This window comes from Convolutriloba macropyga, chromosome 8 (assembly GCF_964194025.1).
Source record: "Convolutriloba macropyga chromosome 8, txConMacr16.3, whole genome shotgun sequence".
NCBI classification, from domain to species: Eukaryota; Metazoa; Xenacoelomorpha; order Acoela; family Convolutidae; genus Convolutriloba; species Convolutriloba macropyga.
The window spans coordinates 33,517,618-33,589,706 of NC_134475.1; the positions used below are offsets into that span (position 1 = coordinate 33,517,618).

The window sequence follows — 72,089 nt, forward strand, 5'->3', positions numbered from 1 at the left end:
GTCACCATGATTAAGCTACTAATCTGCGCTCGTTTCAACGCTCCTTAAACATGCCACTTAACATAGTACATGCATTCTGAGACGCACTCTGCCATCAAGAATATCGATATCTGCACAAGCCTGAGCGCTCTCTAAACATGCAACAGCAAATCCAAAAATTGGTTGAGCAATAAATTGCTGGTACATTTGATAATAGACGCAAGCAAAACGCATTTATAGCGTAAGCGGTTAAACTCAAGGCTGTTAAACGAGGTGCATGGGTTCGAAGGCGAATTCGTGGAGAACAGAATTCTTAAATTCTTTCAAATCATCCATTCTTCTTAATAATTTTCTCGTGATACTTTTGCGGATCTGCTCGTCTTTATAATAACTATAACTCAAACACAATGTTGTCATGTTTACACTACTAAGCTTCGCATGTGTTAGCACTCCTTAACCGTGCATCCTAACGTAGTACATGCGTTTTGAGCGTGCTATGCTACCATGTAGAAGCTCAATATCGGCACAAGTCTTAGTGCTCCTTTAACATGCAACATAGCGCAGCCAAAAAAGTCGTTATACAAAACAATTGCTTTAGCATAGGGTTATAAATGCAAACAATAAGCATCGGTAGCGTAAGTGGGAGAACCTACGACTCTTAAATAACGAACATGGGTTCAAGCCCGAGTCGCTGGGAAATAGAATGATTTAATTTCTTTTAAACCTTCTATTTCTGTAAATGATTTTGCTATTGATGCTTTTACGGTCCTCCTAGTGATCTTGAAAGGAAGGATTCAAAGCAATGACTTCAGAAAAAAACAGTTGTCAGTTAATTCACCTTCCGTACATTGAGATGCACTACGGGCTTCAGTCACACTAAGCAAAAAACATCTGGCAATTGATTTCTGTTTCAGCAGTGAGCAAAATCTGCGGAGACGTTTATCTATTCACGTACATATCTCCTGAAATTACTTTCAACCGTTCAATTTGAAGAAGTAGAAATTTTAGCTCGCTTGTTCTGGATTTTAATTTGATTCAGTGGAGAAGCGTAGTATTAATATGATTGTTACACGATTTTTTGACAAGTTTGATAAGAACAAAATGAAAACTGTAAGTCTATGGAAAGGAACTTTTATTTATTCTAATTCAACTGAGATAAATCTGACTCTGAGATGACTGAAATTATTTTGGATGGCTGTATTTAGAAGTGGTTGAAATGACGCAACCAATATTTTACACCCCGGTTCACGTCAAATCCAAAGGTAAAATCATACAAAATTAGCTCCATCTATAGAAATTTCATATATCCGTTTTAATTGTCAAAATCCCGTTTTAGACATTGAATCATCAATTAAAAAACTCTAAACGCCAAAATTTAGGAGTTAATGAAAGAAAATCGGAACGACAATTATTTATTGTCAGCTTATATCATTTAAAAGCTAAGTTTAATAATTAATTCTTTTGGTAAAAATTAAATTTGACACAGTTCCTAACTAATTTTGTATGGTTGCAGAGATATCACAGGTGGCTCACACCTTTCTGACACCTGTTCACGTGTGGAAATCACAAGGTGCAATCAACCGATTAGCTCACTTAGTTCAATTTACATCACTTCAACTTCATGAGATTTTAGAGTCATTCCTGTCCAAAAAGATAAATAGAATCATTGACAGCAAAATCCAGAGGGAAACGGGCTGCTCTACTTAAACTACCATTTCAAAACAAAAATCTTGGGATGAAAATGAGAGTCAAATATGGTATTCTTAGAAGCCTGAATAACATCATACAAAAAGCATTCCTTAGATTCGAATGGAACCATGTTTGGTATGGTATCTAAAAAAGGTTAACCTGGACTGTATGGCAAAATGTATTATGAGGGGAGAAGATTTTTGTGTTCACCTTTTTTAGAATGAGTTCAGTAGTCTATTTTCCCTTTCAGTGAGCGTAGAAATGGATCACTTGAAACTTGGTCACACGCGTCAACGCAGCTATACTGCAGGTAGAACATACCCCAGTCAACTAGTGACGGTCATCCAGACTTGTTTAAAATTGTGAGCTAAAATTGGTTGAACAAATGCGTTGAAAGTGTACTGATAGTCCCTGAAAACTCCAGGTGAAATACTTAGAAAACATGTGCTAGAATGGGCGCGAGAAAACTGAATCTACGAAAGAATTGTGCTAAACTCATTGAACCATAAGCTTGAGCCTTTTATCTTTGTAACTTTTTAACTTATTTTTGACATATTTTTACGCTCAAAATGCGCTGATATCTGTACTCGGTATATCATTTGTTGGATAAAGAATGTTTGCTGGACATCTGTAGACACAGAAAAAGTCCAGTTTGCTAAGTAACCTTCCAAGGATATGGCTGGGAATAAAAATAACAGTTGTGCTTTCGCTCCCGTTTGTAGCATCAGATTTTGTGACATCCCGGGTCGAGGTTTGTGGGTAAATTTTTGTGAGAAATGCGGTGAATGGGGTGAAAAAAATATTTTCTTATTTCTTCCGCATTTCTTACAAAAATTCACCGCCAAAGCTCGACCCGGGATTTGATTCAATTTTACTCAATGATAATTTGTCACTCATAATCAGCGGATGTTTGCGAAACCTTATGAATGTGTTGTAGAAAGCTAACGAAGAGTTTTTAGTTTGTAATCTGGTGGAATTATTCTCATTTGTCTTGATTGAATTCACGTTCAAATGCAAACATCTGATATATATATTGCGACTATTTTGATGGATTGTCCAAAATTGTCCTCACCTATTATCAAAAGTCGCAGCTGCGATTGATAACTTTTCAAACTTCTCTCAAAATTCCACCATCAATGTATTGATCTTGGGCTAAATCTCTCTATTCCATGTATGACCATTCCCAGTTTTCCTCGGTCATGTTCAGTCGTTATGTTTGAAATCATCGCTTAATGGGAATTCTCACAGTACTCGACCATAAGGTTATAAATACTGTATTAAGCTCTCACGCACAAAGGCGTTTACAAATTGCTATTTTTGCAATATTTTGTAAATTAATGTTAATCAAATGTTGTAAGATTTTACAAATTACGAGACGTATCTTGTAGCATTTTGTAAAATCAGAATCTGAACTCAGAATCTATGTTAGAATTTTCATATTTAAGAAACAAAAAAAAATTACAAACTATTTTGCACATTTTTAAAAAAGAAAGTAGTTCATTTTTAGATATCTAATAATGAGTTTGTAATTAGTCATAAGCTTCCTAAGCTTGCAAAATAATGAGAAACTGTTTCAGCAGCAGTATCTGTGGTAGCCCCACCACCCGTCCCTCCCCGAGACCCAATTGCAGGCACTACCCACGGCAATACCACAGCAGTCATGTTCGGCTCAACAGAGCTAGCTTTCAACTCCCAGCCTGTTCTTACTATGGGCAGACTCCCTAGAAGCCACTCGTCAAATGTGAACGGAATTCTAGCCCAACAGGGCCGACTGTTTTCGAACCCGAACATAAACGCAACTTGTAACTGGCCTTATCAAACCCAAACCGCAGCAGACCAACAGCAGGTGGCTTTCATAGACGTCAACCAATTGGAAGGTAGTATGGAATTAGCCAATCAGAGTGCCGGAAGCTTTAGCCAATTCAAATCAACTCCAGTTGCCAAAATGAACTTGAAAAAGAATACCGTAAGAAGCATCAAAAGGAAAAGCAGTTATTCGATGAAAAATTATGATGTCGGTGAAACAAACTCATGAGTTATAATATTTATTAAGTTTTCCACTATGACAAAAATGGGAAATTTATTTTGATTGCCTTTATGGAATATGCAATATAATATCGTTTCATATCATAAAATATTACTTAAGTTGATTTAGCAATTTGTACAATCAAATAAGCTAGTGTTCATTTTCAGTTGTTTGCAGTTTCTTAATTTCATTTGTTGTTCCTTTGAAACTTTTTAAGTCAAAACACGAATAGATCATGTGGCGAATAGTTGCGGATGCTTACAAACAAGTACTGTGCAAGACTGATATGTCATGGCAAGGTAAAACACATCTCACAGATTAGTAATGGGGTTGCAATAATTGGATATCAGACTAAAGGTAGACGGTTATAGATAATAGCAGATAACAATTATAGATAATAACATACTCAGGAAGATCATAGCGGTTGAGCAGTTTTTATCCCCGATTTTAAATAAAGCGTTTGCAGCGCATTGCTAAGCTAGCGGACAGCAGCAGTTACCAATCCCAAGCACTCGCTCTTGCCTTTGACCGGTTAGCTCAATGAATTTCTTTAATTATCAGTTGTGGCTCAGCTATAATGCTGCTTGACGAGCACCTTAAAGCGATGACACTGAAAACTAGACAATTATTTGCTGCTAGAGAATAAACAACAGTAAATCAGAGGGGTTCCAAAATATGCCTCCCATAATTGACAAGCCGATTGGGTGGGTTCATTGGATCAGATTGAGGACCCGAAGGTGCGATTCTATCTGCATCTACCTTATAAATCAATTAATTGAATTAATTCCCGACATAAGCTGCGATGGAGTTGCTCTAGAAACTCAATTCCACAAGGCGGCTCGGTAATATGCCATCGCACATAAAGTTCCGACCCCGCTCATCCACAATTTTGGCATAATTGTCTACCAAATGAGGAACAGATGGAAAAACACAAAAAATTCAAGTATTTTTCAAAAAAAATTGGTGTATGAACGAAAAGATAGCCTCCAAAGCAAATAACTCAGTGGAGTAAAAAATGATGCATTAGACTGATGAGATATGTCGATATTAAGAAAGCGAGCGAAGACGAACGGCAAAATCAAACAGCAACAACAAACATTAATTACATTAAAAAATTTATGTCCGGTTTAAAAAACAATACTTAATAACAAAGTCAAAATAGCGCCAGATAAAACTGAAAATAAACAAAATAACTTGTAAATCACCAGCAAAAAAAATGGTTATTCACCAGTTCATAATAAAGCTTGGTAACAATTAGACAAAAAAGAACAGAAACTTTAAAGTTAGAAAATTCGCGGAATTTTTTTTCAAAAAAACAATTAATTTCAAAGTAATGAAAACCATTAGGAATCAACTAAAATATCCCATAGGTTTACAATTACCAATGCTTCTATAGAAATGAGTTAAGAACTCTTGGTATTCAATTTTTTATGCTGTTACAAAAAGAACAACAAATAAACAACAAACTGAAAATCAATTAAAACTTGCCAGAAAAAGCTTTGGAAGCAGTAAAGCTATACTTTGGCCCCCAAAATATGTTCGATTGTACCTTCGAAGAACTCTTGGTATTCAATTTTTTATGCAGTTACAAAATGAACAACAAACAAACAACAAACTGAAAATCAATTAAAACTTGTCAGAAAAAGCTTAGGAAGCAGTAAAGCTATACTTTGGCCCCCAAAATATGTTCGATTGCACCTTCGTCGAACACCGATAAGGTATTATGTGGCCACTCATTAATGAAAATAAGCAACAGTTAGACAAAAAAGAAAAAAAATGCGAAATTATGTAACACTTGTGTTTTTTTTCGAAAAAAATTTATTTCCAAAGACTTAAAAGCCAATAATCACAAAACGAAAAAAAATAGGTTCGTCCATTTTTCCGAAGGAAGCTCTTGAGACCTTCAATTAACCAGAATATGTCTTACGTCTAAAAAAAGAACGTCAAATATGACAAAAATCAAAAATTCATTTTCTTTTTTTTTTGTGAAAAACCCGTGTGGAAGCCAGTAAATTCATAACGAATTCTCTTAAAACTATAGATATTGTGACATCAATCCCTTTTGACACCTTCCCTTGAAATGTATTATGTGACTTCTCTTTAATGAAAGTAGGTAATAATTAGACCAAAAGAAAAGAAAGCAAGATTATGTAATACTTGTTTTTATCGGAAGAAATTTATTTCCAAAGACCTGAAAGCCATTAATTACAAAATGAAAAAATTGAATAGGTTCGTTTATTCTTCCAAAGGAAGCCCTCTAGAGCTGCAATTATCCAGAACAAGTCTTACGTATACAAAAAGAACGTCAAAAATGACAAAAATCAAATATTAATTTACTTTTGTGAAAAACCAGTGTCGAAGCCAGTAAAATCATAACGAATTCTTTCAAAACATTAGGTTTTGTGACACCAATCCCTTTTGACGCCTTCCCTTGACAAAAAGCATGTCATCTCTAAACTGCTAAGTTGAAATGTTTTTTTTTTTTCATTTTGGAAAAAAATTGTTTTCAAGGTCATGGAAGCCAATATCTATCCTCTAATTTTAGAGCATCGGCTCATCTACTCTTCCAGGAAAATGCAATCAAAACAGGTCATTGTACAGAAAATAAAATACGACTAAAAAGAAAAGTAAAAACGACAGTTAGAGACAAAAATAAAAATTCAATTAAATTCTTTGAGAAAGTGCTGTCGAAGCGGTAAAGAACCACAATCTATATCTTTTAGGATAATTCAATGTTATTAATTGTGCGTTACATTGAACGCAAAAAAGTGATATATGAAGTGACAATAACGTGATAATTTGACAAAACTAGAAAAGATGTAAAATGGGCAAAAACTAAAAATTAAAAAATTTGTGAAATCTAGTAGTACCAAAGCCAGAACGCCATAACTTAATGCATAAAACCGCAATAAAGACTAAATTTGAATACAGCAGAAAGAAGGAGCAGTCTTTGATTGCTGACACTAAGCTACAAGTTGACCAACTTAATAGAAAAATGGAGGCAAATTTCAATAAGCCATTTTTATTTAAAAATCAAATATTTTAAAAGTCAAAACGACAATAAGACTTCAAACAATCAACTAGATAAATTAATTTTGAGCTAATTAGGAAGCCAATAGGACCTATCACTAGTAAGCTTTGATTTGAAATGTTCTATTATTTAATTAATATAAAAAAGAACAACAAATAGACAACAAACTGAAAATCAATTAAAACTTGCCAGAAAATGCTTTGGAAGCAGTAAAGCCATACTTTTGCCCCCCTAAAATATGTTCGATTGCACCTTTGTCGAACACCAATAATGTATTATGTGGCCACTCATTAATGAAAATAAGCAACAGTTAGACAAAAAAGAAAAAAAAAATGCAAAAATATATGACACTTGTGTTTTTTCGAAAAAAATTTATTTCCAAAGACATAAAAGCCAATAATCACAAAACGAAAAAAAGAATAAGTTCGTCCATTTTTCCATAGGAAGCCCTTGAGACCTTCAATTATCCAGAATATGTCTTACGTCCGAAAAAAATAACGTCAAATATGACAAAAATCAAAAATTCATTTACTTTTTTTTGTGAAAAACCCGTGTGGAAGCCAGTAAATTCATAACGAATTCCCTTAAAATATTAGATTTTGTGACATCAATCCCTTTTGACACCTTCCCTTGAAAGTTATAATATGACTTCTCTTTAATGAAAGTAGGTAATAATGAGACCAAAAAGAAAAAAGAAGCAAGATTATGTAACACTTGTTTTTATCGAAAAAATTTATATCCAAAGACATGAAAGCCATTAATTACAAAATGAAAAATTGAATAGGTTCGTTTATTCTTCCAAAAGAAGCCCTCTAGAGCTGCAATTATCCAGAACAAGTCTTACGTATACAAAAAGAACGTCAAAAATGACAAAAATCAAATAATAATTTACTTTTTTTTGTGAAAAACCCGTGTCGAAGCCAGTAAAGTCATAACGAATTCTTTTAAAACATTAAGCTTTGTGACACCAATCCCTTTTGACGCCTTCCCCTGACAAAAAGAATGTCATCTTTAACCTTTAATTAACGAGACCAGGTAACAAACGGACAATAAAAGGAACCAAACTGCGAAGTTGAAATGTTTTTTTTTATTTTGGAAAACAATTGTTTTCAAGGTCATAGAAGCCATTATCTATCCTCTAATTTCAGAGCATCGGCTCATCTATTCTTCCAGGAAGGGGAATAAAGCCAGGTCATTGTACAGAAAATTAAATACGCCTAAAAAGAAAAGTAAAAACGACAGTTAGAGACAAAATTAAAAATTCAATTAAATTCTTCGAGAAAGTGCTGTCGAAGCGGTAAAGAACCACAATCTATATCTTTTAGGATAATTCAATGTTATCAATTGTGCGTTACATTGAACGCAAAAAATGTGATTTATGAACTGACAATAACGTGATAATTTGACAAAACTCGAAAACATTTAAAATGGGCAAAAACTAAAAATTAAAAAAAATTGTGAAATCTAGTAGTACCAAAGCCAGAACACCAAAAACTTAATGCATAAAACCGCAATAAAGACTAAATTTGAATTTAGCAGAAAGAAGGAGCAGTCTTTGATTGCTGACACTAAGCTACAAGTTGACCAACTTAAGAGAAAAACGGAGGCAAAGTTCAATAAGCCATTTTTATTTAAAAATCAAATATTTTGAAAGTCAAAACGACCATAAGCTTTCAAACAATCAACTAGATATATTAATTTTGAGCTAATTAGGAAGCCAATAGGACCTATCACTAGTGAGCTTTGATTTGAAATGTTCTGTCATTTAATTAATATAAAAAAGATCGATTTTTTTTTAATAAAAAACCGACTGATGACAATCCGAATTATTTTTGGATTGCAACGGTTCAAGATTGGTACAGAACTAGTCCTGCTCATGTTGATTGTCCATTAGGAATATTCAATTTTTGGAATGTCTTGATATATATTTTTTGTTTGTTAAAAAATCAAACGTAAAGGCTGCGTTTTTGATAATAAACGAATGAAGTTAGCAAAAAACGGCAAAGTTTTTTTACCTAGCACTCTCAACGAAATTTGAAGTGGAATTAGCCGCCTTTTCAGTCTAAAAAAAATTGTGTTAGTGGTTTTTGGGTGTGCACTTCTTGCAAATTTAATCTGAGTGGACTAAAGAAACCGATTTCGTGCTGTTTTTGATGAAAAAGTCTGAATTTTGTGGAATATTTAGCCCGAATTTGTGAAAAAAAAGTTCAATGAAAATAGCCGACAATATATTTTGTCTTTGAACGTAAACTTAACAACATTTTCTTGAAAAATGTTTGAAACTTTTATCAAAATTCGCGAAATTTTACTCAAAAATTCCGAAAAAATGTGAATGAAATCGACGGAATTCACTCTATTTTCTCAAAAGTTTAAACCTCGATATCTCCCTGTCAAAAGCGAAAATCAAAAAAATCTTTCTAATTCCATAATCTACGCTGGACAAGCTTTCTAATCATACCAGTCTCAACTCTCTACGATGAATATATCGATCGGCCAAAATTGACTGAACAAAAAAAACCATTTGAGTATATAGTTCCTCCCCTCTCAAGAGGGGTCGGAACAATTATCTCCAATGACCATTCGTTTTATCATTAATTAATTTGCCAATTATAGTCTATTGTCGGATCACTGTTTATTAGGATTAATATGATCGATTTTTCGCGTACTGCTGAAAGTACAAATTTCGTTTCAGCGCAACAGGACCGAATGGAAAAATTTGGTTCGGAGCAAAATTGAATGCAGTTTAACTCAATTCATGTTGAATGCAGGTTTTTTGTTGGTTAGATGCTATTACAGTTAACATTGTGCAAAGATAAAAGAAAGATAAAGAGCATAAATATAAATATCAGCCCTGAAAGTTTTCAACTTATTCGTCTTTACCAATTTCTTGCCAGTTCGCTTGCAAAGTATCTCTCAAGGAAAAACAACAGAGCATAAATTTTTGGGGAGCAAAAGTAAGGGGTTAATGTATCATTAGCTTGAGTCCAGATTCTTATTTGGGATCAATATCTCCTAGCATTTCCATTGTGTGTAAAATTATGTGCTTATTTTTATTTTAGTCTATTGTCTTCTCTATGTGTTATGCGACCTCCTTTTGACGTATTTTCTTAGCTATATACCCGTTACTACTGTTTTTTATTGTTTTGATTTAAAACATTATACTGCCGAAATAGTGTGTTTTATGCTTTAGTTTTGTCACTGACATGACTTCTCTTTGTCGAAAACGAACGGAAGTGACTTTCGACAAGAGCCTCACAACTAAAATTACAATCATACAAAACACTCGCAATCAAAGGAAACTAATATATCTAATCTAAATCAAAATAACAAACAACATTTTTTATTAGCACATTCGAACGATAACCCCCACCCAAATTAAGTTGTTTTTGATAACATATTTTTGGCGCCCAACCACATCAGGCAACGAATTCAACCCCTGAAAAAGCTAAGTATTGCTCTAAAAAATTGATTGAAATGGGAAACAATTGATCTGCACCATGAGTTTTTTTTGATGTTTCAGTACCCAAAGATCTAGAAATTTTACAAAAACAGTCCAAATGTAACAGCAAGAGGGTTCGCAAAACATCACAACAGACTGAAAGCAGATTCAAAAGACCAAAAGACAGTCTTTAAAAATTTATCTTATTATTTACCGGCGCGCTCTGTTTTTGGTTTTTGGGGTTTTACCCGCCCCAAATCCCCCCAGGTTGGTTGCCTTCCCAACCCCCCGCGCTTTCTTTGCTTTCGGTTTTTGGGGTTTTACCCGCCCCAAATCCCTCCAGGTTGGTTGCCTTCCCAACCCCCGCGCTTTCTTTGCTTTCGGTTTTTGGGGTTTTACCCGCCCCAAATCCCCCCAGGTTGGTTGCCTCCCCAATCCCCCGCGCTTTCTTTGCTTTCGGTTTTTGGGGTTTTACCAAACCCAAATCCCCCCAGTTTGTTTGCCTTCCCAACCCCCCGCGCTTTCTTTGCTTTCGGTTTTTGGGGTTTTACCCGCCCCAAATCCCCCCAGGTTGGTTGCCTCCCCAACCCCCGCGCTTTCTTTGCTTTCGGTTTTTGGGGTTTTACCCGCCCCAAATCCCCCCAGATTGGTTGCCTTCCCAACCCCCCGCGCTTTCTTTGCTTTCGGTTTTTGGGGTTTTACCCGCCCCAAATCACCCCAGGTTGGTTGTCTCCCCAAACCCCCGCGTTTTCTTTGCTTTCGGTTTTGGGGTTTTACCCGCCCCAAATCCCCCCAGGTTGGTTGCCTTCCCAACCCCCCGCGCTTTCTTTGCTTTCGGTTTTTGGGGTTTTACCCGCCCCAAATCCCCCCAAGTTGGTTGCCTTCCCAACCTCTCGCGCTTTCTTTGCTTTCGGTTTTTGGGGTTTTACCCACCCCAAACCCCACAGGTTGGTTGCCTTCCCAACCCCACGCTCTTTCTTTGCTTTCCAGTTTTGGGGTTTATCCGCCCCAAACTCGCCGGTCTCTTTTCTTCCATACCACTCACGCTATCTTTGCTTTTCGTCTACTACCCAGCTTGATTACTATCTCAAACTTTCTGAATTTCACTTATAGGTGTGGACCTAGTGGTAAAAACTCTTACAGGCAGATTGCAAGTATCCAGCAACAGAGTTACCGGTAATTAGAATTTAGGTATAAGTAGGTACAAGTTGCAGCAATTAGGTAGCAGGTATTAGGTAGGTAAAATTCGGGAGCTTCTAGGTAGGTAAGTTTGGTATAAGTTTGCAGGTAGGTATAAGAAGGTAAAAATTGCAGCAGGTAGGTAGCAGGTATTAGGTAGGTAAAATTAGGGAGCTTCTAGGTAGGTAAGTTTGGAATAAGTTTGCAGGTAAGTGTATCAACAATCCTTAATTAGACTTAATTTGTTTAAGTTTCAGCAGTTAGGTAGCAGGTAACAGGTAAGCATTTAACAGGTAGGTAACTGGTATATGTAGAAAGACCCAGATTGCGCTGGTAAGTAGCCCTTTGAAAACGTTTGTACAAGATAATTGTCAAGCAGTAAGTAATTTGAAGTTAAAATTGTTTTTGCTTATCTGGTGGGAGTTGCATAAACTAAAAACCAAAAATTTTTCTCCAGCAAAGTAAAGAAAACAGTCTACGTTTTAGTCATGGTAGACACTCGGTCAACAGCTAACTCCGAGAGCGACCAGAGAGAAACAACTATCTTGGGAAATCTTCACCAATGTTCCAGTGCTCCAACAGAGAGCCTCTCTGAAGAAAAGCCAGAAACACTTCAAGAACAGAAGATGCTCGAATCTTCCAAAATGATGATAACGGACGATATACATTATCACCTTGACTACCTAAACTCCTCGATTGATGAATCAGAAGTTGTTGACATACTACAGGAAACAGTTGAGGAGATAAAAGAGAAGCATTGAAAACTTGAAACCGTAGTGTCTCAATTAATAATCCTGATTGATCCATCAGAACAGAGTAATTGTTCTCGCGAACATAGTCGTCTTAAGATAGAAGTTAAAAAGTGTATCGATAATTTCAAAAAATACGTCAAGGGGAAGTCACAGATAAATACTGGAGAGGACTTCAGTCTCAGTGTTGGTGCCATCAAAAGACCGAATTGTCCGCCGGACAGCTCTAATTTCTAATTTTCTAACCCAGTTCAACCTGGTCTTAATATCAGCAATCAGGAGCAATATGCAGTTAGTTCATCAGCGCCCGCTGTGAACAACAATGTTAGTTTTTTTGCACCCAGCAGCTTACTATTTGATGCTAACGCCGCTCCATCGTCATTGCTTAACGCACATTCCTTCGATTGGCCCACTCAGAGTATTTTTCCTGAAACAAATCGTAACGCATCAAGCAATAACTTCGATCATCGAGAACTTCTGAACGCGGAAAGTTCAAACCAATGTTCAACCAGCTCAATGTCAGTGTGCTTCCAAAAATCTGTCCCGAAACTGCACGCAGAAACGTTCAACGGCGATCAAATGAAGTGGATAAAATGGTATAGCATTTTCAAAGCAACTATCGACCAGTCACCCATGTCTTCAGCTGAAAAAATGATCCATTTGCAATCACTGGTCACAGGTGAAGCTAAAGCACTAGCTGATGACTACGGTTGCAACGGTGATTTATACGCAGCAGCTCTATCAAGACTGCAAGATCATTTTGGCAATTCAAAGAGGATTGTCAATGCTTTTCTTGACAAATTGTCAAACTTTAGAAACCCAAACTTATCAAATCCGGAAAGTTATACGCAGTACTCCTCATTTCATCTAACGCTCGTCGACACCTTTCAACAACTCGGTTTTATTCATGATCTTCACTCTACAATCAACATGAACATAGCTTTTGCAAAATTACCAAATCCAGTCAGACTCGAATGGAACCGTCACCTCCAAGAAAAAACCATGACAAAGCCATCTTTGAACGCGCTTGCTGAGTGGCTCCTAAACTATGCGAAAGCATGCCGAGATTTACCGACAAACTCAAGTTTCCCATCTTCTCAAAACATTGGTGTTCATAAAATGGCTTGGAAAACGTCGCACTCTACTAGAATTAATGAAAATCTGAGCCCAAAGCATCAATTTAATAACAGGGAACAAGGGCAAATTCAGTCTAAGACGAAAGAAAGCGTTAGTTGTCCGAACATTGACAATTGCCAATACCTTTACAAATGCATACATTTCCAAGCACTGAGTCCCCTGAAACGGAAAGATCATGTAATGAAACAAAAGCTTTGTTTCAATTGTTTTGACATCATCATGTAGATCAATGCAATCCAAAAAATGTCTGCCGCTCAAAAGGCTGCGGCAAAAGACATAACACACTTCTGCACGATAGTTTTATGAACAAAAGCAACTCAAACGTTAAACCAGTGCAATTTGTTGGCACAGGCCAGGTAGTTTTTGTGGCAGGTCAACTGATAAATGGAAACCAGTTTGTGAAAACATACGCATACCTAGACAACGGTAGCTGCCAAAATCTACTTCTGAAATCAACAGCAAAAGAACTTGGTCTTAACCTCGAAAAGACAGGTAAAATGCCTATAAGCGGTTATCACACGACTAAGGAAGTTGATTGCTCTAAAGTTTGCTTTGACATAAAGCCAATAGATAGCTCTATCGAGTCTGTCAGACTCAATGATGTTATGGCAGTACCGGATTGAACATGTCTGCAGTGAATGTAGCTCAACTAAACGCTTTGTGCAAAAATTATGATCATCTCAGTCATATAAATTTTCCTGAACTTGAACGGAACAATGTCTCAATTATCATAGGCATTGACAACTTAGACTTGATTCACTATAAACAAATTATAAAAGGTCCAAAAAATGCCCCATGGGGAGTTGAAACTCCATTAGGTTGGAAGTGCGCCGGTAAAACGAATTTAGTTCTCAATGAGTCTACACAAGTACAGTATACTCAGGTGCAAAACTGCCTTAATATGGACTACTCTCTTTTCAAATTAGTCCAAAATTGGATGAAAGAGGAAAATTTGGGCATTGCATCGCCCCGAAAAGCTTTGTCGGAAAACGATAAAAGAGCAATTGAAATTTTAGAGTCCACAACCAAAATTGTTGACGGTCATTATCAAATAGGTCTCCTCTGGAAGGAAGGTGCATTTCTTCCGAACAACAGATGGTTAGCATTAAAACAACTTGACCAATTAGATCAAAAGCTTTCAAAAAATCCGATACTAAAGGAAAAGTACAAGGCTACTCTGGACGCAGACTTGGAAAAAGGATACGTTGTTAAAGTTCATGAATCCGAATCTCTAACAGATAATGTCTCCTTTTTGCCTCATCACCCAGTGACCAATGAAAATAAACCTGGTAAGGTTCGTAGAGTTGCAAATGCCTCCAGCATTTTCCAGGGTCAGTCCCTCAACTCTAATTTACTGAAAGGGCCAGATCTGCTCAGCAATTTAACTGGTGTCATTATGAGGTTTCGTGAGAATCGAATTGCGCTGTGCGCAGACATAGAACAAATGTTCATGCAGGTGAAAGTTGACCCTAAAAACCGACCCTACTTACGCTTCCTCTGGAAGAACAATGGACGCATAGAAACCTATGAATACACCAGTCATATATTTGGTGCAACAGATTCACGCTGCATAGCGTCCTACGCGCTCAGAAGATCTGCTCAGGACAATGCAAAAACTTATCCAAGTGTTCAAAAGGTCATAGAGCGGAACATTTACATGGATGATTTGTATGTTGCCGTATCAAGTCCAAATGAAGCTTCAGACATTGTCCATGAGACTCGCAAGGTTCTTGCTGCTAGTGGCTTCAATCTGACAAAGAGGAATTCAAATAGTCAACAAGTTCTTCTTGACCTGCTGAATCCGGATATCCGACTTAATCTAGAAACATCCGCACCACAAAGTCAAGAGGTTCTCGGTTTGCCCTGGTTTCCAGAAGCCGATACATTTGTTATAGAGCAAAAATTGTTCCATAAGATCAAACATGATGAAAAAACGAGTCAGCGTAAACTACTTCGTTTTGTTGCTTCCATCTTTGATCCCTTAGGAATTATCGCCCCCTTTACAATAAGATTCCGCAAAGTTCTCCAAGCAGCATGGAACCACGGTCCAAAATGGGACAAGCCATTACAACTTGATGAGAATTCTGATTTCGAGAATCTGAAAAAAGAACTTTCGTCTTTCAAGGATGTACATCTTCCTCGCAAACTGTTAAAGGAGATACCGATTTCATCGATTGAACTACACACGTTCACAGATGCATCCGAGTTAGCATTATCAGTAGTCAGTTATCTACAAATTGAACACATTGACGAATCCGTCTCAGTCGCATTTCTGATCGGTAAAGCAAGAGTTGCACCAAAAAAACGGATGACGATTCCTAATTTGGAACTACAGGCTGCGGTATATGGTGCTCAACTAGCGCAATTTGTCAGAGATGAGATGGATATTGAAATCCATAAACAAGTTTTTTGGTCTGATAGCACGACTGTTTTGTATTGGCTACGGACTCCTGAGATTCGCCATCGGATCTTCATTGCTAACAGACTAGCCAAAATTTTAGACGTTTCCTCCGCCCAAGATTGGTTCTACATTTCGTCTACCAGAATTCCCGCTGACGATGGTACCCGAAGCTACAACGTTCACCAAATGAATGTCAACTCACGTTGGCTATTAGGTCCATCCTTCATGTGTCAAAATAGAAACACGTGACCGAAACAAGATTTACTCTGCTCAACATGTTAAAATTATAATGGCAGATCCAAGAAAAGAACTGAAATGCCAAATTGACATATCGCGTTTCAGCAACTGGAATCGTTTACTTAGAGTTGCAGCGCTTTGCTTTTTGTTTGCAGATAAATGCCGGAAAAGGAATCCAAGTTGTTACTAGCACATTATACAAAAGCTTACAATTACTTGATAAAAAAGTGCCCAAAATCAAGATTTTAAATTGGAAATTTCGAACTTAAGAAAACGTATTGCAGTATCATCTACCAGTAGAATTGTCTCTTTATCACCATACGTCGATCATAAACAGCACTTGCGTGCTCGAGGACGATTGTCTAAAGCATTGAGACTAGAAACTGCGCGCTTCACGTTGATCCTAGATGGAAATAATCAGAGTGTTAGACTACTGATCAAACATTTTCACCAAACAAACTAGAAGTTTATTAATGGAACTCTATTGGATTCTTAGATGCAGGGCGGTAGTCAAACAAACAGTTAGACATTGTATTCCATGCAGACGTATGATCCAAGAAGTAGCTGCCCCCCAAATGGCTGACCTCCCAGAGTTCAGACTACCAAGAGAAAATCATCACGTTTTCCAAACCACAGGCTTAGACCTCGTAGGAACCTTTCCAGTTAAAGAACATGGAAGAAACGGGACTAGATACATATTCCTATTCACGTGCTTAGTAGTACGCGCTGTCCGTCTAGAAGTTGCCGTCGACTTGACAACAGATTCAACAATCAATTACATCCGTCGCTTTATAAGCCGTAGAGGAAAACCAAAAAAGTTCTTTTCCGATTGTGGAAAATCTTTTGTTGGGTCAAATAACTCTTTGCAATCCAGTATTGCAAGCCTTAAAAATTCCCAAGACTTTGCAAGTCACTTGCATCTGATGCAGGTCGAAATTGAGTGGGTGTTTAACCCTCCTGCGGCTCCAAACTTCGGTGGAAGTTGGGAACGCCTAGTGCAGATATTCAAGTTCTCTCTGTACAAAGTAATTGGGTCAAGAACCCTTTCAGATGATATTTTGTGGACACTGGTATGTGAGATTCAATCCAATATGAATTCTAGACTTCTAACTAATGTCCCGAGTGAAATTCACGATCCTCTGCCTCTCATGCCTAACCACTTTTTACTCGGAAGAGCGTCACTTAACTACCCACATGGTCTCTTCGAATCGCAAAAAGTCACCGTGTCCAGGTCATGGAAATCTGCTCAAGAACTAGCCTCGCACTTTTGGAATAGATTTCTTCGCGAATACATCCCTAATCAACAGACAAGGTCGAAGTGGAACAAAACTTCTGAAAACCTCAAGGTAAATGATTTGGTTTGGCTACTTGAAGACTTCACGCCACGAGGTCTCTGGCCTCTTGCAAAATTCATAGAAATTTACCCCGGTTCAGATGGTGTAGTACGCTCCGTGAAACTGAGAACTCCACATGGTGAGAAAGTAAGACCAGTCATCAAGCTAAGCAAAGTCTTAATAAACAAAATAATTATTTTGTGTTCTCGTTCTCACAAGCAGATGTATACTTTAGTTTTCAACAGGAAAAGGTATAGAATTGTAGGTCAAGTCGTCTCCAAAAGTTGATGCAACAAGTTACATTATTGCAAAGTTTCACATCAAATGTCTAATTTTTGCGATCATTAGTCAAGCATCGTTACCATATTTGCAGTCCTTTTGCGTGTCAAACTTTTTTTGGGATATTCTTTTGCTCAATTTAGTTTGTCCCCCTTTCAGTCGCCCATAACTTTGGTTCCTCCCAAACTTCCTTTTCCAATTATTATATTTGCGATCGATTATCTTATCTTGTCTTATCTTGCTGATTTTACACCGTTATCATACAGTACAGCAAAAGTTCGTGATCCTACAGTTGGGGCCGAGGATGTCACTGACATGACTTCTTTTTGTCGAAAACGAACGGAAGTGACTTTCGACAAGAGCCTCACAACTAAAATTACAATCATACAAAACACTTGCAATCAAAGGAAACTAATATATCTAATCTAAATCAAAATAACAAACAACATTTTTTATTAGCACATTCGAACGATAACCCCCACCCAAATTAAGTTGTTTTTGATAACAAGTTTAGTATCTCTCCCCCGAAAGCCATGTACACTTTTCTTGCACCTTTAGTCTGTTTCCCTTCTCTTCTGAAAAAAAACACGTTTTTGAGACTAAATTAGCCTGGTGAAAACATATATTATTACTGCTACTTCGAAAAAATTTTCAAATAGTTTTGTTCGTGGCAAGTTGTCGATAGCCATATTCATATAAGTACCTCTACTAATACTCTGCTACTGCTAAATGCATCTCTATTTATTTAAGCGATCCAATTATTCCAGAATTTTTATCCCGTAAGATTCTATAAGACGTCATATCAAACTCTTTTGATAGATTATTAAAAATCTGATTAGAGCTTACTCGATATAATTCCTACCTAGACGAATCTTCATTCGGCAACCTCTGATACGAGTCTTATTAATGAATGTATGCTGAAAATGTTTTTGCTGTACGCTTGAGTTGAATTTTTTTGAAGTTCGAGCAATTCTTTTTTGAGACTTGCACCAGCCTTAATTGATTAACTACACTCATTGATTAACTACACTCATTGGTTTGCAAAAAATAACTTCAATTTTTATTTCTGAGCTGATTTGTTCTACACGTGGTAACAAAACGTCTTATCTGTAAGCTTAGCTTTATAACGCAGAACTATTAAAGAGAATTATTATAAACGTGTATTAAAATTTGATCGCGCATTCAAAATTTGTTGTTTACGTCTCAAGAATGGTTTTGAAAACCTATGAAATTCTAATCTGTCATCAACTTAACACCAAATTTGAAAACCAAGTCGACATAAACGTACGTAGGCTTGAAAATAAGTTGGAACGCGAGGGTTTCCACTTATGGAACGATAAAGACCCGAAACGATTCGCCGAAGCTGTTCAGCGAAGCAAAGTTATAGTTGTTTGTATTTCGAGACAAGCCGAGTTAAACGGACAATTCAACGAGAAACTTCATACAGTTTTAAAATCGGGAAAACCTGTTATTGTAACAACTGTTGAGCCTGAGTATTCTTTGCCCCAATTGGGTGAAAATCAGCAACTTTCCATTAAGGAATTACAAGCAAGTTTGATCGAAGCTGACACAAAACAATCGGCTGAACACACAATCGGCCAACAAACCGATGAACAGAGTTCAGATCATATAATCGAACAGACCGAAAATGCGGAAATCGATCGACTGACAGATAACACAGAGGCTGTGCAGCAAGCCGAAGATAATAAAAACGCTGCCGAAAGTACTTCACAAATCGAAACAGAAAACGAAGCACAAAATGCCGAAAATGAGGAGCAATCACAAATAAGCGAAAACGTTGAAAGAAAAGAATCTATCCAGGCCGAACCGGACGACACAAAAAGCGAGTCAGAAATTCAGCTGGAAAATATTTTTCCATATCTGAATAATTTCAAGAATTTCGTTATTTGTGGAAAAACAAACGCACGCACCAATGTTTATAAACTTATGAATTACATTAAGCAGGCAGTGCGTGAGCAATGCACATTGAAAAATACTCTGGAAGGAAAAGAGAATTGTTTCTGCTGGATCTGCCAAGAAGTTGACCTAGATTCGCCGGATGGATCAAAAAGTCAAGGTCAGAACTGGAACATCGAAGATGAACAGGGCGACGAAAATCTACATCCGGGAGGTTTTGATGAGGTTGATGGAGGGGAAATCAGCGAGTCCGAAAGCAACGAAAAAGAACCGTTTTTTGTTGCTTCCGCCATGAATTACTCCAATGGAACCGTTCTTCTAGCTGATGCTAACAACAACCAAATTCGGATTTATGACCTCGAGAAAGGTCAAGTCGGGAAATCTTCAGTTGGAGAAATTCGGGGAATTTTAGACATGGAGGTGTTGGAGTCGAATTTTGTACTTGTATCTCAAAAGGGACGAGGTCTGAATGGAGAGTTTTTTCGGTGGATTTCGATCTTAAACGAAGACTTGACCGAAATCAAAGAATGGGATTGGCCGAGTGAAATTGAGAACCCTAACTGTCTTGGAACTCTACGAAGTGGCGATATCGCCATAATCGGTGACCCTGACCATCGAAAGCCAAATTTGTACTCACGACTCTACTTCGTGAGCGAAATCTCGCCACGAGTGTTGAAGTCATTTTCAACAAACCTCTCTCGTGTTACGTCACTGGCTACGTCACCGTTCTCTGACGTAATAGCAGTGGCAAGTTGGCGAACACAGCAAGTAAGGTTGTTCGACTACAAAGGCCGGCAGCTTTGGTTCCTAATATGGAAAGACGATTTCCTTCTCCAGGCGCCGAGTGGTCTTGCCTTTCTATCAGTATCCGAACTCTTGCTCTGTGATCGAGAGAAACACTCAATATACGTTCTGGAGAGCAAATCTGGGAAAATAATTACGACACTGGAAGAAGAAGCCAACTTCGAGACAAAATATCCAAGACTTCTGGCTACGTCTGGTACATTCCCGAGCTATGTCATCGTGACGGACAACACTGCGGATCCAAAATTCATCAAGTTGCAGAACTAACAACATAAAAGCGACTGTTCTCTATAGAGAAAAGAGTAATAGTTTATCTGGTTATCTTGAACTTGCTTTTTATTTTTAATTAATCAGTTCAAAGAATGTGCGTCTGTTGCCGTAGACCTCGACTTTAAGTCTGATAGGGGGCCAATATTGCCAAAAATTATATGGTTCAGCACCTAGTTAATGCCCAGGCAAAATCTTTCACCTAAGTAGGTTCACCTAAGTTCTTTTCGTAACAAATTAAGGCCGAGCACGGACTTTTTACTCGTCAAAGTAGTACTTACTAAGCAAAACGGGGGCGGGAGTTGTAAAAGGATTTACATATACATTAAGATTCAGTTTAGCCTATTTTCATCAATTTCTGAAGGATGTAGCTAAACATGTGCCAGATGTTAGAAAAAAATTAGCAGCTCCGTTCCTCCACAATTCAAGTTCCCCTTCAAGGCACAATTACCACTTTCTATCACATCAACTTGCGCCAACTCATATGACAATAAATATATTTTTGAATCTCTTTCTCTTCTCCATTTCTTCCAAACTTCTAGAATTTCTACCAAAAATTTAACAAAAAATTATCCCATTCTTATCCGATTTCGAACCTGCTTACTCAATATCTTCCCCTTTTTTTCAAAAAAAACCCAAAAACTTAATAACCAAAATATCTTCCCACTTTTCCAAATTTTTGAAATATTACACCAATTTTACTTCCAAACACACAATTTCTGCTCAACTTGCCCCAATTTCCATCCAATTTTTGCTAAAAGTTTTTGCTGGTTTTCTATAATATTATACTTTTACAAAAAAATCTTATTAAAATAAATTTGCATTAAAATTTTTATTAATTTTGAGAAATTGTCTTTTTAAATGTTCACCTAAGAAATTCTGGTAAAATAAACAGTTATATTTTTAATTTTCCGCAAAGAAATTCAAAGATATCTAGTTGTTCTACCTCAGTGGCAATGTCTAATGCATCTCTCCTAAAATAAGACTCGGATCAAGTCCGCGGGATACCATTATTACCTGATGACAATTACTCCCATTTCCTGCATAGCAACTCGGCATCATATTTTCGAAGAGTATCCACAGATCCAATGTAGCAATGCAGGAAACAGAATAATAGTGCCCAGGCAGTAATGATATCCCTTGGGTTTACTCGAAATCTGCACTTATGTGAGACGAATTGTGAGACGACCAATTCCCCAGAACCAGTAGATACCGTTAATCTTTTACGGAAAATTTAATTTGAATTTGTTTGTTTTGTAGAAGTTTTTTTGGCATTTTTAAAAACACAGCTTTTAATCAAAATTATATAATTTACCACATTTTCAAAATAAATTTACACTTCAAAAACGCATTTATCATGTAGAAAAATAAAAACTGACTTCCGAGAAAGAGGTTTTTATACACAATTTTGCAAACAGCGCGACTAAAAGGAAACTATATTTTTAAACAATGGTTTTCTTTGTGAGAATTTTTTCGCAGAATAAACAATTGAAATCAAATTTTACTAAGACCTAAAACTTCGAAAGAAATAGATATAACAAAATGTTTTTTTCAAAGACGTCTAAAACTCAAATTGACATCTCTTGGTGAAATCTTTCTCAAATTTTAAATGGCGTAAATATTTAATACACGCTTTAGCAAAAACACATACTTGAAATGAATTTTTTCGAAAAGATTTGTAAAAAAATTTTTTCGGTTTATGATTTGCTGAAAAAATCATTGTTTAAACAAAGATAAATAAAAATGAACTTCATTTTTGGTTGATTGAAATAAAAGTGATAGAATAATTTTGAACAAAATTTTGCTGTTGAAATTGACAATCTTACGAAATAATTATCAAATAGCCATCCATTTCGAGAATTTGTCTAAATTTTGCTCAACCTTTCTTTCAAAAAAATGCTTCTTTAAATAGCAAATTGGCAGTAAAAATAAGTTTTTGTAAAATTACATTTTAAGAAACAAAATTTTAGGTGCAGATTTTTTTAAAAAAACCACAAATCTCTAAATATCATTTTAAAAACAATTTTTAGAAGAAGACAAAATGATTCAATTGTTTTTTGAAAACCACTATGAAATTTTAAAAAATATATACTTTATTTGTTGTTTTGGTATCTAATTAAATTATTTTGGACAATTTTTGATGAAATGACACTTTTCGAAACAAAAAAGTTTATTAAAGGATACAAAAGCAATTTTCTGTTGACTTGTTTTATTCAATACTACAAGGCGCCAATTTGTGGTCGCAACTTTTATTCAACATCGCCTTCAAGTACTGCGATGTGAAAACTTTTGCTATTCATTTCAGTCAGTTCATAATTGTTTCTATTGCAGAAAGAGGAGAAAAGGTTGTCTTTGAATGGAAACATAGAAAGCTTATCACAATGGTAAATGAAAACAAAGCAATAATAGTTTCGTTATGCTCAAACCGTGACTTGTGTAATTCCACTTCCTATATCTGTTTGAGCAGTTGGTCGAGTGACATGAAAATTGCTGTTGCAGAACTTCTAAACGTGCGAAACCTTGACATCTTTTGTGTTTGTTTGCTAACTGCAATCCGTTTTTTCGGTAGCCGTATGAAGTGTTGCCTTTAGGGTATTGTCAACACAGCAACTCGTCACAGGGGGAGCATTTTGTAAGAGGTAAAAATATCCTTCAAGACCAATCTTTTTTGAAGGTCAATGGGTGCAACACTGTAGTAACGTATGATCCTGTTTCAAGGTTGAAACTAGATATGAGAAGTTTTGTTGCTTCCACAAAGAAATTGTGTTGCTCTGCACGGTTCTCAATATGCTCCCTGCAATTATCTCGGCCAACTTTTTAATTCTTAATTGTGGGAGGTCAATTTTTCCAAGATACAAATCCATGAGATCTTCAACGTTGCATTTATGATTCCAAACAGATCTTCTCGTTTTATTCTCTCAAGGAGAGCACCTTTAAAAAAGATACCTGAAAAAAAATTTCGCCGGATTTTTTTTACGTCTTTTCTGTCATTTCTATCTTCTACTTTTTTCCACTGACCTTTCCAAATGTCAAAAAACTGTTCCTATTTCCTCAAATAACAAATGTGTTCTTCTTGTCAGGAACAAAAGTAAAATTAGCTTCCTATTTCATCAAATACTGCGTTGCTATGGTTGCGGAAACCATTTACCGGATACCCGTCCATCCTCTTCCTTTACTGTATCTTAACTGCTTCGAGAATACTCTTGTTGTTGCAGAGTGCTTTGCAAAAATTCCATTATTTGGTGATTGAAGGAACTTCCCCAGCTCTTCTTTGTTTTTATTACTGCAGTTTTTCTTTCGCAAACAATTTCGTAAAAAATCACCTTGACATGTCACATCAACGCCCACAAAATACGTGCGCGATTTTTGGACGCTTTTATCTTTGCTTCGCCAACATTTGAATGTTGCGCAAAATTAATTGAGTGTCTTCTCCTTGCTCAGAGAACCGAAAAAAGCAGCATCGGTTAAAGAATTTAGAAATCTGTTTCCCAATTTAGAGAATGTATACTCCGAGCACAACATATCATTTTCCTGTTAGTGGGAGATTTCAATAGGTTTTTTATTGGCTTCAAGAGTTGTCCAGACCTTTTCCTTTGTTCCTATTTAACTTGAAAAAAACATTGAATTGTTTTCTTATTGTTTCTTTTCAAAGATTTTCAGAAATACCTATAATTTGTTCCCTCATTTTTGGGAATTGTTTTTAATTTTCAATTCTTCAAAGCTTCCTGGTGTTCCTGCAGTAATAAAAACAAAGAAGAGCTGGGGAAGTTCCTTCAATCACCAAATAATGGAATTTTTGCAAAGCACTCTGCAACAACAAGAGTATTCTCGAAGCAGTTAAGATACAGTAAAGGAAGAGGATGGACGGGTATCCGGTAAATGGTTTCCGCAACCATAGCAACGCAGTATTTGATGAAATAGGAAGCTAATTTTACTTTTGTTCCTGACAAGAAGAACACATTTGTTATTTGAGGAAATAGGAACAGTTTTTTGACATTTGGAAAGGTCAGTGGAAAAAAGTAGAAGATAGAAATGACAGAAAAGACGTAAAAAAATCCTTTGTTCCTATTTAACTTGAAAAAAACATTGAATTGTTTTCTTATTGTTTCTTTTCAAAGATTTTCAGAAATACCTATAATTTGTTCCCTCATTTTTGGGAATTGTTTTTAATTTTCAATTCTTCAAAGCTTCCTGGCGTTCAATTCCCCCAAATCTTAATTTTCCCAATAAATGTGTTTGCCATGATTGAGAGACAACACGTAAAGATTTTTCAACCTGCTCCGAAAAGTACAATGCGATGGACGATGCGCTTCTCTTAACATGTCACTACAATCAAACGAATCATGACGCAAGAAACCCTTCAATTCGCTAGCAACATACGTATTGAGATTTTTAGTCGAAGATGTCACTCCATCTAGGAAAAATAAAGATCTAGAAGCTGTAACCAGAAAATTTGATTACAATATACTTGTTCACAATGCGAATTACTTTTGGAACACAGTAATTCTTCCTGAGCAGATTTGGCAGACGATATTCCTTGATCAAGATCCTTCCGAGATCTTAATATGGTTTGGAATATTTAACATAAAATATCTACTTATAATCATCGTAGTTATTCTACAAAAATGTGGTGACATTGAAAGAAACCCAGGTCCATCAAATTTGGATAGAATAACAACAATTGAGAAATACAATGGTGAGTGTGCGAGAAAATCGGAGTTCCCCAAGTTTTGGTATATGAATTGTAGAAGCCTCAATAATCAACATGAGCAATTGTCTCGTTTTTTGAAAAATCTTAATGAAACCTCATTCCTAGTTGTTACCGAAACATTGATAAACGAAAAAACTGACATTCCCGAGTTTTATCTGTGCAATAGTCATCACTTCATTCACCAACCAAGATTATCATTAACTAATGTACAGAGAGGTGGAGGGGTAGGTATTTGGGTTCCCAATTAGTTTGAAGTAAAAACGAGAAATGATTTGAACACAATCAATAGAAGTTTTTTTGAGTCAATGTGGATTGAAATTGGTAAGCCTTTAACACAAAAACTACTCATTAATGTAGCATACTGCCCCAAAGTAAATCTTTCTAACTTTTTTCTGGATGAAATGACTGTAGAAATCTCAAATGAGTATTCGTATACAGATAATCTAATTTTATTAGGAGATTACAATTTAAACTTGTTAGGCACAAAAGGTAGACAGTCACTTGATATTTTCACAGCAAACAATGGGCTATGTTACGTTAATGAAACGAAGGCAACATGGACAAATGGTGAAAAATATTCGTTAATTGATCACTGCTTTATCTCGAAGAACCAAATTTTTGAAGCCAGTGTTCTAGAGTCGACTCTTGGAGTTGATCACTCCACAATAGTATATCAGTCATCATTGAAAATAGATCACAGTGATCAGAAAAGGCAGTTTTTGATACGTAATACCAAGAAAAATTCAAGATCAAATTTCAATTGTGACATTGCGCTGCAAGATTGGTTGCCTATGTAACAGATAAATGAGCCGAACGAAATGTTTTTAAAATTTATCGAAATTTTTGAAAATATACTGAGTTGTCATGCACCCCTGAAGTTGGTAGAAAGTAGTATCAAAAAAACAACAAAAGCAATGGTTGACAAAAGAATTACGTGGTCTCATAAATGAAAAACACCGTCTCTTTAATGCGTGGAAGAAAAACCCAAAATCAGAGATTTATAACATTTACAAATCTTTACGCAATTCAGTGAATAGAAAACTGAAAAGAGCTGCAGATGATTACACAAAGAATTTTTTCCAGCAGCTACCAACTTCAAGAGAACAATGGAAATTCATCAAAAACAGGATTAATTCCAACAGCCAAATAGAAAAAATTGACAAATTAAGGGAAGATAGTCATTTTGTTGAAGATGACAGAGAGATTGCCAATGTTCTTAATAATTGTTTTGCGAGACTAGGATTATACAAAAGCAAAGACGTTGCTCCAAATTGTTCTTCCCTAACATTTGATGGACCGGAATTTAGCTTCCGACCAGTCACCAGAAAAGAATTGTATAATGTTATTGATAATCTACTAAGCATAAATCTCCCGGACCGGGCTATATACCAGCATGGGCGCTAAAAGATAGTAAACTGTCTATTGGAACTCATTTACAATTTGTCGTCAATGAATGTATAAACAAAAACACGTTTCCTAATACTTTGAAAACAGCGCATGTTACACCTGTCTATAAGAAGGGAGACCGACTAGAACCAGAAAACTATCGACCCATATCAGTCACACCAACTCTAGCAAAAATTTTTGAGCGATTACTACTTGAACAACTAACTCACCACCTAACTTTTAATGGTCTGATTAACAAGAATCAATTCGGCTTTCAAAAGCAAAAATCCTGTCTCGATACTATCATTTCATTAACTGAAAAGATAAACCAATGCGTTGACGAAAACGAAATTGTTGTCACACTCTTTTTAGACTTAGCAAAAGCTTTCAACTCAATATCTATAGATGTTTTTATGAACAAAATAAAAAAGTATGGAATTGGAGAAAATGCAAGAATCTTATTAAACTCTTTCCTTTGTGAAAGAAAACAGTGTGTAAAAAATGGGATAGCAAAATCAGATTGGGTTGTCATAAATCACGGTGTTCCTCAAGGAACTGTCTTAGGGCCTCTAATATTTATACTTTATGTCAACGATTTCAGTGAAGCTGTATCAACGAATTGTGATGTATTACAGTTTGCCGATGATACAGCAATTCTATGTCATGCAAAGAATGAAGCAAATTTGCAGCTAATAGCTGAAGATACATTAAACAAGACAGATCAATATATGAAACAAAACAGGTTATCTTTGAATGAGAAAAAAACGGAGTTAATGGTGTTCAGGAATGAAAAATTGCCGATCATTGAAACTGTCGATTTCAAGGGACACCGATTGGAAGCATCTGAAAAATGTAGATATTTAGGTGTAATAATTGATAGGGAACTGACATACCAAAATCAACTAAATAAGGTTATCAGTAAAATGGCTTCAGCAATCAGATCATTATATTTGGTTCGTTATCAGGTACCGCTAAAAACAAGAATAAATCTTTTTAAACCACTAGTTTTGTCTCATTTAGATTTTAGCGCAATTTTTTTTCAAAATTTACCATCTTACTCTATTGACAGAATTAACAAACAGATAAACTGGGGAATAAAAGTTTGCTTTATGAAAACCAAATTCGATACTGCTAGAGATCTACTTCTGGAGACTAAAATTCTTCCAGCAGAGCTCCAAATAACACGGGTGTCTTTAAATAGGTGTTTCAATATTCTCCAACAAACAAGAAATCGCTCTAATAAACATTTCAGATTTTTAGAAAACGTGCCTATTATTGTAAACAAACGAACCCATAACCTTTTCTTAGAACAAAAATGTAAGTCAAAACGGAGTAATGGTTCAATTGTTCGTAACTTTATTCGAAAATGGAACACACTTCCAATTACAATTAGAAAAGAAACGTCGAAGACCAAATTTAAACAAAAAGTTACAGCGGAAAAGCTTAAACGACACGAAAGAGTTCCAATAGACAGAAGGTTTCAGGATTTAAACATATTTTTTATTAAATTATTTTACGAAAACCGAACCTTAGTTTGTTATAAATTAGAAAAAAATAATGTTTGATTAATAAATTTCTAACATGTAACATTAACCAAGTGGTTAGTTTAATTTACATGTTTGCAGATTAAAAAAAAATAATAATGAGCTATTATATGTCACACTATTCTTTCAAGTTCGATTAAAATTGTGAGTTCGTTCCAGACTCCAAAATAATTGGAATCTTCTTAATCCTGGTGAATAATTTCTTCTTCATGACTGAAAGGTTTAGTCCAGCTTTTTTGGCAAGAACATTTTCCTCGAGTTTTCCTTATCTTTCTTCAGTTTGAGATATAAACCTTTGAATTTTGTTTTAGAATATTTTTTCTTTTCTGCGACATGAACTCAAGGTTGGACACCAATTTCCCAATTAGCTGGTTTGAAACAAAAGGCATAAGTTACTCAGCTGGTTGTTTCGGATCTGGTTTGCGAGGAACTTTGTCTTCAAGTATGTTGGCAGATCTGGACCCACCATTGGAAACAAATTCACAATCACCCAGGTCAATTCTATGAAACTGAGTGCATTATCGGAAAAAAAAATATTGTATCAATCATACAAACAACGAGATTGGCTCATGATGGACAGTTTTGTGTGCTTTCATAGATATTCTTCATATGGACCACCAGTCAATTTGATCTGTCGAAATTAAAAAAAACACATATGCGGCAGCGGAATTGTTTGAGGAATTTTGTGGTGTCCACTATCCAAGAGATACAATTCTCATATGGCAATAAAAGTTTGTCTGTATTGCCCTTAATAAGAGAGGACCAGAAATTTCAGCGAAAATTTCAGATTGGTCATCGAATAGTCAACTGTATCTTTGAATGCTCTTGTTAAGGCTGTTGGTGGTTGCTGAGAGAAACATAAACAAGTCGTTTTGATCAGGCTTTTTGCAACGAGATAAATAATTAATGTATTTTTTTCCTTAAAATCTGATATTGAGTTATACAGCTGACAGCAAGGTCTTTCAAATAAAGCCAAAGAATCTGGCCCAACTAAAAAATTTACATTTGTTGTATATAGTTCAATTTTAAAAGCTTTTAAAATAGTGTTTTATAATGAAAGTATATTATCTGCGGGGTGATATGCAATTGTTTACGATTTGTTTTTTTGTGGATTATAAACCAAATGAAATGATATTTTTAGCAGAGCTCGATTACTCATTCTAAACAGAAATCAGATAAAAGATTTCTGTTTTACTACTGAGAGAGTTTCATCTCGATTAAGCATTTTAGTGAAAATGGATTTAACGTCTTAAGTTCAACATGAAAAAAAGGAGAGTCCGTCCAGACAGATAAGTGAAGGGTTTTGAATGCGACAGGAAACAAAAGCTGGTTATGATATCAATTTGGTGCAGGCTGCATCATCCGCAAGAATTATTCTGTTTTGAAAACCTCAAAAAAGCGTGATAAAAGAAATTATGAAACTGTGGCTTCTGATCATCGACAATTGACTTTGAGCACACTGAGCAGCTCCCTGAATGAAGTTTCTGGGGTCTAATAAGTAAAGTTTTAAAATCAAAATTATTGCATGGAAAAATGATTCGGTTTCTTTGGTTTAGAATTTTGCCGCAATGTTTCTGGACAACAGGTTAAAATTGGTTTAAGATGTGAGACAAAAAAGTAATAGATAAATTTTACCAAATGAAGTTGCATTTGAATACAAATTTGGCAGAAATTTTCTAATTAAAGAATAATATAGTCAAATTTACTCAACTTTAGAACGCAAACACGTGATACATCCACCAAATTAAAAAGCTAACTCTCCAATTGATTATGACGTTTTTTGATGATATAAAGATAATTCTATATCTTTGTTATGACGCATCTGTTACAATAAAATGACATGATTATGACGGTACAGAAACGTGATTGGTACAATTTTGTGACGTTTTTGTGAATAAATAAGAAAATATTACAACTTCCTTTTAATTGTCACCAAATTATGTTGTTTTCTGACAATGCTAGGACGTAATTGTCAGTTTTATGACGACAATTGAGACGAATCATTTACTAAATTCTTGATCAGGTGAATAAATGTGATCCTCAAAAGAAATTCAAAAAACTCGGGGACTTTAACGCGATAATTTTCATTTCAAAATACAAGTTCTCCATGCCAATTACCTTGGCAGCAACATTTTTCTCGGTCAGAAAATTTGGCGAATAATCTTGAATCAAAGTAAAGTCAGAAAGTGATTTGTTCAAAACAAACACAAGAGTTGTACTGTAGAAAGTTTCCAAGTGTTTTTTCCAGTTCGTTAAAATATTTATGTGTCCACTCATGACTTTAATATTATCGGAGTCTTTGTCAATCCCTTCAACATTTTCTGCCCTATCATTCACAGAATTTTGTCCTTCATTTTTTCTCATTGTAACTTTTCTTGAGCACTCCAATAGTTTTTTAAATGTTCAATGTTGAGGTTCTCCATTCTCCCGTTCATATTCATTTCTTTTTTCTATGATATCAGCTTAAGTTTAGACATAAGAAACTGAGCTGGCTGGTTTGGATGTGAATTGTTTTCATAATTTTTGTTTCAATCATGTGGGCAGATACCGAGACACCATTGCAAAATTGTTTTTCAATCCATTAATTCCACATTTTTGTCACATTCAAAATCAACAAATTCTAGTGAAAAAAAACCCTGAGGTCCTCTGGAACAACAATGCCGACATCTTGCAAACTCTCAAAAACGCTTTTTGAGTGTCCATAGGCTCCATTTTGACCAACGAACTGTTTGAGCAAATGAAAGAAAGAACATATTTGTAGCGTTTGGATTTTTTGCTAAGTTCATGATGTTCACTGACCAACAGATTTCATACTCACATCTCAATAACTATGATTTTTGTATTTGATTTAAACAGGAACGACAGGAAAGTTCATCAATCATTTCGGATAGGTCAGTGAATAGTGAAGAGCAAATTTGATCGAAGGCTCCCGACATTCACCTCTTGAAGAATGGTAAAACACATTTTTCCTATTTGTGGAAGACATTTGCTCTTTTTTATCGTCTGTTAGAGAAACACATGCATCAAATTCCTCATTTTTTCCAGTAGCTTAATGCTTGCATGTAACTTATAAGCCAATTCACGGAACATACAAAAGTTTTTTGTCCAGTATTTGATGAGTTAGATTAAAAATGTTAACATATCAGTTTCTAAGCTAAGTTGAATTAGATTTTACGCTATACAGCCTTAAATCTTAGGTAAACGTTGTTCTCTGGATTTTGCTGCTAAGAATTGCAGGCATCATTCATCAGCGAGAGCAATAGGGTTTGCTTAATAAGCGTTGCACATCTGCTCAGTTGCTTTTTTGAAATTTCTTACGGTTTTGTTAACTCTCTACTGCAAAACAAATGAAAATTTAGCTTTAGCTAATTTATTCGCTCCAGGCAGAAAAAAAATTGTTGACCTCTCTGTCTTGGCTGATTAGGATAAAATTCAATTATGCATTTTCTTCTGGACAATTCAAGCACTGAGTCTGTCGAAAAATTTGAGTGTCTCGAGTTCACAGTGAAGGGCGGTAGAATCTCTCCAGATAGATGGGTGAATGGTTTTCATTTTCACAGGAATTCAGCCCTGGTGATTGTCTACTTGGTGTTTAGTTAGGTTTTAAAATCGAATTTTTTTGCAAGGAGAACATGGTTCGGTTCCTTTGGATTATATTTTTTTCGCAATGTTTCTGGACAACAGGTAAAAATTGGTTTATGGTGTGAGACAAAAACAGAGTAAAAGAAAAATTTTACAACTGAAATTTCAATTGAGTAAAAATTTGCCAAAAGTTGCGTAATTAAAGAATAATATACTCAAATTTACTCAAATTGTACGAAAACAAGTGATATATCCTCTCAATTGAAAAGTAAACTCTCCGATTGCTTATGACGTTTTTTGATGATTTAAAAATGTTTATATAACTTTTTATGACATATTTGTTACAGTAAAATGACATTAATTTGACGATGCAGTAAAGTGATTGGTACACTTTGTAAACGCGATAATATTCATTTCGACATACATTTCAAAATATTCATTTTATTCAGTATAAGATCCTGATGCCAATTACCTATGAAGCAGATTTTACTCGGTCAGCAAATGTAGCAAACGATATTCTTGAATCAATGTAGAGTCAGAAGGTGAGTTGTTATAAACAAACACAAGACTCGTAATATAGAATGTTTAGAAGTGTTTTTTGTTTCAGTTCGTAAAATTTTTTTTGTGTCCACTTATGACTTTAATAGTATGAGCGTCTTCGTCAATTCCTTCAACATTTTCTGCCCTATCATTCACAGAATTTTGTTTTTCGTTTTTTCTCATTCTAACTTTTTCTCGAGCACTCCAATAGTTTTTTAAAAGTTCAGTGTTGAAGTTCTCCATTTTTCCCTTCATATTCATTTCCTTCTCCTATGTTATCAGATCAAGTTTAGACATAAGATATTGAGCTGGCTGGTTTGGATGTGATTTGTTTGCAAAGATTTTTTTTCAATCAGATAGAGAGATATCGTGACACTATTGCAAACTTGTATTTCAATCAATTAATTCCATTTTTTTAACATTCAAAGTCACTAATATCGATTAAAGAAAAACTTGAGGTGATCCGGAACATTGATTGACCAACATACTAATTGGGCAAATGAAAAGAGAACACATATGTAGCGCTTGGATTTTTACGAAGTTTATGATGTTCACTGACCAACAGCTTTGATTCTCTAAACTCAATAAAGTAATGTCTGTATTTGATTTAAACTAGAATGACAGGAAAGTTCATCAATCATTTCAGGTAGGTCAATAATTACTGAAGCAATAAATTAATTGAAAGCTCCCAACATTGAGCTCATCAAGAATGGGAAGACAATCTTCTCGTAATTCTGGAAGATATTTGCCATCTCTTTTCGCTGGTTAGAGAAATACGTGCAATAATTTTATCGTCTTTTGTAGTAGTTTAACGCTTGCATGTATTTTATAAGTCAAGTCACGGAACATACAAAAAAAATTTTGTCCGGTTTTTGATGAGTGGGATACAAAAATGTTGACGTATCCGTTTCTAAGCAAAGCTGAATTAGATTTTACGCTATACAGCAAAAAGTCTTAGGAAAACGTTGTTCTCTGAGTCTCATTCATCCGCGAAAGCAGTAGGGTTTATTAATAAGCGGTGCTTATACGCTCAGTAGATTTAATGAAATTTCATCACGGTTTTATTATTTCTGTAGTGCAAAACAAATAAAAATTTATCTTTAGCTAATTTATTCGCTCTATGCAGGAATAGAATTATTGACCTCTGTTTCATGACTGATTAGGATAAAATTCAACTTTGCAGTTTCTTCTGGATAGTTCAAACACTGAGTCTGTCGAAAATTTTTGGGTGTCTCGAGTTCACCGTGAAGTGCAGGAGAGTCTCTCCAGATAGATAGGTCAATTGTTTTCATTTTGACAGGAAGTTAATCCCGGTGATTTTCTCATTGGTGATGAATAGATTGATAAAAAGGTTAGAACTTTTCGGGACCACCTCATCAAGGTTACTTCTTCAAGAAAGTCAGAAAAAGAGAATGACTACGAGCAAAAAGATGCTGTAGGTTCTCATCGTCGCAAAATGAGAGCACAGACAGCAAGTATTTGAGTGCAGCTTCTGATGCCTGCTGCTATTGGTTGAATAATCTTAGTCTTCTGGAAAAACAATGCTGACATCTTCCAATCATTCAAGAACCGTTTTTGAGGGATCATTACGCTCCTAGGGTACTTCTATTGTGTACTCTCAGAGCAAGTGTTCATATGCATCAACCGAATATTTTATCTTTCAATAAATATCTAGCAGCTTCATTTTGTGTGTAAATATTTGATATCCATTGTCCAACAGATGTTTCTCTTATCTCAATAAAAAATATTGCCTGTATTCTATTCAAACAAGAACGATAGGAAAGTTCGTTGGTCATTTCAGATTGTTCATCGAATAGTAAAGTGTAAACTTGAATGCTCCTGTCAACCAGCTCTTCGAAAATGCCAATATCATTTTCAGGTAGCTGTGGAAAAATTCTGCCATCTCTTTTTGTTGCTTAGAGAAACATGTACAATTGTTCAATTGCCTTTAGCTGTAGCTCAAAGCTTTCATGCAAATTATTGAAAGAATTAATTTCTATGCAAATGAAAGCAATCTTGAGAATTGACTTTGACCATTGTTTTTGTATATGCTAGGATATTATCATGCAAATTTGACAATGCTATGGCGTAGTATTGACATTTTTATTGCGTGTTTGATACACTTCGTTGACTAAAAATTGGTCCGCGTGGGAAAAAATGATCCACTTACAAATTTCAAAGTATCTGAAGACATGCAATCCGATAAAATTCATTCCAGAATTCATTTTTCTGTCAGCAAATGTAGCAGATAACATTATTTAATCAAAAGTGAATTGTTAAAAATGAGCGAAGGAATTCTTTTGTAGTAATTCTCAAAATATATTTGAAAATCTATGAAAATTTTTTTTGATCCCGCTCCAGACTTCAATAGAATTGGAGTCTTCGTCAAAAGTTTCTGATTGATCATTCACATGTCAGCACTTTTCTTCAAGCTCAGATGTGGAACTGTACATTATGTCCTCATATTCATCGCATGTTTCTGAAATTTGAGAAAGAGAACGACTACGATCAATGTGATTCTGTAGCTTCTCATCATTGGCGTAAGAGAGTACAGAGAACAAGTACAAGTAATTGAGTGAAGCCTCTGATTTCTGCTCTTGTGGGATGTCGTAAGTTTGCTGTATGCAGAACAGGGTTCGTTTCCTTCCCAGGTTGAGGTGCCATCCGGAAGTGACCTCTGATCAGACCAAGTCCAACGCACACGGTGTGTTCCAAGACCAAAATTACAGGGTCTGGGATTGGGTTCCAGCGCACAATAGTATGATCAGAGGTCACTTCGGTCTAGGGATTGTATGATCAGAGGTCACTTCGGTCTGGGGATGGTATGATCAGAGGTCACTTCTGTCTGGGGATGGTATGATCAGAGATCACTTTGGTCTGGGGATGGTATGATCAGAAGTCACTTCAGGATGGGAATGGTCTGATCAGAGGTGGATTCAAGCGCACATTAGTCTGATCAGAGACCATTTCGAGCGGAATTTTTATTTGATTTTTTGTTTTTTTAAAGAGAGATGTGGGCTCTGTCAAGAGGCAACAAAAAGCAGCATTCTGATCACAGACAGATCTAGAGTTTAATGTCTTTGATCAGAACCAAAGGGGTCCAATTGATTGAACATGTCAGTCCCCTTAGAAGGAAATTTTTTAAAACTGTAGAATACGATGTTTTATATGGAAAGCTCTCTAAATTTATACATTGAGTTAGATATATGCACTAATGTATACTAAATAATTTTTTACTCAGCAGTTGGGTTATCTTTTCTTTAGCAATAATACTTTTAGAATGGTCTTTTCTTTAGATGAATATAATAATGAAAACATCATTTTGTATGAAATGAATATATTATAACAAAATTCGTGCGGAGAGGTGAGCGCACAATAGTCTGATCAGGAGTAACTTTTGAGCGCAAAATAGTCTGATCAGAAATGATTTTGAGCGCACAATCGTCTGAACAATGGTCTGGGCTTGAACTTGGCCATGGTCGCACAATCGTCTGGACAATGGTCTGATTATGATCTGATCAGAGGTCTTTTCCGTCTGGGAAGGTCTTTTCAGAGACAGTTTCGAACGCACTTAGAGCGCACACGGTGTTTCGAGCGCACTCTAGTCTGATCAGAGGATACTTTGGTCAGGGAGGGTCTGATCAGAGGTAACTTTCGTCTGGCAAGGTCTGATCAGGGGTCACTTCCGGATGGCACCTCAATCTGGGTTTGGAGTAGATTTTTTTTGTTTTTGGAAAAAACAGAAAATAAAGTAGTTTGCTTGGCGAAATACGAGCAGAGTAACAAATACATTTCAAATATAAAACTTGCAAGGGATGAAGAAGTAGTGGATAAAATAAGGAAACCAACCACCAGTAAAATTTGACCCTTTCTCCTAACGCTAATCGCGCATGTCAAATAGGGCCAAATTTTACTGCTTGTTGGCTTCCTTGTTTTATCCACTACTACATATTCAATCTAAGTCTAACATTAAATTATGAATTGGCTTAATTCTAGAAAATAATAATAAGCTCGTTTGCAAATTCACCACTTTTTCTGTTTGTTCACACTTTTATGTTAAATCTTCGGGCAGATTCCTCGAATTATCTTTGGTATGTGTATATCTATATCTATGTAAATAAATACAAAATCTACACTTAAAATTTTTAAATCTAAATCGGCTGTTGTGTTGATTTTCATTACACATAATACAAGTTATACATAGACTAGGATCATTATAATGTATATTCATATGGTTAATATAATCTCTATTCTTAAAGTAACCCTTACAGATATAACATTCAAATAAACTGATGTAGACATTTTTAATTTGTATGTTTTCAAAAATGAACTTTTTGTCTAAAAAAATTAAAATGTAGAAAACGTAGAAAAGTAGAAACGTAAACTTTTGTTATATTTGTGATTTGGCCTTTGAAACAAGGAAACAATTTGTCAAACATAATTTAAGTGATGAACCCTTAAACAGGGCGAAAAAGGAGTATGAGGATGAATTGGAAGATGAAACTAGGGAAAGGGTGTATAATTCAGATGAAGATGACTACGTTCTCAGACCTAAAGATCTACGAAGTAGCTTTGCTAATAATACTATGGATATTTTTAAAACTAAAACTGAAACTGAAATGTACAAAACTACATTTATAAATGAACACCAACGTCAGAATATAAAAAATATTATAACTGCTGATATAGAATGTTGTGTCACCAACGTCTCGACCTCAACTAGCAAATAAGTAATAGCTGAACACATACCAATTTTTGTGTGTTACATCTGGCAGTGCAATTTCAAATACTATTTCGGTCTTGATTGTTTCAAAAAATTTGCTAGTGATCTAATAGAAATAGAAACTGAGAATAACTTCAGGCGCAAAAAACAAATGATATTTAATGAAGAAGATAAGTTATATCATGAAACTAACAAAACTTGTCATATCTGCAGTAAAACATGTATTAATAAAGTAGGAGATCATTGTCATGAAACTGGTAAATATAGAGGACCAGCATATAGAATATGTAATCTGAGGTACAAACAACAAAACTTCGTTCCCATAATATTCCATAATGGCTCTGGCTATGATTTCAACCTATTACACAGTGAACTCTTTAAACAGAATAATGATAAAAGAAAAGTAGATAACATACCACTAGCTGCTGGTAAGTCTAAGATGTTTAGCATCGGTTGTCTCAAATTCTTAGATAGTTATAACTTCTTAGCTATTCCTCTAGATCAAATGGCGAAGATATACGGATGTAAAACTAAAACATTATATCCATATGAACACTTTGGTTTGAACTCGTATGATGAATTTATAGGTAATCTAAAATTAGAAGACTTCAAATCTTCTCTCTCGAATAAATTACCAACGCAAGAAGAAGCCGATATCTTTAATAAAGACAACAGTTAATACTTTTAAAGATCTAACTATAGAGTATTTACAAAATGATGTGGAAATATTAGACTACTGTATGATTGAATATGTTCAACTAAGTTTGAAAGAATTCAAGCTCAATCCTCTACACTATGTAAGTCTCCCAGGCTGTAGTTTTGATTGTTGGTTAATGTCAAGCGGTGTAACATTAGATACATTACAAGATAAACAAATGCTAGATGATTTTGGTGAAGCAAAGAGAGGGGGCATATGCGGTATGATGGGAGATAGGATAGTCAACAATGGTGAAACAAGGATGATGTCCCATAACAGAAAAATCTGGTAAATTGATGCAAACAACCTATACGGCTATGCAATGATGCAAAAGCTACCTTATAAGGACTTCCAGTTTACTACTACTACTACTACTACTACTACTACTACTACTCTTGATACTATATTAAATACTCCAGATGATAGTGATCACCGTTATTATATAGTTTGCGATATTGATTATACTGATACATGTAAAGATAGAACAGAGCAACTAGCATTAATGCCCGATAAGAGAAAGATAAATGATAATGAATTGCGATACCGCGAAAGAGAGAAAGGTAAAACAAAAACAGAGAAATTGATCTTAGACCAAAACAACAAAACAGAATACATGATTCATTATAGGATGTTAAAGTTCTGTGTTAAGATGGGTGTAAAAGTAACTAAAATACATAGATTAGGTAAATTTAAACAAGATTATATATGTAGAGATTATATACAAAACAATACTAATAAAAGAGCAACAGAAAAAACTGAAGCAGAAAAGGATGTAAGGAAATTAATGAACAATTCACTATATGGAAGAATGTGCATGAATCCCCTACACTTCCTTCAAAGTAAGTTCTTACATGATGAAAAAAAGATAATGAAAAGTATAAGTAAACCATAATTTAAGAATATAACTAGATATAAGGATTATAGCCAAATTGAATATATAAAGAAAAAAATAGAATATGATTCTCCAGTATATGTAGGTGTTACTATCTTAGAATTAGGTAAATTACACATGTATGATGTATTCTATAATATTCTTCAACCATCTCTCAAAGATCTACAACTCCATTATATGGATACTGATAGTTTTGTATTAAGTTTTAGCGAGGGTAATGTCGACAAAGAACACATGGACCTATCCAATCTCGAACCTCCAATCAAAACTAATAATAAAGTTCCAGCCAAATTCAAACATGAAATGGGAAGTAGAACAATAGAAGAGTTTGTGGTACTAACAACAAAGACATATAGCTTTAAAGTTACCCCAAAAAAACTAAAGAGAAAGGAATAAAGAATTGTAACAATGCTAAACATGAATAATATTATAATGCTCTAATGTATAACACAGAGAGAACTGTAGATGAATGTAGAATACAAAAAGTTGGTGAAAACTTGTTAACAACAAAAACAAGTAAGAATAGTCTAAACACATTTGATGATAAAATATTTTATATTAATAACATTAAAAGCTATCCTCTTGATGAGCATCTATATCTATTTAAAAGAGATCTGGTAAATAAAATCTAACCATTAATTCTAACCATTAATGATGATAGAAAAGTAATCCTTGCTGCAATTACACTATATAATGATTTATTATAATTATAAAAAATGACTAAACTAGAAACGCTTATAAAATTTAATCTAGAAAAACAAAACAGAAGAAATAGATTAGAAGATAAATTAAAACAACAAGAATATTATGGTGAAATAGAAGAGTTATTTGATCCTAAAACTAGAACACTAAATGCAAACAATGAACACAATCTAGCATTAAGTCAACAAACATTAAGAGCAATAGATTGGCAAAATCAAGAGTTAGATAAACAAACTAAAATGATCCAGCAACTTGGTTTCCAGATCGGTGAAACCGCTTCACGGATCGGTGAAAACACTTCCAAGATTAATGAAACGTTAAAGCGGACAATAAAGGAAACTCAAGATATAGCACCAGTTTTTGTTGATACAAAGACAGCCAATATTTTTCATAAAATGTGGGGTCAAACTAATCCTCAATTAAAATTAAATATTGTAGATTTGCCTACTAGAAGATATAAAATGAATGATGTTGATATAACCCTAGAGCAGAGTGCATTTTTAGTTAAAGATAACATATATGAATTCTCAAAAGGATTTACTGACTTTCTTACTAAATCAAATGTATTATATGATGATATCAAGGAAGATGAAAACAAAATTAAAAGGTTTTTAAAGGATATTAGATATGATGTAGGAAAAGGGGATAAGAAAAGCGCTAGATATAGATCAATAAAACGTATAATGGGGGTAAAAGATGATGTATTTGGCAGGGGTTTAAATAACAACCCTAACCCAAAATAATCAACGAAGTTGCCATTTAAATGGTTTAGTAGAAAGACTAGAATTATTAATACTAGAAACAAAATCTGGTCATGATGGATTATATGATGAAATGCTAGAGATATCTAAGCAACTATTATCTATGAGTATTATTAATCAGGACCAACAAGATAATTTTGTTTTAAACTATGGTAAATAAATAATGATGGAAAAACAACAACAACAACAACTATTGGCTAAAGAAGTATTCAGTTCTCAAATAACAAAGATTAGAAGAGAAAGAAAAATACCATTATATAAAGATGAAACATATATTTAATTGATAACTCATCTCAAAGTAAATACAATAATAATTATAAGTTTATATTAACAGTTATAGATATATTCACAAAATATGCATGGGATATTCCATTAAAGAATAAATCTGATTTATCTATAACTATTGGTTTTAAAATAGGGTTAAGTGGAAATCCACAAAGGTGGCTCTGAATGTCGAAAACCAGAAAAGTTATGAGTAGATAGAGGTAGTGAGTTTTACAATAAAACATTTAAATCTTTACTTAAAGAATATGAAACGAAACTATATTCTATTTAAAGTGATTTAAAGGCCGTGTTTATAGAGAGATTTAATAGAACATTATTACATATAAATAATAAACCAATGTTCATCAATGGTGATGGTAATTGGGTAAATATACTAAATGATGCAGTCATAACATATAACAATAACATTCATTCAGCAATTAATTTGACACCAGTTGATGCTTCTAATAATCCTGATAAAGTTAAATACTATGTTAAATCTAGCAAAGCAACACCAAAATTTAAAGTTGGTGATTATGTCTTTTCTAAAGGTTACACTTCTAATTGGACTAGAGAACTATTTAAAGTTAATGAAGTTTTGAGCACACAACCACTAACATATAAGATAGAAGATGTTAATGGTGAGATAATAGAAGGTAAAAATTACGAACAGGAATTATTAAAATCCGAGTTTGACTTCGAATCTAATAATAAAGTTTTAGAATCATTAAATATAGTTCTTTCTGTAAACAAATAAAAAGATGACAAGAAATAGATTTAACCAAGCAAATTGGTTCACTGGGCGCTGGCAACATCAATCAACAAACAACTTAAAAAGTAAGTGAGGCTCGTGGGTTATTCCTAGAAGATAATGATAATATTGAATGAAGGATACCTATAAAATTACCAAATGTACATCCTCCGATAGATGAAAAAGATGTTGTTGATAAGGAATATTGTGGCAATAACTTATTATCGTCTAATAATAAAACAGATATTTTAAGGAAAAACATAACTGAGCTAAGAAAAGGTTAAATTGATAAAGTCACAACTAAAACAATACAACCAAATGAAACACGAGTTAATGATGAACTAATTAATGAGTTTATTGAATCAGCAAATGAAGTCACAAATACCGTTCAGTTATGTAATAAAGTTGCTGCTGATACTATCTCTAAATATTATCAATTAAAACAAGAATTTGATAATAATAAGTTCAGTCAAAATATATCTAACATACATTTAGATGATATGTTTACTAACGGCCTAAGAGAAATGAAAGAAAACAATAAATCGCTTAGAAAAGTTATAGTACAATATATAATTGCTGTACTTTTATAAAGTACGTTAGTTGATAATAAAGAGAAAGCAAGACTTGAGATGCATTATGGTTTTAGACAAGAAGATATAATGAAAGAAACAGAAAGAATTTTACTAATGAAAATAAGTAAAGCTATGACGGAGTCCATGACCAATCCAACCGCACCGAGTGAGAGATTACTATATCCAGATCTGTCTCCAGTATCGGAGCGGCTGACTCGCGAAGCGGCTGAGAAACAGATAAACGAAAACAATCAAGCTAATAATAAATTTAACAACAATATTAACATTATAAAAGATATTAGAAATTATTATGAAACTGAAACTAATAACTATAATAAGTAGTTAAGTAGATAAAGAATTATTTTAACGTAGCTGAGATAACAAAAATACTATTATCATCAATTGCAACAACGGCAAAAACATCAGTTGCATTAACAGGTATAGGATTACCTTATTCTATACCAACAATTTTTGCTACAGCAACTGTTTGTGGTTCAGTATCAAAAACAATTCATACCTACTAAAATAAGAAATAAAATTATAAAGTATTCACAGATGTATGTTTTAAGTAAAAATTTTAGCGACAAGTTTAGTAAACTATATACTAAATCAATGAATGATAATAAGATAGATAATGATGAATATAATGAATTAGTCAAGGTATAGGAAGAATATAAGCAGAATCGGTAAAGCCGCAACTCCTTGTATAAAAAAAATAAGTTAAGTGTTTTATTAGATTAAAGCTATTAGTGCTTAGTAATAACAATGTTTTTAGTATTAATAATAATATTATTAATATTTATCAGGGAACCTGCTTCGCAAATCGGTAAGATTAAAGCTATAATTGAAACCATAGTCTTAGTCTTAGCCTTAGCCTTAGCCATAACTAAATTATCTTTTCTTTGTACCTAAGTATAAACGTCTTCCTTTTTGTACTACCTTTATACCTTCACCAGTAGTTGCAAATTTAATTAAATCAGGTGTGGCTGATAAAGCAGCTCTAGGGTTTCTAGATGCAGCTGCACTTCCCATTTTTTTGCTATTTCTATTGCTCTTACAGTATTATTAGCAACTTTCTTTCCGAAGTTAACTGTAGCTCTACCAACACTTCTAAAGAAATCTTTCAATCCCTCTGCTTCTCTTGTTGCATCAGATACTGTCATTGATTTTTTCCTTCTACCTTTAGTGCAGGATCCTCTTAACATTTTAGTACCTTTTGATGTAATAGCTCCACTTATATTATTAGTACCACTTTAATGTCTGCCACCAACCCAATAAGAATTAGTTTTGAGCTTATTTGAAAGACTCATTTCTATATATAAAAAATAATGGAAGTTAAAAAGAATAGTCCTTTTGTTGTTATTAAATCTAAGCCTAAAGTTAAACCGTTAGCCAGGGCTAAGATTAAGCCAAAGCCTAAAACTGAACTTGAAGCTAAGGGAATGACTCTAGATAATAAAAAGAAACTGGATACTATTTATGCTAAAGGTTTTGTTAGGACTAGTAGGAAATAGTTTGATTATCACTGATTTAGTCATTGATTTAGTCATTGATTTAGTCATTGATTTCGTCATTGATTTGGTCATTGAATAAGTCATTGATTACGTCATTAACTATAACTATAACTAAGATTCAATATCAACCATCTTATTACCATCACTATTAACACTAATAACTTTTCTATTTAATACTAATGCATGACATATAACATCTACAACTGCAGCACTAAATTTAAAATTAAGTTTTATTGGTTGTGGACCTATATGATCACTTTGATATTTAGTATAGAATACATATATTCTATAACTACTTTTGAATGTTCTATGATTTATATATGGTTTTATATTATATGGTAACCCATTATAATCTTTATTAAAGCTAACAATCTCTTTGAAAGCCTCATTATAATTATTAGCACCATAATTTATTTTCATTCTATCCTCAGGATAAAACTCACTACCAATCTTACAATAACATTTAGTAACATTCATTATATTAAATGTACTTGCATCATGAGTTTGTTCACTAAAATTATTATTTTCAAAACCAATTATTATATATTGTGGTCTTTCCATCCCACTTTCCATACCAAGATCAAACAAGAAGTTAGTAGCATTGGGTACATTCTTATAAAATGTTTTCCTTTCATAATAGCTAAAGTGTACATTATTCTTTTAAATTAAACCCTTTTGCACAATAATTCTATTATCATTACTAGGATCAATACTGGGCACACAACACGATATATCTCTGATATATATATATATATATATATATATATATATATATATATTAGCATCATTAGAAACTGCATCAGCACCAGCATTAACTCTAAATAGAGCTCTATCATTATTATTTCTTTTTAATATTAGTTTAAATCCTAAACCATATATAATCTTTTCTAAATCATTTACGAAACCAAAAAGATCACTCATCTTAATCATCATATACATATGACCTCGTTCTGCGGCAAGATGGTCACCTTTAAGTTAACTATCTCTATTGCCTTGATTTCTAACAAAACCACTCTCATATTCATTAACAGTACTAGTTAATAACTTATACATCAATAGATTAGGATGGCAATGATCTATATATTCAATAGACCTACCACCACTAGTTTCAAGCTTAACTAAACTAAACAATGCCATCATACCATAATTAAATAATCTGATAATAGCATTATTAGCAAATAAACCACCAGCATCATCTGATACAACAAATTCTATCTCTAGATATGAACCACGCAAATTTTAATGATTCTCTTCTCTAATTAGAATGATATTAATATTAGTATTTACCGTAATCATTGTTGCTAGATTTTTAGGTTCATATTTTATAATCTTACTTTTGTGTATATCATTATTATAACCATAAGTTGTATCCAAATTAAAATCCATGTTTATAAGTAAAAAAATAACGGATAACTTAAACTTATGGGAAGTACAAAAGATACATGAAGCTTTAACTAAATCTAAAGAAGAACATACACTTAACTTCAGAATGATAAGGCCAACAAAAAAGTTTAACTTTAGTGAACCTATACTTAACTCGTCAAAATTAGGTTTAATTAGATTATCTGTTTATAATTCGGTGTTTAATGTGAATAGAAGTAACAATCAATTCTTATATTATACCCAAGTGAAACATGGACAGATACCCGTATTTTAGCTGTTATCGCAGGTGCATATGAATAAATCGAAATAGCAGAATTAATAACAGAAGAAACTAATGGTAATGTTATAATAGAACCCGATAAGAATACAATGAAATGTTTATGGAAATAAAACAAGGTGCAATTAACTTTGATGTAGAAAACTCAATAGCCTCATTACTAGGATTTAGAAACGCAGTTTATAAACAAGGTAAATTTATATCTCAGAAAATTGTTGATATTATGGGTTTTAGTACTATTAACATTCATTGTAATATGATATCTGGTGTTAAAGATAATGGGAATAACACAGACATACTGTTTACTTTTACTCTAACAGAACCACCAGGTTACTTGATAAATATTATACCAACTAATATCTTGTATCAAAATGTAACTAAAGATAAAAAAGAATATATAGAGTTTCATTTTAAAGATGAGCATGGAAGACCTATAGACTTTAATGGTGATGTATTAAATTTTACTTTACATCTGGTGTAGATATAGATATAGATATAAACATATACATAAACATAATTATAATTACAAAACTCTCCGATCCCGTTCTTAGTTTACCATTATTATTTTTATTTTTAGTTATATCAATGACAATTTAATTATAAGGCTCTTTCCAAACCTTATTGAATATATTAGCAAAATCATTATAACTAAGTTCAACATTGTTAAAGAAATCTTGATATATAGTTATGAGGACTTTACCTCTTTGTTCAAATGAAATAAATAGATTACAGTTCTCTCTAACACTCTGTCTATCTGTTGTGAATAGATTTTGATTAAGATATAACATAGTGCAATTATTATGTCTACCTCTACAAAATTATTCATTAATAACTGGTTCTTTGGCTCTAATATCATCGAATATCATTAGTTTCTTTAAGTCTTTGGGTAGTTGATCGGGAGAGGGTAAATCTTTTATATCTCTAACAAACTCAACATCTGCTTTATTGTCAACAGAATTGCGACTTCGTCGATTATAACCCTCTACACCTTCATATTGATCACCAGTAGGACCAATAATGTATAGCTTATCAAAGTATATTCTAGCCAGAATTAGTTTTTTTAATAAGAATGTCTTGCCTCATTCACTAGGACCAGATATTATACATCTAAAGTTCTCTGGGAGTGTAGCTTCTGTAATTATATTATCATCATTTAGCCATGATTGTAGATCTTCATTTATGTTTACAGAGATAGTGTTACTAAGATCAACAAAGTTGCCACTACGTGGATCGGTGAAACCGCTTGGTTTACCACAGGCGGAGTCTGTTCGCGGATTTTCTTTGTTCTTAGGTTTACCTCTTTGATGTTTTTCATCAAATAGATATAAAAAAATATCATTAACATTATCACTATCATTAACATTATCATTATCATTAACATTATCATTATCATTATCATTATCATTATCATTAACATTATCATTATCATTAGCATTATCATTATCATTGACATTATCATTATCATTATTAGTAAAGCGACTTCGTAGATCATTATCTTTATCATTAATATTATCTTTAACACTATCATTATCTTTATCATTATCATTATCATTATCATTAACATTATCATTAACGTTATCATTATCATCAACATTATCATTATTAGCAAAGCTACTTCGTAGATCTTTACTACAACCTAAAGAAAAACACTCATTATATATTCCTGGATATTTACATTGATTAACTAGAATATTCAAAGCATTGTTAATTCTAAACCCTATATCAATAAGAAAGATCATATATAAACAATAAGCCCCACAATAAGATTAATCATATTGTTGTATTCTCTCATTAGAGCCTAGATCAACATATTCTTCTAAAAATAATGGTGGGGTCTCAATACCAAAACTATCAAAGTAATGTGTTGGACCACTTTCTCTTCTTATAACTAAAACCCAATGTGTACCATCAGTTGGATGTAGATTCACAATAATGTTGACGTTAGGTTCACTTGTGTTATCTGGGTTTTTATCTCTCATTAGAGTTTCAATTGGTGTTAGACTTATATATTTTCCTATATATTTTATTCTGATATCACTCATAGCATTATTATCAATATTAAGTTTATTATTGGATTCCTCAAAAGTTAGGATAAGCAATTTTAATAGGCATATAAATGGAGACAGGTAGCGCAGTTAGAATTTTTATATTCCTAAATGGAATTTGTTATATAATATATGATTCAATACCAAGTAAATATACAAAACTAGAAAAAAGCTTTGGTGGATTTATGAATAGGAGTCTAGTTAAATTTGAATATGAAAAGTCACCATTACATACTATTGTTTATGGAGGAACTGGTACAGGCAAAACATATTTTACTAGACAATTCTTAAAGTTATACTTAGATCCGCGAAGCGGTTACACCGATCAAAATCAAAACCAAGACCAAGATCAAGACCAACAGCAAGCTAAAAATATAATCATTGTATGTAAAGATGATAGAGATTGGATAGATCCTGAGACTGGTGAGTTTTATATTGGGTTTTATACATGTGATATAAATATGATCACATCAAAAAATAAGTCTAAATTCAAAGATAGTGTAATTGTTCTTGATAATATGGGTGACAAGTTAAATAAAGATATAGCTTAATATTTCACAGAAGGAAGACATTATAATATTCAAATGATTGTAATTTGTCATAAACCAGCTCAAATAATTAATACAGCAAGAATGAGTTGTGATACTTTTTATTTAACAACTTATAATGGAGCTGATCTATTTAAAAATTTTAATGAAATATATAAATGTGAACATAACTTCAATTAAATAATGAGTGCGTTAAATAGTAGCTATTATAATTGTACAGATGGAATGTCAGTTGAACTTCGTTATGGTATAATTAAATATAATAGGAAAGAGAATACTTTTATTATAATTGATAAGAATAGAACTATGATATTTGACTCGAGAGTTGGTTTCCTTGATTTAAAAGACAGTTGGTTTCTTAGTTTAAAAGATAAATTAGAAAATGAGGACAAAATTAAACTCATAGCTTATATGAAACCACTCATGATAAATGCTACAGATAAAAATACTATTAATAATGATAATTATCGGTTCTATTATAATAAACTTCTTACATTAAAAGGTATTAAAATACAGAATGATGTTTTAACACAAGAAATGCTGATAAAGCTGATGGTTTTAGGTTAGCATCAACTAATTTAGGAATTATAGGTGCATGTTTTATGATATATAATTATATGAGTACTGATACAACAGTAAAAACTGCTGGACATGTGGCAACGAGTGCAAGTAATATATTAAATAGAGCAAGTACATTGGTTAACTTTGGATCCGGAGAAGAAGAGCAAAGAAAACTGCTTATCGAAAAGCTACAAGGAGAATATATAAATAAAGAGACTGGAATTTTAAATAAAGAGGGACGAAGTTATTTAAACAGTCTATATGGAAATAATGAAGAATTTAGAGAAGAAATTACAAATTTTGTTAGAGATAAAAAAGAATTAGACCGTAAGAGATTTTAGATAGAAGATATAAACTAATACACTCAATACGACAGGGAGGGAATACTTAGCTAGGTGTATCCTATCTAAAGATAATACTAAAGATTTAATTGAGATATTGGCTAAATATGATGGGTGTAATTGAAATTTGACCAATTATAAATGGTTATAAAATGTTTAGAGTGTAAACATAAATGTGGACTCCCTTTTATTTTAGCTTCTCATTATTCAGTATATCATGAAGATAAAATTAGTAAATATGCATGTGGTGATAAAGCATTAAGTGGTATTTGTATGAAAACTATTTGTTCTTTTAAAGATGAATCTGGATATAACTCTAGCTCTAGTATTAACTCTAACTCTAGCTCTAACTCTAGCATTAACTCTAACTCTAGCATTAGCTCTAACTCTAACTCTAGCATTAATCCTAACTCTAACTCTAGCATTAGCTCTAACTCTGACTCTAACTTTAACACCAAAGTCTTAACTAGAAGTTGTAATAAATGTAATTCTGTAAAACCACTAACTAATTTTGATGAGAGTAAGTATACTTGTAGAAATTGTACTTCAGCTAAAGTTAATTGTCTATATTGTCCTTCTGTTGGGAGATATGATGGGATAAGAGCTCATGTAAAGAAACAACATCCAGATGTAGAATTAACTAGAGGATTTAGTAGAAATTTAAATCCTCGAAAAGCTATTACCCAAACTGGGGAAAGTTGTTCGTGTAAATATTATAATTTTGTATCAATTCTTATTAATAATTGAATAAATATAGAAAAAGTAAAAGAGAATATAAATTTATTGAAGAATATATATAATTTAAAATAAAAAAAATAGAAAAGTAAAAAAAAAATAAATTTTTATTAAAAAATTTAGATAATTTTAAAAGTTATTTAAAAAAGAGGGAAAAGACTCTGTGGTACGGTTGTACCTTAATTTAGTTCTCATATGTTAAAATGTACTTAATTAAATTATACTTGTCCTTGTAAAACTGAAAGTCAGTATTCACATAACTATAAATTACCGCCGACTAAAAAGTCATTATTTCATAACGTTCACACCTCCCACTTTTACTCAACTATTCATTCTTTTGAATCTCCTTACTGAATTCAGTTGTTCGCAATCTAATCTCTTTTCCACTAGACAAATCCTAGCGGATTTGAAGGAGAAATCCAACCTCATTTAGTTTGCCTACATTCGCACCGCGATTGTGGCTAAATCTAAAAGTAACAATTCATTTAACTTTGGAAGCTTGGATTCGCACGTCGAATCCATACATCTAAATCTACGTGGATTCACAGCACGATTGTACCCTATTGTCAGGGTTATCACATGGCGCAGTCAGCTACAAAAGAACGCGCAATCTTGGGAATCGAGCCCTTTTGGGAAAAACCGACGTTGGAACCTCCATTGCAATGGGACAGATGGCAGGTCATGCTAAAGTTAGCCATCATGGCTAAAGAAGGAATATCAATCGATACTCTTCTTGACGACCCCCCAGACAAAGTTACCCTACCTCCAGAACCCATCTACGCATCTACGAGGAGGACGTTCAAAACAGCACAGCTCAAAGCGAAAGAGACAGACGTACTAGGAATGAACAGCTAAAAAACTCATGGCTCAACCGATGTCAGAAAGCAGAACTTGTTGGCATACTATATGGGGAAAAGCCTTGGAAATACTGCGATAGTAAAGCAGTATCCCTAACGCATCTCAGCCTGGGAGTTGAAGGGAGACGAATTTTTGGTTCGCAAAAACCAAGTATTCAAATTGATAGAGTGACCACGAAAGTTCTTTGGAAATGCCTTGATAAAGTGTTCACCAAACAAAGGAATATTACATTTGACAGATATACACTCTTAACTCGAAAACAAATGAAAGGAGAACCAGTGCAAAAGTTCTACGTGTGCCTTCGAGAACTCTCCCTAAATTGTGATTTAGGAAGCCACGAGGAATCGATAATACGGGATATGTTTATCGCTAACATGCAAGATGGAGAAATTCAAAGAGGATTGCTAAAAGAAACACGAGAAGCTAAAAAAGCTCTCGAAGTTGCGATCAATATCGAAATGGGCATACAAACGCAACTAAAAATCTCTGGAACCCCAACAACCAATTCAACTAATGAAGTCCATTCGATAAACAGTGTCCAAGGATCGTGGAATAGAAACCGACCATCTACAAATCAGTTCGTAAAACCGACGATCTGTCCAAATTGTGGGTATGGTTGGAATCCCTCTCACAGACAAAATTGTCCCGCCCGTGGGAAAATATTTAAAAATTGTGGAATCTCTAACCATTTCGCTAAGGTTTGTCGAAAACCAAAACAAGCTAGCAAACCTAGATCTCGAGTAAATTATGTAGATGACTCAATATCGGAAGCGGCTACAGTAGGCACCTCGACATCAGTAACCGAACAAGTAAATAATATTAGCAAACTCCTACAACAAAAGAGCATATACGATGCCAATTATGACTCAGAATACGACGATTACGATGATAATTGTGTAGCGGCAATTTCATATAAAACTGACACCCGTGAGGTAGAGCCCGTAAATTTGGACATTCGAGTTGGAAATACAAGCACGAAAGCATTGGTGGATTCAGGAAGTGTTTGTACGATCGTTAACAAAAGTCTGGCGGACAAAGTGGTATCGGAAAGTGGTATCAGGTGGTCTCCTGAAATACACGATTTAAAAATTTTCTCCAATGATATAATCAAAATAGTAGGTATGATCAAGACATCAATAAAGTGTAATGACTGGATAGCCACAGACGTTGATGTAACTGTCGTTGAAGATGGTCACCGACCGATCATTGGACGAGACCTTTTCCCAAAGCTAGGTTTCTCAGTAATCCAATCAAAGCAAGTGGCAAACATTGATCAAAATCAATGCCCAATTAAGAGGCAGATCTCTTTTGACTTTCCTGAACTCATCACCCGTGTCGGTAAATCTTTAAAACATTCAGTAAAGTCAACATTTCAAAGTGAATTTACACCTACTCATCAAAAAGGAAGACGAGTACCTATTAATTTACAACCAATAGTTAATATAGAACTTAAAAAATTACTTGATGAAAAACACATAATAAAATTAAACAGTTGTTCTGACAAAAATTTCATCTCACCCATAGTCATTACAGTTAAATGAGATAAAACAGTTAAATTAGCTCTAGATTCAAAAATTTTAAATAAGTCTATTCACAAAAACAAATATCAAATGCCAAATATTGATAATTTAATTGACACAATTCAACAAAAATTGAATACATCCGCATCACAAGAAACAGCATATTATTCCACACTGGATTTGAAGTACGCATACAGTCAACTTAAATTAGACCCGCAAAAGGCCAGACATTGTAACTTTAATATTATTAGCGGTGAGAGAACGGGAACATATCGTTTCATTACAGGTTTCTACGGTTTAACTGATATGCCAGCAGCTTTCCAAAAAGTAATGGACTATACTTTAGTCGTACTAAAAAATACTTACTGTTTTCTAGATGACATTACAGTAGTTAGCCGTGGGTCCAATGAAGACCACTTAAAACTTGTCTATCAGTGCTTACAGAAACTAGATGAGGATAATCTACGAATCAACTTACCTAAATGTCATTTTGCAAAAACCGAAATAGAATGGTTGGGAAATAAATTCAGTCAATCTGGAATAGCTCCACTTGAGCCAAAAAACAGCGGCAATCGCATCACTAACAGCACCTAAAAATTTAAAACAACTCCGATCATTTTTAGGTTCTGTACACTACCTTGGAAAATTTATTCCTAACTTATCCCAATTATGTCATCCTCTTCGTCCATTATTAAAAAAGAACACAAAATTCATTTGGAACACTGAACATGACACACACCTCCAAGCAATTAAAAATAGAGTAGCAAACGCCACAGGAAACACACACTACAATCCTCACTTGGAAACGCGGATCAAATGCGATGCTTCTAGAGCAGGGTTAGGAGCAGCATTAGAACAACTTTCACCTACAGGTTGGCATACAGTTGCATTTGCATCTCGATTCCTTAACTCTAATGAGGAACGTTATAGCATTAATGAACTTGAATTACTAGGTGTTGTGTGGTCCGTCGAATATTTCAAATATTATTTATTTGGCAAATCATTTACAATCATCACAGATCATCGAGCATTACTTTCAATTATGAATGAACATAGATCAAATAAATCTTATAATAGTAGATTAACGCGCTGGATTGATCGTCTTTTACCCTTTGACTTTAACATTGAACATATTCCTGGTGCAAAAATGGGGCTGGTAGATTATATTTCTCGCCAACCAAATCAAAAAGCAAAAGTTACAAACAAATATGACGAGGAATTTGCGGTAGCAACAATTACCCGCATTTGTGACGCAATTGCAGCAATTTATGTAAATACCACACCACAAATCTGCCAATCACAACACTTTAACAGCGTCATTAAAACACATTCCACACGTGCCTCACATCCTCGCTCAACAAACTATTCCAATTTGCTTTCTGCCATTAATAGAAATACAAATCAGTTGCTTCTTAAATACTCTGCACACGCAGCACAATTGCAAACTCATTCTAATACCAGTACAAATCCAACGAAAACCACAAAATGAGTAGCTCTCCTTCACACAGCCGAAACCCTTAAACTCCCCCTACGCACAGCCGAGTGACATTTCAATCTACTCCAAATTCAGGAACGACTCGATCCTCAAATGACGGACACCCTTCCCCTAGTGTAGAATTGTCCAAAGAAGAGTTGTTTGAGAACAACTTGACACAGTTGTTCACAAAAGGCTTCCTGGCAGTACTGACAAGCAAAGATGCAGTTCTGAAGGAGGTACGGGATTGCATGCTTCAAGATGACCCCCAGAGATGCAAGGAAGTCAACCCGTATCTATTCTCGTACTGGCGAGACTTGCACGTCCGGTCAGGATGCGTCTGTGTAGACGAACGTGTGGCGATTCCCCATGCCATACAAGACGCGGTACTGGAAAGCCTCCATCTAACCCACCCGGGAAGTTGGGGGATGATCACGCTTGGCCATTACGCGTTCTGGCCGTACATGCACCGCGAAATATTAAATAAAGCGGCCACGTGCAAGCCCTGCACTGATATTGGTAACAATCTTAAACCTGTTATTCCAGCGTCTAAATGGAAACCTTTATTGCCATGTACAGAACCGAATGAAGAAATACAAATTGACTTTGGAGGTCCCATCACCAAGAAAAAGATCAAGATATCTATTTTCTTGCATGTATTGATCGTTTTTCCAAATATCCTTCTGTAGAAGTATTTGATAAAGCAAATGGACCAAATGTACTAAAGTTTGTAGATGATTACATTCAAATCCACGGTGTTCCCCGAAATATTAGACCAGATCAAGCACGATGTTTAATAGGTTATAAAGTTAAAAACTTTTGCAAACAACATAATATTAACATACTACCTGCCCCTGTAAACGATCATAGAGCCATAGGTTTAGTGGAGCGTTTGATACAAACAATTAAAAGACGCTTAGGCTGCATGAAATTAGACAATAGAAATAAACATTCACAATTAAAGAAGCAATAAAGTCAATTGTATATCAATTACGTATATGTAAACAAAATACTACAAATGTAACACCTTTCCAGGCACATTTTGGAAGAAAGCCAAACACACCACTAAGTAATATAAGTACAACACCTAAATCATCTAATCTGTCATATGAAAACATTCTTCACCACTATTTAGACACCGATACTGTCCCTGTTGAGGACTACCTAGACGACAATGGATGGGCGACGGGAGACAGAAGCGACATTCTGATTGAAGAGGCTATGCAAAGATCCCAAGTTGACGCCCGACGCCGCTACAACGGCGAACACAACAAATCTGTCTCTCGCTTCATATTACACCCAAAATTAAATAATCCCATCCCCATATCGGAACTGTCACTGGATTTGAAGCTCGCCCACAAGGTGACTAAACGATCAAAAAGATACCTCCGCGGTCTTTGGGAAACACTGGCTCCAGAAAGTACGGTTGTTCGTACATCGGATACGACAACCGTCATCAAAAAACCAGGAGTACCTTAAGTTAGTGTTCGCAATAGCGATATTGCTAAATTCTGTACTCGCGCCGAACGGAACAACGATTTATGGCAATACGCGCAACGTCGACCCCTACCATACGAAAAAACAACGGAAGAAAAAATTGCACAGCACACGAAGGATTTAAAGAAAAAGTTTCGCGGGGAGATCAAAATTCGCCACCGCCCGACACAGTCAGATGCAGCATCGGGCGTGTCATCTGCAAATAGCAATATATCGAAAGCAATGTCGGCAAGAAAACCACGAAAGCCCCAAGCCGGAGGACAACGGTCACGTCACACATCGGTGAGCCTGAATACGTCGAATGCATCGTCTGTTGCTGCCCCTTCAGTAACGTCTTCAATCACATCCCCATCAACTACCAGCACCAAACGAAACCGACGAGCCCCAGAGTATTACGGATTTGAAAGTTCGGTCAATTCGGTCAGTGACGACTCAACAGCTCCGGTTTCCAAGAAACCGAAACGAACAAATCCGGTGATTGAGACAATTCTTCAGGAAGAAGCTACACAGCCGCCAGTTCCTGATACAGATTATGAACTGACAATTGCAAGCCCCTCTGCACCACCACCAGTGGGAATTTGGTCTCCTGAAGAGTACAATTGTGAAGATTACGCTCGGGAAGTTAGCATGAGTGTATTTGATGCGGAGAACCAAATTTAAACTAAATCTTTTTCAAACTTTCATTGTTAAATTATTGAATTGTTTCCAATCTGTAATTGTTAAAATAATTTCGGAATTGCCCTGCTTTTCCATTAATTTTGTGTTTATGTTCAATTTTAATTTTACATTTGTGTTAATTCTACATTCCTTCAATTTGATGTTGCATTTGTAACGATAATTCGCGTATTATAAGGTGGATGGATTCTCATCGCGTTTGTGCATTAATTTATATCGCGTGCATAAAATTTACTGCATATGTTGTCAGTTTCCGTTATGTTAGTTTTCTCTTACATTCGAGACTCAATTACATTAATTCTTCGGTACTCATTTGTTGCTACTCACTATGTATACTATCTATAATAACCAGTACATATTTTAATATTATTCCAAATTTTATACTGATACAGTTTAAAATTTTCGCTCAGCGCAGGATATGTGGTACGGTTGTACCTTAATTTAGTTCTCATTTATTAAAATGTACTTAATTAATTTATACTTGTCCTTGTAAAACTAAAAGTCAGTATTCACATAACTATAAATTACCGCCGACTAAAAAGTCATTATTTCATAACGTTCACACCTCCCACTTTTACTCAACTATTCATTCTTTTGAATCTCCTTACTGAATTCAGTTGTTCGCAATCTAATCTATTTTCCACTAGACAAAATCCTAGCGGATTTGAAGGAGAAATCCAACCTCATTTAGTTTGCCTACATTCGCACCGCGATTGTGGCTAATTCTAAAAGTAACAATTCATTTAACTTTGGAAGCTTGGATTCGCACCTCGAATCCATACATCTAAATCTACGTGGATTCACATCACGATTGTACCCTATAGTCAGGGTTATCACAGGGTTATAGAAAAAGTAAAAGAGAATATAAGTTTATTGAAGAATATATATAATTTAAAATAAAAAAAATAGAAAAGTAAAAAAAAAATAAAAATTTATTAAAAAATTTAGATAATTTTAAATGTTATTTAAAAAAGAGGGAAAAGACTCTTTAAGCGCGATAAATAGTGATTTTGTACTGGGGCATCACTCCTATAGGGGCGATTTTGCTCTTAAAGAGGGATTTCAATCTTATTTTGAAATTTTATAAATTTTTTGGTTTTTAGAAAAAAAATTAATTTTTTAAAATGAAAAAAATATGTAAAATTAGCTTTCTTTCATATTTAGCAACCACTAATAGTACAAGAAGTCAACAAGCTTGGTATAACATCGCATTACACATCGAATGAAAAGTGCGTCTCATGCTAAATTGGCCGCCACCATTGACAAAGAAAGCCACCACTACTAACAGAATGAAATCAAACAAGTGAAATTTTCGAATATAAGATGCCCTTAAAAATTAGCTAGTAAGGTGAGTATTTATTAAAATTTTTATTTAATTTCCAATCAATTATATAAAGAATTCAATTTAATAGAAGGATATAATTATTTTTTTACTTTCAAACAGGTGATCACTTGGGAAAGGATAACTAACTTTAAGTTAAAAATCATGTCAGAATATTCTAGAAAAACGAATGTTCTAGAATAATTCTCCATCTGGGGACCTTTAATCTCCACGGCACATTTTGCCTGTTCATCATGAGTTTCACTTCACTACAACTCTAACGAAAAATTTTAAACAATTTTCGTCATTTGTTGACCACTTTAACAACTCAAATGATTGCATTTTGTAAGGAGAACAAATGCATACCCGACAACACCGTCGAACATGAAAGAAGTGAGACTGGAAAACGAACTAAAACAGAACTCTTCCAGTTATTCCTCTCCAAGTTCAAGAAGGACCTACTAAATTATGAGCATCAGGAAACACTGGACAAGTTTGAAGTGAATGTGCCCGAAAATTAATCTTTTCGTGATAAACTCAGAAATTCATTCAATGTTGGTGAATTTGAGTCTTATCTCACCACAGTCAATAACCTGGAGGGAAAGCTGAATCGTTATATCTACTGACAATTTCTGACAGAGGATACATATGGGGGAAAGTGAAGCAAAATCATCAAGAAAACAATAAGGATATTCCCTAGAAACAACTACTGATCGATAAAGGATATTCCCACTCTACTGTCCAGAGTTACACCAACTTCTCTCAAGGATGTGAAAGCTATCCAAGGATCCTAGTCTCAACAGACTACTACTCAGAATGGAAAAAGTTCCGAACAATGTTTTTGGCAGAAGTTCAGAAGGATAGCCAGCTACAATCTAGGTGCATGACAGAACTACAATTTTCATAAATGATAAACAAGTGATTGGTTATTGAGAAATATATTTAATATTAATATTGATATTGATAACCCTAAAGATGACACATTAATATTGATATCCTTAGTGTTAATACATTAGTATTTTCACCTGATTATTAAGAGTTCAGTCAGCTTAATAATTAAAATTAAAAGTGTTCAAGCATTCTGTAGTTCCATCCCCCCCCCCACAGCTGCCATTAAGAAAGGTCGAGCAATAGTGCCGTAGCGCGGTAAAGGCGAGTCAACCATTTAACAAGAACTCTCAAGACTCGGCTCAAAAAATGTACCCTGGTACATAGAATCACTCAGTTAAACATCATAGATCAATCTTCTCCAAGGGTAAAGTCAAAATTTTAAAGAAACTTGTTTCTTATTATCGATTTCTAAGCAATTTTGAGTTATTTTCAGTCCATCCGATTCTATTGAAAAAAACTTTGTGAGAGGATTAACCTGATTTATTTCAATATAGTTTGGCATATTAGATATGAAATTAGGCTTAAAACTAGCTTTGAGAACTTTTGGATATTAGCGTATGAAATGCATAAATTATACTAGCTATATACTTTTTTGTACACAAAATTATGCGTGTATTATGTATTTATAGTGGTGAATATGTAGTAGTGGATAAAACAAGGAAACCAACAAGCAGTAAAATTTGGCCCTATTCGACATGCGCGATTAGCGTTAGAAAGGGTCAAATTTTACTGGTGGTTGTTTTCCTTGTTTTATCCACTACTTGAAGACAATATGACTCTTTGTTAGCAGTAGAATTTTGAACTAATTTGTACTCGTATTTTTGTTAATCGGATAAAAAAATCTATAGACAAACGAAAATGATTTTGCTGATTGGTTTTGACGATATTTTTTGACATAGAGGTTACTTTATTTTATTTTGACGTATTTGTGAATATACTATGAGCTTGTTTGACATAATAATGAGGTAAATGGGAGGACACTATGACGAGCATATGGGGTAATTAAATTGTGGCGCTATTTCAAGTTCTTGAAAGTAATTGTCACGATACTACGAGATTTTGATTTATTTGCGACAAAGCTACGATAATAATTGTGACAACAATTTGCCGTTTTTCACAGCTCAGTGGCCAATAGGTGAGCCATGTGATGAAATTAAGCTCATAATCATATTTGAAACGTCCGAAGTTTGGCTAAAAAGTATGGCTAAATATGAAAAAGTGAAATCAATTACTCCAGACAATTAAGATATTAACTCGGTTGGAATGGCTAAGATTTTGATCGAGTGAGTTTAGTTTGCGTCAAAAAATATATAAATTTGACAAACATATCAATATTAACAACAAATTTCACGAGAATTCCTTCAAAATAAATTGACAACTCAAAAGAAACGAAAAAAGTCTTGACTTTATTATGACTAATTTATACAACTATTGGGATTACCTGCGAAGTATCATCCCGCAAGGTAGAATGTTAGAAAGCTTAAGATTGTAAAAAGTTTTAAGTTAAGGGAGCTATTCAAATCATTAATTCGCCTCAATCTCAAGAGTTTCGAATTTTTGTCTTGCTACCAGTTTTGAAGTCTCGAATATAGCTTAACACTTTTTCAAAACGTGGAGTCCAAAAATTTTGTTGTGGTAAAGACTTCCTGGATTAGATAAAACCAAGCGCATTGGTGTCTTTTTTGTGAACTTTTGCCAGCCCAAAACGCCGAGCCTGTTTTGCACATGTTTTTTTGTAGTTTTTGGTAAAAATCAACTGTATGTTGCCGTCAAAGCTCAATAACTCACTAAATTGATCTAAAAATTCATATTTAACCTTGTTGAATTACCTTCAAGGTCACTGGAGTAAATGTCGAATATGTATTGTAATTCTCCTGCTCAGTCTTTTCATTTGTGGTATTTTTTAGCTCAAGATCACACTTTTTGTTACCAATAATCGGGTGACCTTGAAAAAATTTCCGTATTTTTTGAAGTGCTCTACCTTCTAGAGAGTTGAAGTCAGGACCCTGAAATGGGGGGTTGGCAAAATTCCCAGCTAATATGCTATTAACTGGTGCTACTCCTAATGTCTGTTTTTACGAAAAATCTTGCAACTGAGGCCCAAAGGCCGATTTTGTCTCTTATTGAATTTTTGATCTAACTTTTGTCATTTATTTGTTCGATTTCCTTCTCTATTGTATATTCATGTATTCGAAAAATCACGAGCAGTTTTGAGTTCACGCCAGCTCTTGATATTTGGACGAATTCATACTTTCCATAGGAGTTAAGTATAAACTTTAGTTGAAATTGGAGTAATGCATTAAATGTTTTCTGTTATAAACGTCATTTAATTCCAGATATAAAATCAGAAACATTTATGTAAACTGTTGCATTTGCAATTGTCAGGCTATTTTTTGATGTTTAAAGTTTCACCTTCCTATCATAATAATTGACGTAGTTTTGGTAATTTGATAATTACCTTATAATTTGCTATTTGATCAAATGAAATTCCTGAACGGAATACTCCCTTAGGTTGCAAATATCGTATATGTAATGTTCAATTAACAATTTTAAATGTCATCTGGTGTAGAACTCATTACCAGAACAAACATTTGTGTTATTGACGTCAAGCTGTATGACTTTTGATTTACGAAATTGATCTTACACCTAAAAGTTTTGTAAAAATTCCAAGGAAATTACAGACAAGAAAAGTTTCCAATGCAATAAAAACGAATCAGAAAATGCGTGAAAATTTTTATAGCTATTCACTACTTATATCAACAGCAACAATAGTGGCCCGGACATTTTAGGAGATAATTTTTCTTGTGATTTACTGTCAAAATATTCAAAATTTCGAAAAATACTCAGAAAGCTCCGGAAAATTCGATAGCATCTTTGTCTAAGTAACCAGTTTCCTTTACAAAAAGCTTCTTTTTTCCAATCAGCCGTGGCCGTAAAGTGTCTGAGCAATCTTGGTTAAAGTGAGTCGGAAGTATGATCAACTCAGAAGATAAGGAGAAGAACTGATACGATTGTTAAAAAGAGAATATCGTCAAGGCGACTATCGTTAGTTAAAAGGAGACTATCGTTAGATCTGGACTGGACGCATACTTCAAAGAGGAAGACCAATTACTCAATTTGTTTGATGGAGCAGAAGCTAAATATGGTGCGAATGGTTGCTTGGAAGTAACAGAGAAGTGAATTAACTACAGACAATGCCTAATGGTTCACAAAGGCTACCTACTGAATCTTTTCGATCGCAAGGAGCAAGAAGCATTAAACAGTGGAATAGTTTTCTCGGGAGAAATTTCAGTATCTACTTTCACGACCTTGGCTGAAGATGCTCCAAAAGCAGCAGTTCTAAAGGACATTACTCTTCATGATAATGGCGTAAACTTTGTGAGAAGTGCCTAACAGAAACAGAAAAGCAACAGTTCAACTCAAAAAGTCCAACCAAATTCAATTGAGTAGATCTTATGGTCTCTCATTTGAAGAGAAACTTGCAAAAGAGTAGAAGAAAAGAATGCGAAAACTTCAGAAAATTAAAGAATGACAGGAGAAACTCCAAAAGGAAGGCTGACGTTCTTCCAAGAAACTTCAGATGTAGTTTGAAAGAAAGCAAGGGAGCACGAAGAACAGATGAGGCAAGTTGAGGAAAAGCTTCAATTTCGCTTGATGAAAGCCAAATTTGAACTTTTTTCTTGAGAGACATCTGATAAATCTAGACCATCTATTGGAACGGAGTCTGATGAAAAGAAGCCCCTCAAGGAATCAACAAATCTTCACGAGGATTACAATGAGGCCTAAACATCCTCAAAATTCAACTACAGGAGGTTGCTCATCACTCAAATTCATTTCTGAAAAAGGAAAATTATTCCAGTCGTTAAACAAAGTATCGACAGCAATACAGTCCAGTAGAAGATGTTGAAAACATTCATTTCTCCAGGGGACCGCAGTGGTATTGTATGCTCAGCACCATCAAGCAGTAACAGTCGCAGAAGTTTACCAAAACTAAAACTCGGTTAATTTGACGGTAGTCCATTGAATTGGCCTGAATGGGGTAGTATTTTTCTGTGTACCATACACAAAAATAGTATTCGTTGAGATGAAATAATGAACCATTTGAAGACACTGCTTGTTGGAAAAATCAAACGAGCTGTCAACGGAATGGGTTACTCTTGAAAGATGTATGATGAGGCAAGGAACACACTGCAACGAAATTTTGGCGAGCCTCTTCACATTGTATCTTCACAGCTGCAACAAAATTCAGAACCTCTCACAGGTTAAATATAAAGTCCTTGATTAAGTTGGCTGATAAGATATCAAAGTTTGAGAATACTCTACAGCACTTTGGGTTCCCGAGCGATTTGTTTTCTTCCAGTACACTTAATATTGCTGTCAGTAAGTTGCTGCTACATACAAAGCGTCAATGTTTTGCATTTATAGAGCCCACAATCAGAGCGAGTCGTCCAATACCAAATCTGGTTCAAGGATTTCAATGGAGTTCAATAACTGGATGTAAGAAGCAGCGCAATTTCACGAGCGCTTGCTTCATTTTACGCGAACAACGTCAAAGTTTGAGTCAAATCAGTCGAATATCGGAAAAAAGCCAGGCTTTAAGAAGTCTTAGAGGAATTTGTCTTCGTTCTGTTCAACCGATAGCCAATACAAATCAATAGCGAAATGTCCTCTCGACGGTTCTGATCACAGAATTTCGAACTGCGCGAAATTCAAAGGTATGAAGGTTAATGAAAGATAAAACGATGCGAAAGAAAAGAATTTGTATTTCTGTTGTCTGGAGATAATCATCCCGGAAAGGATTGTCCACGAAATCGAAAATTTAGCATTGATGGTTTGAAAAGACACACAACAGATTTCTACCTAATTCAAAAAAAGCCAGAGATCAAGAAATCAACTACCAAGACAGAGGGAATCAATCTTACGTGTAATGCTGAGTAAGTTCGAGGATTGATGCAGATAGCACTAGTCAGAATCTTCGGACGAGAAGGACAATTCGAGGATATTCATGCTGTTTGTGTTACGAGTTCTACTCAGACATTGGTGGATGAAGGTTTGCTAGAGTTGTGCTTGAACTACGTGGAGAAACAGTGTCATTAAATTTAACCGCATTTCACGGCAAAGAAACTACAACATGCAGAGCGGTTCAGGCTACGATTGGGCCGACTAATTGATTGCAAGACAGAAGAAGGCTACTCAGAAATCATAGTCAAAAGAAATTGGAACAAGTGTCTACAATGTCCTGGAGATGAAAATATATTCCGTATTTGAAGTGTTTGTTTCAAGCAGATTGATTTGAAGAAAGCTATGATCATTCTAGGCCAGAAAGCCTTTGAACTAACCCAAACTGTCGAATCAAAACTCATGGTGAAAAAACACCGTGGGCAATCAAGTTTCCATTTGGACCGACAGTCAGTGGTCCAGTAGCAGTCATTGAGTTGGGGTGTAGTGCAGCAAGTCAGAGTGTTAATGAAGATGAGTTCAAATTAGTGGAAGTCGTCAAGAAGTGGTGGGATATTGAGTCCTATGGAACGCTAATGGCTGCTGACAAGCAAACAAAAGAAAATAAGTTGGCTAGTGCAATTCTCAATTCTAAGATTAAGTGCAACGGTGACCGATACGAAGTCGGTTTGCTTTGGAATGGTTAACAAACAACTTGTCCAAAAATTTTTCGTCAGCTCCTGGACATCTTCGAGGTCTGAAACGTCATCTAGTTACGGATGAGTTATTAAAGCTTCTATTTTTTCAACAGTATAATTAGCTGCAAAACAAATCAACCAGCGTGGTATGTGACGCATCACCAAGTTTTGAAAACTCGTAAACCAGAAAAAGCAAGGAGAGCGTGTAATGCGGCCAGCAACTCTTGCGGTTACTCACTCAACGACATGTTTCTAACAGGACCAGACCTACTATCCAATTTGATTGGGATCTTGACAACATTCAAAGGTATGAAGGTTGATGAAAGATAAAACGATGCGAAGGAAAAAAATTTGTGTTTCTGTTGTCTGGAGATAATCATCCTGCAAAGGATTGTCCACGAAAGCGAAAATTTAGCATTAATTGTTTGGAAAGACACACAACAGATGGTTTGAAAAGATATGGTGATGGTTTGAAAAGACATTCAAAAATGCCAGAGATCAATACGGCAACTACCAAGACAGAGGGAATCAATCTTACGAGTAAAGCTAAGTCAGTTCGAGGATTGATGCATATAGCGGGAGTCAGAATCTTCGGACGAGAAGGACAATTCGAGGATATTCATGCTGTTTGTGATACGGGTTCTTCTCAGACATTGTTGGATGAAAGTTTGCTAGAGTTGTGATTGAATTACATGGAGAACCAGTGTCATTAAATGAGACCAAATTTCACAGCAAAAAACCTACAACATGCAGAGCGGTTCAGGCTACGATTGGGCCGGTTAATTGTTTGCAAAACACAGGTAAGCTACTCACAAATCATAGTCAAAGGAAATTGGAGATTGTATCAAGTGTCTACAATGTCCTGGAGATGAAAATATATTCCGTATTTGAAGTGTGTTCGTTTCAAGCAGATTGATTTGAAGAAAACTATGATCATTCTAGGCCAGAATGCCTATGAACTAATCCAAACTGTCGAATCAAAACTCATGGTGAAAAAACACCGTGGGCAATCAGGTTTTCAATTGGACCGACAGTCAGTGGTCGAGTAGCAGTCATTGAGTTGGGGTGTAGCGCAGCAAGTCAGGGTTTCAATGAAGATGAGTTCAAACCAGCCTAAGTTGTCAAGAAGTGGTGGGATATTGAGTCCTATGAAACGCTAATGGTTGCTGACAAGCAAACAAAAGAAAATAAGAAGTTGGCTAGCGCAATTCTCATTTCTAAGATTAAGTGCAACGGCGATCGATACGAAGTCGGTTTGCTTTGGAATGGTTAACAAACGCCTTGTCCAAAAACGTTTCGTCAGCTCTTGGACAACCTAGAGGTCTGAAACGTCATCTAGTTGCAGATGAGTTACTAAAGTTTCTATTTTTTCAACAGAATAAATAGCTGCAAAACAAATCAATCGGCGTGGTATGTGACGCATCACCAATTTTTGAACACTCGTAAACCAGAAAAAGCAAGGAGAGTGTGTAATGCGGCCAGCAACCTTTGCGGTTACTCAGTCAACGACATGTTTCTAGCAAGACCAGACCTACTATCCAGTTTGATTGGGATCTTGACAAGATTCCGAGAACAGAAGTATGCCCTAAGCGTCGGTATTGAAAAAATGCTTCTTCAAGTTGAAGTCAAACCCGAAGATAGACAGTTTCTACGGTTTCTGTGGTTTGACGAAAACGAGCAAATTGTAACGTACCAGTAGAATTGTCAAAATTGTCTCCAATGTGTGCCTATTTCGCGTTACAAAGATGCGCTTTGGATAATTCAAAAGTTTTAGAGCGAGCAAGTCACATTTCGTGTCACAACTTTTACATGGATGATTGCTAGTGTCATTTAGCAGCCAGGAAGAAGCGTCTGAGCTGAAGACAGCACTTCTAGCCAAGTGAGGTTTCAATCTGACCAAGTGGACGACGAACTTCGAAGCGAATCAAGTTAAAGACAAAGCCTTGAATTTACTTGTCTGGAATGCAACAATGATGCTGAGACCCTGAAAGTGTGCAGAGGCATGGAGTTTGAACACGAAAGCCGTTGAACCCAACCTAAAAAATTGTCAGTTGTTTCAAAGGCCTTTCATTCATTAGATTTTCTTGCGCCCTTCATCCTTCGTGGACGAATCATACGCATAAGAATATGGCAAACGAAAGAACGACAATGGGATTCTTGCATCGAATATATCTTGAATGATCATTTCTCAGATTGGGCTGCGGAGTTCAATGCCGGGGAAGAATTTGACGTTAAGAAATGGTATCAGACGCCAAGCAAAAGCCTTCGAAACGAGTTACACATATTCAGAGATGCATTCAAAGACGCGTTTTCTGCAGTTGCGTATCTCGTAACAAAAAATACGAATCAAGATTGACAGGTTTTTTTCGTCATGGGTAGAGCCAGAGATGCACCAGTTAAACACCATACAATTTTGAAACTTGAGCTGAGATTAGCTATAACTGGGAATCGGTTGATGGACCCAATTATGAATGGACATTTGATTCGTTTTCCCGAAGTCTACTTGTGGTCTGATTCTACAATAGTCATCCAATGAATCAGATCGAGCAACAAAAAAGCAGCTGGCGTTTGTTGCCAACAGAGTTGCTGAGATACTCGACTCATCAACAGTGGATGATCATGTCGCAGGTGCAAAGAACCCAGCCGATTTGGTGACAAGTGGCCCCATTTTTGATAAGGTTGCCAGCAGCAACTGAGTTTATGGTCCATAATGGTTGAAAGAACCAATTGTCTTAGAACCAATTGTCTCCAGCAGGATGTGAATATTCAAGTTTATATGGCAACCCAAGCTGTTTATATAGTCAATTGGGAACCATTTGGCCAATACAATTCATTGAGACGAACAATTGCTTAGATCTTAACGCTTGCCAAAAGCAACTCCGAAGTACGTTTACTACTTGAAGAAGCTGAGCTTATGAATTGGAAACCTGAAATACAACAAAATAGTTTCTTCAATCAACAAAATTGTTTCCATTCATTAATTCTAATGGTGTCCTCAAAAAAAAGAAGACAGAGAAACGCTGATTTGATCTATGAAACAACACATCCAATTTTTTTTACCTAGACAACAAAAAGCAGTTGAGTTGTTTCTCATTTACCAACACAAGATTATTTCAACACGAAAGTGTGAAGTACATTGGAAACAAATATCAGAAGAAGTTTTTTTGATTATTGGATTGAGAAGCGCATTGAGAGCAGTGAGACACAACTGTGTGATATGGTGACTGTTTACTAGCAGCAAAACTCTGATGAGTGATTTACCTACAGACAGAGTGAAAATAATGTGCGACCATTCACAAACACCGGAGTCAATTATTTCGGACCACATGAAGTAAATAACTTTGTACGCTGATGTTCTGAAAGTGGTTCACATCTGAGACACTGAAGCTGGCATTGGCGATGTTTATAGTTTCATTGCAGGAAGAGGTCAACCTCAGTCAATAATTTCTGACAATGGAATAATTTTTGTCGGAGCTGAAATAGAGTTCAAGGAAGCTTTCTAGGAACTTCGCAAAGACACAAAAGAAAGTACACTGGCAGAGGAGGTATCAAGTGGACCCTCAACCCAACTGCAGCTCCTCACTTTGGAAGTGTGTGGGAACATCTTCTGAAATCTTGCAAGAAACCTTTTTTACAAAGTTCTCGGCAAACAAAGCTTGACTGAAGACAACTACGCAGAGTACTCTGTGTAGTTGAGCAACTGATGAACAATCAACCTCATCTGGATACTAGTGGAGATGTCACAAATTTACAGCCAGTGACACCAAAACACTTTCTGACAGGTCAAAATACCAATATTTGGCCAAATGCGTTGTTTTCTGGAACTACTGCCAGCTACAGAAATTTGTTCAGATATCAACATAGTGTCTTAGTTCTTGAATGGAACTATTGGATGTCTAAGTATTTACAAAGCCCACAACAGAGGACGAAGAGGGTCAAAGAAGAACTTATTGAGCCAAGAACTGGAGAACTGGTTTGGATCGTCGATAAGAATGAGCATCCATTCAACCTCCAGTTAGGAATAATTGAAAAAGCTCATAAGAGTGACGACCAAAGAGTCAGGTCAGCGCTAGTAAGAACTGCAAGTGGTAGCTACAAAAGACCTGTTTTGAAGTTGATTGTTGTAAAAAGTGAACGCACATGATGTTATTTTTGGAATTTTTTCAAAAAAAAAACTGGGCCGGCTATGTTGCGGTCAGAACACGATATTTTTATTTTTCATATCAGGATATAAGACTGTTTTAAAATGATATGTAGCTATGCCGTCTAACTGCAATTCTCATCTATTAACGACCATAGAAATGGATCAATTGCGACCAATGTTGCTTTTTTTTAATCAGAGACAATGTAAAATACTCACTATATTGATGCAAAAATTTTTTTGACCTTGTTGAATTACCTTCAAGGTCACTGAAGTAATTGTTTAATAAGTATTGTTAATCTCCAGCTCAGTCACTTCATTTTTTGTAGTTTTTAGCTCAAGGTCACAGTTTTGTTACCAATTAGCGGTCACATTGAAAAAATGCTTTGTATTTTGAAGTGCTCTAGTTTCTAAGGAATTGAAGTTACGACCCTAAAAGAGGAGCTGGCCCAAATCTCAGCTAATATGCTATAATTTGGTGCTGTTACTAATGTCTGTTTTTTACAAAAGTTTTTCAACTGAGGCCCAAATTTTCTCTTTCTTGTATATTTATCCTAATTTTTGTCCTTTGTTTGTTTGATTTCCTTTTTTATTGTATAATCATGTACTCTAGAAATCACGAGCAGTGTTATGTTCATGCCAGTTCTTGATATGTGGGCGAATTCATAATATTCATTTGAGTTATGAATAAGTTTAAGTTGATATTTGAGCAATACATTAGGTGTTTCCTGATTTAAATGTCATCAAATGCCAGCTATTAAGTCAGAAATTTTATGCAAGTTTTGTTGAAACTGGTATTATCACGCCCTTTTGTGATGTTTAAAATTTCAACTTCCTACCATTTTAATTGACGGAGTGTTTGTAAGTTCATGTTTACTTTATATTTTACTATTTACTATTTATTTAAATGAAATTCCCCAGAAGAATACTCCCTTCAGTTATAAATATCGTTTATGTAATGTTTACTTACCACTTTTAAATGTCATCTGGTGAAAAACTTATTATCAGAATGAACATTCGTACTATGGAAGTCAAGCTGTGTGACGTTTGAGTCACAAACTTGAACCTACTCCTAAAAGTTTTGCAAAAATCCTATAAAAATTACAACCAACAAAAAAACTTTGTGCAGTTTTAAACGAAACGGAACGTGCGTAAAAATATTTCTAGATATTCATTACTAATATCAGCCGTAACACCTTAAGGAGGGGGAAGTTCAGGTAAAGTTTAACTCATTTCGGGTTAAGTTCCGGTTATATCATTTTCTGTTTGAGAAATATCCTGACGTTTTTTCATCTCTCCTGGCATAAATTGGCAGTCTAGTATTTTGTTTAGTTCTTTTTGATATGTTTTGCCATAACACAAATTCCGTCGCCTTTATCAAAAAGTACAACTAAACGAACATTTTTTTGCCACATTTGATTAGCATCTGTCAGCTGGTGTTTCTTTTCAATTTTTAGCCTACAATTTGGCGGATGCCTGTACCTAACAAAGTTTTCCACCAATAGCACCATTTTCTTGTATACTACGTACTAACTTAATGTCTGCGGGAAATGGGTTTCATTAAACTTGTCCCTTTTAGGATCTTTTTTGGCTCGTAAGACAGAAGTACAAATACTTTGAAAAATACTGGTTTGTTCTATTCCGTTTAACGTTTCGGACTGCGCCGTCGTTTTTTTAGAGGTGTATTTTCACGGTGCAACAATTTTTCAAGCCCTTGATACATTATTTTCGTATGTTTCTCCAGATGAGCGAAGTTTTTTTGCGTTGAGTAAACGACTCCTCTGGCCAATGATCTGTTCTTAACTGAGCTCCTGTTTTCTGACCTACTAGTAACCCTTTCTACCCACAGGTCAACACCACTACTTTTTAGCTTTTCTTAGCTCATAAATAATAGCTAAGTAACGGGTTAGATATTAAGAAAACGTTTGTACAATAAATTTTATAATTGACGTAGCTTTTTAACAACATCTTTATATAATCTACGCGGAAAATTTTGTTCAAAATTGAAGCTAGAGATGAGCATCTTTAGTCCTTTCCAAAAAAATTTTGTTATCATGCGAATTTGATGCTTTAATATTTTATGATTTTCACGATTTGATACTTTCGACTACTTAATCTCCTGCTTTAATTGTTGACTACTGTCTTATATCATATATGTATATAGGAGTTGAATTGCCGCCCCCGAGGTGACCAACTACCGTCTTAGGGAAGGGACTTTCTTAATTGAGCTTTTTTAATTGCGAAAAATTATATAGCTGCCTTACTCGTCCAATATTACTTGTGAGCCCGAGCCATATAATGACCGGCCCACATTCCTGGGTGAAGCCTAACTCCTAGCCCAAATCTTTATTGCTTCTTCTTTGTCCTAAGAACTATTGGCTCCACAAATAACTGTTTTATAAATAATGAATTTATAAATCTAAATAAAGCTCCATATAAATTAATTAGTAGTTTTATTCATCCAAGCATTCAAATTTTTTCCCAATACTTTAAATTCAATTTTAATGACTTCTGTGAAAATGGCGTTTTTTTCTCTTTCTTCTGTAACCATATGTTTGCTTGTTATTTAAGCCATTTTTTTGAATTCTTCACTAGTTAGTTAATCATATGTTATCAGACTACTAACAGTCTCCCTTTTTTATATCCCATCAACATGTGAAAGCAGTCGCACTGAGGCAACAACTCTAAGCCATGCAGTGGTTGATAGCCAGATATCGCAACATTCTAGGGAAGCCAGTCCTGAACCCTGCAACTACTGGCTGAACCTCGAGGAAAGCAAAAAAGAACTTTGGAATGCAGAACTTCTACAAAACAGTTGTTCATTGGAAAGCAATTCTTTTTTAGGCTGCCGAGAAACACGACAGATCATAAGTTCACGGACACCTTGATTGAAATCCTCTCTGACACTTTTAATTTTTCTAACACAGAAACGGCAATGGTGATACCTCGTCTCATTTTTGCAAGAACAAGAACGGAGGATTATGCCTCAAATAACAAAACCATTGCGAGACGGTCAGATCAATGGATAAAATGGGATATAGAATCCCTTTTCCATGAAGCAAAAGCTATCCAGGAAAGTTTGAGCAAAACTAAAGCCGAAGGATCTGTTAAAAAATACGAAGAATTTGATGAGTGCATGTCCAAAGGAAAAATTTCCTATGCCATTCAAAGTCTTACAGGTGGTCTCTTTTCTGTAACGGACAGAGTTGTCAAGAGTTGGCAAGAAAACAGTCCTTGATGTCATACGCGAGAGACATCCAGAACCACCAAAAGCAAATTCGAATTATATATTGAGCAATGAGCAACCAAAGAATTTACCATACCATCATTCAACGTTTGAAAATCCCAATGATTCAATGTTTAATAATAATGAAGACGCATGGATGCCATGGCTCCTCCGGCCTAGATGCCAACGAATGGCGAAGGCCTCTGACATACTTTAAGTCTTCATAAACTGATCTATGCAAAACGATTGCTAAACTAGCAAAACGCATAACTACGTCTCATTTGATTTTCCTTTTTCCGTATAATTCAAGTCAGTTGATAGCTCTTGATAAAGGCCGCGGTGCACGACCGATAGTTATTGGGGAAGTTCTCAGGCGAATTATTGGAAGAATTTTTGTTTTAAACCGACCTTATATTAGGTGGTGCTCAGAAACTATGTATGGGTCAAACAAGAGGAACTGAACATGCAATTCATTCATTAAGAGCTGCTTTTAAAATCACAGATTCAGAAGCGATCTTGCTTATTGGCACAAAAAACTGGGTTCAATAGTCTCATACGGGATCCCGCCTTTCGAAATATCGAGAAATTATGCCCTTCTCTATCATTCTAAATGTAATTCATATCAAGAACAATGAAAATTGTTTGTCAACAAACAATCAATATTCTCTCAGGAAGGCTCAATTCAAGGCAACACCCTTGCGATATCGATTTACGGAATGGCCATTATCCCCTCAATTGAACTTCTTGACGATCGCTTCGCAGTTCAAAAGTTGTATGAGGACGATGGCAACGCTGTCGAATCTCTTGATTACTTGACAGAACTTTTTGACTCATTGAAAAAAATATGGTCCTGCTTTCGGTTACCAACTTAACAAAGGCCAGAAGTAGAAAACTTGGAAATATATTAGGTTCTAATAATGCAGAAAAGAAATTTGCTGAAAGATCACGCAAACCGGGGAAATCAATGTTAAAAAAGCTGGCCATTCATGCAAATATTTAACTTCAAAGTGCTAATAAATCGTTCATTTCATCAATTTAGCATATATTGTTCTACCTAGCTGGTATAACAACTTATACCGAAGACCTGTTAAATGAATGTGAGAAATCAGTCAACGATAGGCTAACACCTTATCTATTAAGACTCTCGCCTACAATAAGAATTACCGAAATAACTTTTCGTTGCCGATAAGGGAGGTTGGCCCAAATATCCTGAAACCTGAAGTCTCTTTTATGGAATACAAACGATCACTTCAAATGTCAAGTCCTTCGTCTCCATCTCTGCCCGAAGCCAAACTAAAGCAGCAACAAACCATACCTGAAAAAAAAGAGAAAGAATTTGGAATCAATTCAGAAAAGACGCGAATTAGGAGCGAGTTGAATGAAAACCAGATTTGCTCACTTGATTAAGCAAGCCATTGAAGCGATATCAATTTGAACTAACGAAAAGCAGGTTTCGTGATGACATTGCCCTTTGTGATGACTGTGACCAAGTGATGATGCCATCACTATGCGCTTGCAATTACAAAACTTCACTGTGGCACATGCCCTCCACTGTCCGAAAGGAGGATACATCCACGTAGACATAAAGATCATCGCGGATCCTTTACGAACTTCTTAAGTGAGATCTGTCATGATGTCGAGATCGAATTTCACTTCAGCCTTTGCAAGGAGAAATATTAAACTAAGGACAACTGATGATGATGCAAGAATAGATATCAAGGCCAATGTTCTTTGGGAATGGAGGTTCGTCAAAAACTGTTTTGACGTGCAAATTTTCAACCCGCTGGAAAAAAGTTGCCCTGAAAGCAGTAGCAAAGCCTAAAAGTACCATGTATCTATTAAAAAGAACAAAT

At 34.9% G+C, this 72,089-nt stretch overlaps 3 protein-coding genes across 20 annotated transcripts in view; all 3 read left to right on the forward strand.

Moving 5' to 3' along the window:
* Positions 1 to 3,902, forward strand: part of LOC142344696 (cell adhesion molecule DSCAM-like) — a 117,733-nt gene extending 113,831 nt beyond the window's left edge. For 12 of the 18 annotated variants that reach the window (XM_075396542.1, XM_075396541.1, XM_075396554.1 and 9 more), the window contains 3 exons: positions 1,185 to 1,241; positions 1,493 to 1,549; positions 3,246 to 3,902. In XM_075396542.1, coding sequence (XP_075252657.1) covers positions 1,185 to 1,241; positions 1,493 to 1,549; positions 3,246 to 3,703 — 572 coding nt within the window. In that variant the 3' untranslated portion in view covers positions 3,704 to 3,902. Of the gene's footprint in view, positions 1 to 1,184; positions 1,242 to 1,492; positions 1,550 to 1,918; positions 1,979 to 3,245 lie in introns of all 18 variants that reach the window. The other 6 variants (XM_075396553.1, XM_075396558.1, XM_075396557.1 and 3 more) reach the window with 4 other exon arrangements.
* A 9,952-nt stretch (positions 3,903 to 13,854) lies between these two features.
* LOC142345029 (uncharacterized) lies at positions 13,855 to 15,879 on the forward strand. The gene has a single exon (XM_075397112.1). It carries the CDS (start codon positions 13,855 to 13,857, stop codon positions 15,877 to 15,879), a length of 2,025 nt encoding a protein of 674 aa, XP_075253227.1.
* A 2,685-nt stretch (positions 15,880 to 18,564) lies between these two features.
* LOC142344090 (uncharacterized) lies at positions 18,565 to 20,564 on the forward strand. Its single transcript, XM_075395573.1, has one exon. The coding sequence runs from the start codon at positions 18,690 to 18,692 to the stop codon at positions 20,466 to 20,468; it is 1,779 nt and encodes a 592-aa protein (XP_075251688.1). The 5' UTR covers positions 18,565 to 18,689; the 3' UTR covers positions 20,469 to 20,564.
* Positions 20,565 to 72,089: the final 51,525 nt, after the last annotated feature.

What these genes read in the sequence shown, in the direction of transcription:
- LOC142345029 (XM_075397112.1), top strand. Translation starts at nt 13,855, where the DNA reads ATGTCTGCAGTGAATGTAGCTCAACTAAACGCTTTGTGCAAAAATTAT.
- LOC142344090 (XM_075395573.1), top strand. Translation starts at nt 18,690, where the DNA reads ATGGTTTTGAAAACCTATGAAATTCTAATCTGTCATCAACTTAACACC.